The sequence below is a fragment of the Pinus tabuliformis genome, chromosome 1_1 (genome assembly GCF_031772625.1).
Source record: "Pinus tabuliformis cultivar Carrire ecotype Pingquan chromosome 1_1, CPIR1, whole genome shotgun sequence".
Lineage (NCBI taxonomy): Eukaryota > Viridiplantae > Streptophyta > Pinopsida > Pinales > Pinaceae > Pinus > Pinus tabuliformis.
Window position 1 is genome coordinate 382,211,057 of NC_142297.1, and position 72,089 is coordinate 382,283,145.

Consider the following 72,089-nt stretch of genomic DNA (forward strand, 5'->3'; position numbering starts at 1 on the left):
ATATTCCTTGGTAGTTTTTGTAAGCACTTTCAAAATTCTAGAATACTAATAACTGCATTATCAAATTGAATTTAAGTACAAAGCTTCAATCCCTTATGACTTAAGACACTACCAATTTTGTGAGGATAATGAAAAATTTAAGAACATTTTTCAATCTATTGAGGAGTTTTCTTGTTCACATATTCAAGAAGAAAACAATGAAGTGATAAAATAAAATGTTGGTGATCCAAATACAAATCTGAAAAAAAAAAATAGTTGATCATGATAATATACAGTTACCTAATAATTATGTTCCTAAAGGATTACTTCCTCTTGATTTTTTTATTTGTCAAAATGATGTACCATGATGGTTATTATCAAATTGACAACAAGAAAATATATAGGATCTCAATATTGGTACTACATAAGAAGAAAGAAATATCAAAATCTTAGCGATGTTGCCATAGGATATCAGATATAACTATATAATTTTTTTCTGAGAATATAAATATGTATTTCCATTGTCATATAAAGATTTGAGTACTTATGATACAACTATTATTGAGCACAAAATTCCTTTGAAACTAGGAGCTAAACCATTCCAACAAAAAATGATTAGAAATAATCCCATCTTGGTTCCAATTATTGAGAAAGATGTAAGGAAGTTGTTATATGAAAAAATCATTAATTCTTTAATATATTCTTATTGGATAACTACCCTGGTTGCTGCTAGGAAAAATAATTTAGAAATAAGATTTTGTGTTCATTTTAGAAACCTGAACATGTTGTTTGTTAGCACTCCATAATTTCTTAAGGTCGTGAAAGAAATTGCAAAGATAACCACAAAAGCACTTTTATGTTTAGAAGCTACCCCTTCTAAACTTAGAGAGGGATCTCTCTGTTAGATTTAACTTTGTTTTCTTTGTAGGATTTTAGGCTAGATGTGAAAGTTCAGGGTTTCGTTTTCTAAAATGGTTTGATTGGAACAATAAGGAAAGTCATTGGGAAATAGAGTCAAAGGGCCTTAGAGTGATCAATTCATAGAAATATCAAGCTTAAGTGAAACATGGAAAGGTAGGCATGTTGCTGGATCTTTGTTGTTTATGAAATTGAGAAGGAAGAAAATATTAAGAATCACTTTAAATATAGATCATTTTTACATGAATTCTATATTTAAACTTTAGTGGGAAACATTGATTATTGCTTTAAACAAGAATAGAATGTGTTGAAACAAATTATGTACTTTCTTCGTAAAAATAATAAAGAAATGAAAGATATATGAAAACAAAGAAAAGACAATATTTCAATAAGAATAACTTCACCACATAGTTATGACACATGAATCCTGTAACAACTTTCTTGTATTAATGAAAATGGCAACTTCAGCTGAGTAAACAAATTTAGAATTAATTGTAGTCTTTCTTAGTATGAGTCCCAACATCAACACTTCAAATTATAAAGTATTTATACAAATTATATCTAAATTTCTTGACATAAAATATCAATACTTTTTACAAAATATCTTAAATTTTTTTTACAAAAATAGAACTAAATATAGGAAATCTTTGCCTACTGAAGCTGTAGGAACTATTCTCATGGATGGTTGTTGATGACTAGGCCTAAAGAAGTGTTTCCCTGCTCTCTTATTATTGGAGTTGAAATTGTTTTACTCCATCAGTTTAGATAATTTACCCCAACGCTCTTAACTTGGGATAGAAAACTTTATAAGTCTCATCTACTTCATTGTACTTTTGAAAAGTAGACTTGACAAGAAAAAGTGCTTGATATCATGCTTCATGAACAGGTTGCACTCTATAGCTTCCAGAAAATCGTTCCCTATAATACTTTGTTTAATGCCTAGAAACTTTGATTTATCCCAGGAAATAATGTACAACTTATGGTATTAGTCCTTTAAATTGATCATCTAGTCTCCATTTACTATCAGTCCTCGTAGTCCCTTTAGGTTAAGTGCATTAAAGATTATATGGAATATTTGGACACTAGATTCCATATTTTGGCATTTATTCTCTAAATGAAACATCAGGTTCCTCTTAGTAAAGACCCTTCTCGCCTCTAAAATTGTTTATTTTATATCTTCAAATTATAATTCTTCTAACTCCTCCTTGGTTTTTGAATTTAAGATTCTTATCAGTGATGTAGCTTGTGTCAGCTTATGTCCCAAATCAACCTTTATCTTTGCACCTGCTTCTTTTGATTTTTTAGTAAACTTTTGTTGTTCAAATATAATTTGAATTGAAGGCCATATTTCCTTGATGGCATCATTAATATATATCCATATGGTCTCCTTATCTTGTGCCCAAGTCTGGGCCATGGCTGACTCACTTTATAACTATTCAATCTTTACAGTGAGCCTTTGGGTTTTCTGTAACTCAGCTATATAAGAATTGTCCATCTGTATTTTTTGATCCCGCGGAGTTTTGATCAGAGCTCTTAACTTTTCAATTTCCTTCCCTTGAATGGAAAAAACTTCCATGCCTTTAACTAACTCATTTGGATAATATGTACTCTATGCTGGTGCTGTAGTATATGTAGATTCTCCTACTATTGTTGAAACTAGAATAGGGACTATTGCTAGAGGTACTATAGCTAGCTAGCTATCATTACTGCTCCTTTTCCTTGAGTAGTTTTTCCATTTCCACTTCCATATGTTTAATATAGCTACTTTGTTCAGTTATTACCTTGAGCACATTCTCTTTTTCTTTCTCAAGCTCCACAACTTTCTTAGCTTGGGGATCCTCAATGAATGTAAATTTGAGTTGTTTCCTCAATGCTGCTATGTATGTATTTTTCCTCCATACAATCTCTATTATGAAACCAGATCACAAAAAATATAGATCAATGACTTAAAAATCATCCTCTTAGAGGGGGAAATCTCCTTTGCATTACACAAATGAACAATTCTTAGATGATACAATTGAAAAACAATCCTTCCTATATATAGGAATCTAAGGGGTACCAATGCAATCATATCCTACATAACAATAATATTGTAGGGGCACAACAACAATAATAGTGGGCTTCTATGGGGCATAATTATAACAACATGGGGACTATATGGGCACAATAATAAAATAAGGGGGTTGCACTAGTAATAATAAGGGGTTAGACTAGTATTATAGGGACATAACATGCCCCCGTCCTTCAAAAACTATTGTAATTAACGCTTGAGTAGTTATGCATGCTTCTGTATAAAATTTTCATCCTCCCATGTGGAATCTTCACCCGGTAAGTTATTCCACTTGATAAGGGACTCTAAAATTGATCAATTGCGTAGCTATCGATTTCTCTTTTTTTGTGACTAGTTCAGGTTCCAATATGATTTTTCATTCCTCATCAAGTTTTGGCCATATTGTCGAAACTGGGATCTTCTCACCTATAACTTTCTTTAAGCATGAAACATGGAAAACTAGGTGCTCTTAGGTAGATTCAGAAAGCTTCAATTTGTATGGCATAGTACCAATCTTTTGTAACACCTTGTACAGACCATAATACTTTGTAATGCCTTGAACACCATGTTGTTATTTCTTTAGAAGATTTTTCATTTCATTAGAGATGATTATATTTCCCAGTTTCCCAATGATACCCCTTAGTTCAACTTCCTTTCCTTCTGAAAAAATTCAAGAAAAGTTCTTGAAAATTACAAACTATTGTACCTAATTATTGTATACATGGAACTCCTAGTATAAATCTTCACCACCCATTGGAATGGAAAGCAATGGAGTATTCAAGAAATATTCTCCCATTCATAGCTTGGTATTATGGCACTTTCTAGAGAAATTTATGGTTCCTCCATTCTTAATGATTACTTGACACTCTAGTGCTAGATATAGGAATGAATTCAATTCCCTGGCTATCTTACAAATAATAAAATTATAGGTACTGCTTAAATCAATCAATGCAATTACCTTTTTCTTCATCATATTCCCTTCTATCTTGAGAGTTTTAGGAGTGGTAATTCTTGTAAATGCATTAGAAGATATGGTCAGATTTATTTCTTCTTTGTCCGGGATTGGTTCCTAATGTATATCCTCCTGTTTTGATGTTTCTTGTTCCTTCTAATTCTCCTCTTCACCATCTATGTAATTAATTTTTTCTCAGTACACTTATGACCTTTAGTGTATTTTCTATCACAATTGGATAAAAGCCCTTCAACTCTTTTTTCTTCCAATTGTTGTGGTGTCAACCTTGTAGGTGGTGAAGGCTAGGAGCAACAACACTTCCATATAGGTGTGAGTGGTAGGGTTCCTTGTTGCCAAAATTTTTCTTTACATTTTTGTTGCCAACCTGAATGCCTTATCCAATGAATCAGGTTCCCAAAGGGGAACCTCATGTTGGATGTTATCCTTTAAATTCCCTATGAACATATCAGTCCTATGCTTTGCTGGAATATCTTTTACCCTTATATTCAATTTTTGGAAGTCCTCAATGTGCTCCATCATTGAACCCTTTTGTTTGAGATTTATCAATTGGCTAAAAAATCCGTTGCTTTTTTGTCAGGCCAGGTAGTAACTCCATAAGGAAAAAAATGATTCGTGTGTTAAATTCCATCAGGTAGGTCTTCATTATATACATGAGGGATAGATTGTTCAGTTCATCTCTTGATGACTGTTCATATTTCTTATTTATCTATTTACGTATATTCACCCAATCATAAGGATCAGGTGTCAACATTACCCCTTAATCTGAAGGGATGTTGGTGAGTCCAAGCATCATTCTGAATCGTTCAAGATTTTCTCTTCCAAGTGGTTTGGTGAAGATGTCTGCAATTTGCTCATTTCTGGAACAATGACGGAGATGGATTGTTTTGGCCTCAACATGATGTCGAATTAGATGATATTTAGTATTGATGTGCTTCGTTCGATCATGGAACTTTGGGTTCTTGGCCAACTTTGTTGCAGAGGTATTTTCAATCATGAGTTGAGTTGATTGTACTTGTTTTACCTACAAATCTTCAAGAATTTTCTCGAGCCACACAATTTCTTTTGTTGCTTCAGCTGTTGCCACGTATTCTACTTCTGTTGTGGAATCTTCTAGAACTTATTGTTTGCGTGATGTCCAGGAGATAGCTCCTAATCCGAGACACATAGAATATCCTAAAGTAGATATCCCGGTTTCTTTGTCTCCATCGAATTCTGAATCAGAGTATCCAATCAAGCTAAAGTCATCCACCTGTGTATACTTGATTCCAAAGTCTTGAGTTCCCTTCAAGTACCTTAGAACTCTTTTTGGAGTAGACCAATGTCCCTCACAAGGCTTTTGCTTAAACTTGGAGAGGATTCCAATAGCGAACGAAATGTCTAGTCTAGTAGTAGTTAGGTAGTTGAGACTTCCTACAAGCTGTCTATTCTTTGTTGCATCCTCAAATTCTTTTCCTTCAATAGATGTGAGCTTTAAGTTTTGTTCCATTGGAGTAGTAAGAGGATTACACTCTATCATGCCAAACCTATTCAATAGATCTCCAATGTATTTCTTTTGAGAAAGAAATATGGACTTCGGATGTTGGGTTACTTCAATGACAAGATAGTAATGAACATAGCCCAAATCAGTCATTTCAAAACTTTTCCCCAATTCCTTCTTTATGGATGCAATGTAGCTTTCATTGTTACCTGTCATCAAAAGATCATGTACATATACCACAAGATATACAATTGTTTAGCCAACTTTCTTGAAAAATAAAGTTGCATCATCAAGATCATAATTTTTGAAATTGAGTTTCAGAAGATGCCCAGTTAGTTTTTCATACTAGGCTCGCGGTGCTTGTTTGAGGCCATACAAGGACTTCACTAGTTTGCATACTTTATGTTCATGTCCTTTCACAACAAATCCTTCAGGCTGGGTCATAAAAACATTCTCTTTTAGATTTCCATTTAAGAAAGCAATTTTTACATCCGTTTGGTGGACTCTCCAACCGTTCTGAGCTGCTAATGCAAAGAGTGTCCAGATGGTAGCCCATTTTGTTGTGGGGGAAAAAGTCTCGTCATACTCGACCCCTTCTTTCTATGCAAAGCCTTTTGCCACAAGCCTAGATTTGTGTTTTTCAAGTGAGCCATTAGCTTTATACTTGTTCTTGTAGACCCACTTGCAATTCGTTCCTAATGCAGGATCAACCAGCTTCCAAGTGTCGTTCTTTATGAGGGCATCATACTCCTTTTGCATTGCTTCTTTCCATTCATCATGAGAAGCAGCTTCTTTGAAGGAAGTTGGTTCAAAATTTGTAGACAAGTTCAATTCACAATCATAAGAAACATCCATATCAACAAGTGAATTAGGGTCATCCACATCACCTCCATTTTTCTGGTTTGAATTTCTAGTTCCTGTCTTTCCAACCTCATCAGGATGAACACTTTCAAGTGTCTTTGTCAGCCACTTTGGAGGGCCTTTTTCAGATTGTCTAGGCTGCTCCGTTGATTGACTTGGGATTGAATCAAGATTGAGTCTCCCAATTCTATCAATCACGTCACTTAAAGCATCATCCGTTGTTGGAGTTTCATGTGGGGGAGAGTGTTCTTCAGAAGAAGATTCCACATGTTGATCTAGTATAGGAATCCCCCCGTCAAGATGTGGAATCTGATTATCAAATTCTTGAAATGATTTTGCTTTTAGAAATCTATCCAAGCGATCAAGTTGCCACTCAACCACAATGTCAGTTTTGGATGATTCAAGAAAAATTACAACTCTAGATACAACAAACTTCTTATTTACTTCATCATAGAGGCGGTATGCTTTGGAGGTATTTTAATACCCCAGAAAGATACACTTATGACTTCTAGCACCAAGTTTGTTTCTATGTACCTTTGGTATCAAGGCATAACAGGTGGAACCAAAGACCTTGAGATGCTTTACCGAAGGAACATATCCATAGCACATTTCATATGGGGTATTGTTTCTTATAGCATTAGATGGACATCTATTCCTTATATAAGCAGCACATAGAACAACATCAGCCAAAAACATTATCATTACATTTTGAAGAAGAGCATGGATTGCACCATATTTAAGATTGTCCTATTCATTCTTTCAGCTACACCATTTTGTTGGGGATTATAAGGCGTAGTTGTTTGATGTTTGATCCCATGTTGGCGAAGATAGTTTTCAAATTCATTTGATGTGTATTCTTATCCATTATCAGTGCGAATAGATCCAATATGAGATTGTACATCATTTTCAATCCATTTATGAAAATTCTGGAATGTTTGAAAAGCATCAGATTTGTTCTTCAATAAATAAACCCAACACGTTCTGGTGATCAATAAATGTTATGATATATTTATTTCCATTTGCAGAAGGAACAGGCATTGGACGACATAAATCTCAATGAATGAGTTCGAGTTTTCTATGTGCTCTTAAATGTGAATCATGAAAATATTGTTTGTTATGCTTTCCTAGAATGCAAGCATCACATTGCTTAAGTTTCCTAGGAATTGTAGGGAAACCAACAACCATTTTTCTTCAACAACCGGAGACTGTCATAGTTCAAATGTCCAAATCTAGCATGCCATAATAAACTTGATGGAAGTGTACCTTCTTCATGATGAGAATTGTATGATAAATGTTGTGCACGAGCAGAGGTTCCTTGCAACTTGAGAAGCCTTTCTTCTTCTATTCCCCTCATTGCAAGTGAGTGGTCAGATGCTTTTCTTACCTCAAGCTTGCCATCAAACATATGAATGGAGTGACCATGCTGGAAGATGTAGGCCAAGGACAACAAGTTTCTCTTGAGTTGTGGGAGATATAAAACATGATGGAGAAGAAAGTCTGGAAGACCAGGTAGTTTAAGTCTAATTGTGCCAAGCCCTGATGGCTTGATTTTTGATTGGTCTGCAAAGTATACTGCTCCATCAACATTGTCAGTGAAATCTTTAAAGAAGTATTTTCTATGAGTCATGTGGCAGGTTGCTCCTAAATCAAGCAACCAATCATTTTTCCAAGAAGCAAGTGAAGCATTAAATAAATCTTCATTTACTCCAATGTTACATTGTGCCACAACATAGTGAGTAGATTCAGGTGCTTTACATTTGTCCCTATCATCAGTTTTACCTTTCTGTTGGTTTCTTTTCTGCTCAATTTTGTCCCATCGTAGCTTGCATGTAGAGGCATCATGTGATCCATTTCTTTTGCAGCATATGCAGTGCAAATCTACCTTTTCTCCTTGAGAATGTCTGCCCCCCCGCCTCTGAAATATCTTCCTCTTCCTCTTCGACCACCTCTTCCTCTTGTAGAATCTTGAGAAGGATGCTTTTCTTTATGAGCAAGGCACACAGCCTACTCAAAATATTCAGGGGTTGTCTTCTTTCCAAAAGCTTTCTCTCTTTCAGCAAACTTTTTCACGAGAGAGTCGAAGGTTATATCTTTGAGATTTCCATTTGCTTACAATGACTCAAGATAATTGGAGTAAGTAGGATAAAGTGCCTTGAGAAAAGTGATAAGATGAATATCCAATTCAACCTTAGTGGATTTGATATCATGCATTATAGACTTTACTTCAGATACAAGAGCAAGAGGATCATTATTTTGCAGTTCAAGAGTGAAGAGTTTAATCATGAGTTGAACAACTTCAAGTTCAGAATGTGAGTCATAGAGTTCTTTCAGCTTTTGTAAGGTTTCAAAGGCAGTTGAATATGACGAAATATGGCGACTCACCTCTTCATTTACAGATGTTGCGATTAATGCGTAAGCTTTGCTGTTATTGTTTTCCCAAATGATGAGCTCTTTGTCTGAGGTAGGTTGTACTAGTTCATTGTCTCTGTCTCTGACACACACTCCTTTCCACAACTCATTGAAAATTAGGATGTGTTTTATCGTCCAGGACAATTCAGGATAGTTCTCCTTACCAGTGAGAACTATTCCCAACATGTAAATGATTGAATGCATTCTGTAAAAAAAAATATTTTTGCTGATAGAAAAATACTTCTGCCAATATACAGTAAAATTGTACTCAAAATGGCATTCTAAAAAGATTTCAAATCTCTTCCTTATATACCAATATGGATGCAAATACCATGCAGTCAGCGTAGCAAAAATAAGGGGCTCAATACAATTCCATGTGTTAAATAGAGTTAAAAGTACACATTTTACATGTCCAAAAGTCTTCAACGTATATACCAAAAAAATTTAAAGTATATGCCAACGATAATGATATCATCTCAAACACAAAAAACACATGAATTTTATGTGTTTAGATTAGCAAAACCCTGAAATAAAGCTCAGTTTGCTACCCTAAGCAAATGCACTACTTCGCATCTTTAAAAGTGATGGGGAAAATTTGTTGTCTAATGGGGGAGAATAGCCTTCAATCTTCAATAGCGGCTCTCTCATTCACATATATACCATCCAAAAACTTTCGAATATCCTTCTTCTTCACATGACATTTTTGATTAATCAAGGCAGTAGATTGAGATACAAGTTGAATATCATTTCCAGGCCAATGTTATGTGGAAAACTTCAAAGCATCATTCACGTAGCATATACCAACGTTAAAAAATACCGGAGCAACATATGTGTGACAAACATGAAACAACATTTATATTGAGGATTGATTCAAATGTGTAAAGATTACCCAAGAAAAGGACCATTTCCTGAATACTTAGAACCTTCGCTGAGGGAATTCAAGACTTCTAACTTCGCATTTCAAGGCCTTGGCCACTCCTGCTCCATGCTCACCGCACCAACGTTCCTCAAACAGACTACATGGGCTCATGATAATGGTGGAGGTGATGGCTTTCAGTGGAATAAGTATGGCAAAAAATGTTTATGGACAGTCCAGAGAGCCAGAGAGTGCAGGCAATGTTAGGCTCTGAATTATATGGGCAACTAATTATATGGAGGAGTAGTGCTTCTATATGGAGAGCAGACTAGGGAGTTACAAGGGACATAAGAGCTAAAAAAAAGGAGCTGGCTCTGGTACCATGTCAAGCCAGGCGATAACTCCATAAGGCAAAAAATGATTCGTGTGTTAAATTCCATCAGGTAGGTCTTCATTATATACATGAGGGAGAGACTGTTCAGTTCATCTTCCGATGACTGTTCATATTTCTTATTTATCTATTTACATATATTCACCCAATCACAAGGATTAGGTGTCAACATTTTTGTATCCTCATAATGTGTTATCAATTCTTCACTAAAAATTGCCCAAATGAAAATTTGTTTACGAGAGCAAAGCCATTGATATCATACAAACTAATTTGGTTCCAAATATAAAGTTGAAATACGTACCTTTTGTGTGTTTTTCACATTATGGAGATCAAAATATTGCCCAATCTATAGTATCCATGTTACGAGGTCATTTTTATCAAACCTTGTCATATCGATCTTTGGAACATGGTGGGTCTTCAATTCAATATTAGAGTCTATGAAATCATGACTAACATTTCTTTTACTCTCATCATGACTTTTCTTTATTACCTTCTTGCCATTAGTAAGCATTTCTTGTAGCAACTTTCTCAAATTTGTCTTCAAATATTCCATGTTGCCTTTAAGTTTTCCTTCTATACCATCCATATTAGCTTCCATGTCCTTCATTTTATCTTACATGCCTTTATTTAAATCATCCATCTTAGCCTCCACGTCTTTCTTGAAACCATCCATCTTAGCTTCCAGACCTTTCTTTAAACCATCCATCTTAGCTTATGTTACTTTTTCTGAGAGAGAATTTTATTGCAATTGGTATCGTAATTTTGATATATCATGTTTCATTTCTTCCTCTTCTTCATGAGTCATGCTAGAAATTTTAGGTTTGTTACTAGGTATTTCCATTTTCTTTCTTTGTGGCATCAATTAATGATAATAATGCTTCACTATGCCATTTGAGTTCCTTTAAACTAATTTTTCAACTAAACTTTATGGCTTTAATGGTATAGATTACAAAATATCTTGTTAAACATTGTGATTCATCCTTTATTTTCCTCGAGACACTTGATAATATTGAAGTCACTCCCAATAATCCATGGAGATGGGGAGTATAAATTACTTGTGCTAGAAATAGAATTGAGAAATAGAGGTTTTCCATTTGTGATATTGGAGTAATAGACATTGGATACATGGTAGTATTCCTCGATGTCAATTAACTAAAATTTTATTGTCATAATGTGAAAAGAGGTAAACATATTGGTAACATTGATGTCCTAATTATTTCAAATAATAACCATTCCACACAAGTATATCTAAGCATCAATCACTACTACTTGGAAATTCCTCCCCCATTTTCTAATTAGCTGAGGTAGAACTTCACTTGATATTTTTGTTTCTTATATCAACATTATTGATGGGTGCTTTGCGTACCATTTTTCTCTTAGGAGTATTTGTTTTCCTTTACTATTGAGGCCCCTCATGTTCTATGAGACTATTTTCATCGAGAATTTACATAGAAAGGAAGTATAATGTGACTAAAAAAAGCATGTCACAAGATTTATGTGCTTGGATGATTCCATTGCATGACTCCTATATTTCATTAACCTAGGACCGAATGGTGAACTTGATGGCCTTAAGGGAGATTGACCAATGAAAATATAGAAAAGACGTGACTATTGACTTTATCACATACAATTTGATATACTAAAAAAAATATCCATAAAAATTTCATCAATCAATGAATCATTAAAAAAAAATATCCGAAAAAAATTCATCAAGAAATGAATCATTTCATTATAAAATACAATATATAAACCTTTTGGGAACATTTTGCTAAATCATGCTCAAAAGCCAACATATTTAATATTAATATTTAACAATAATACGGACAATAACACATTTTGATAAATTAAATAACATGTTATCAAGCCTAAAAAATGTCACTAATAGAAATCTTTAAAGCATGCAGCTAATGGAAGTGACCACTCAAGGCCACCATAAGACAATTAATATATTAAGACCAAGATTAATGGGGACAAAGATCTACAGAGGAAAATGGAAAACCTATTTTAACTTTATTGTTTAATTAGGTTCAAGATGAACAGTTCAAGATATAGTGAAGAAAATAATTAGTTTTATTGCATTAAGAAAATCCAAGCACATTCTATAACTTAGCAAGGAAGAGATGTATAATACCCATCTCAGCGACACGATGCATGACATTATGTTTCTTTTTATATATAATTTAAACTCCTATCATAAAATCACAAATTTAGCATGAATGGAATGTTGAAAATCCATTTTTATAAAAACAAAATATATTTTTTCTTATAGAAAAAAATACCAAAAAATAAATATATTTTTTTAGAAAATAAAAAAAATACTAAAACCAAATATATTAAAAAAATTAAAATAAAACATAAGAAATCTACAATTTGAATTTGACACTCTTTTTCACTTTTGGAAACTCATATGGTGGAATGTGATCTCTTTATCCTCATCTTTAGCTTTTTCCTAAAACATAAAAGCATACAAAAGCGAGAAAGAACAATCAAGCATGGGGAAGCTTTTTCCTAAGCACAAAAGCATCTAAAAAGTGGAAAAGACCATTTTTATATGAGGAAGCATTATTCACCCAAAATATTTTTCCCAAATTGAAATAATGGGGAATTTTGGAAATCTTTATAGCCTTCACTTTCCTATATATTGGAGGCTTGGCCATTTAGAAAATGATGGGAATTCTTGTATTGTTACACCGCTGGGATCTATCTTGAGAGGCAGAATTTTGGAGCTAGGAGTTGGGGGAGGTGTTGCTGCAACTACATCTCATTGTTGTAACTTTCCTCCAACTCCTTTATTAATATAGATCAGTTGTTGTTCATTCCATATGTTTCTACTAATTCTTTACTTGTTCTATTTAACTAATGAATGTATCAGATTTTTGTTTGTATTTATTTATTCAATAATATTTATCTATTTCTGATAGTTTTGATTATCAAGATATTATGCTGTGAAGGTTGCTTTATTCTCTCTCTTATGTGTAGGAGCAAGCTTTGGAGCTAGCTAGGAGCGCTTCCTAACTACACTAAAAATTTCAAGAAGGCCTACATGTAAGGACTCACAAGAATTCCTTCTCTATTTCTTAATCTATACTCTACATCTTGATCTACAAAGAATCTTGAGCCTTAGAACAAGCTTTCTCTTAATTGGTCTGTACTAGGTTTCAGGGATAAACTGAGAAGGTTTTAAAAACTGTAATATATTTCACTATGTAAATGAAATTGGTAAAATTAACCCGTAGAGGTGGTCATAAATGGAAATAAAAGGAAAACTCTAAACAAGAAGCCAAAAGTGGATGTAACCATGGATGCAAAATTGGGAGCAGAATTGGATGTTAACCTAGACATCAAAACAAGATGCAAACAATAATACAGAAAGGGTTTTAAAGTAAAATTAAAAAATGGTGCAACACTATACACAAATAAGGGAACAAAATTGGGCATATGAAAGGATACCAAATTAGGCGCAAACAAGGATGCAAAATTGGGTGCAAAAATGATGTAAGAAAAGACACAAAATAATATGCAAAATGGGACTAAAAAAAGGTGAAACAAGAATGTAAAAAATGATGCATAACTAATGAAAATTCAAATTAAAATATAGGTTCAAAATGAGATGCAAATGTGGACACAAAATGTGGTAGAAAAAGGATGCAAATTTGGATTCAAATTGAGATGCAACATTGGATGTAAAATGAAGTGCAACTAATCATTCAAAACTTGGTGCAAAAACAAATGAAAAAGTATATAAAAAAATGGCTCAAAATTGAACATAGCAATAGACTCAAAATGGGATGCAAAGGTGAATGCACCACATTGTTCAACAGAGAATGCATATTTAGATGTTCAAAAGGATGCAAGCAATGGTGTTAAAAATGATGCTAAATTGGATGCAACAAATGATGCAACAAAGGGAGATAAATAAAACTCAAAAGTGGATGCAAAAAATCATGCAAAAATGCATGCAAAATTTGGCACTAAATCAAATTCAAGATATGGTGCAAAATTGGATGGAAAAAATGGTATAAAAAAAGGCATAAAAGCTAGTGCAAAAATAGATGTAAAAACAAGTAGAAAATTAAAAGCAAAAAATGGTGCAGGCCTAGATGCAAAAATTGGCATAAACTAGATGTAAAAAAAGGCACTAAATTAGATGCCAAAGATGGTGTAAAAATTGATGCAAATTACATCACAAAACTAGAAGAAAAGAATGCGACAATACAGGAAGCAAAAAAATGATGCAAAAATAGATGCAAAAAATGGCACAAAACTAGAAGCAAAACATGTTGTAAAACCAAATGCAAATCTTGGTGAAAAATATGATTCAAAATATGATGGAAAATTTTGCATAAAAAATGATGAAAAACTTGGTGCAAAAAAGGACACTTTAAAAAGTGTACAATAGAGCCAGATTTAGCTCCAGGCTACACATCCCTATTGAGAAACGAATGTACTAAAATATGTTGCTAAAACTGGTGCAAATTGCCTTTTTTTGTTGTAGTGTAGCTAGCTGTGATGACTGCTACTTTTCCAACTCCACTTCCATACATTTAATCTTGCTGCTTTGTTCAATTATTATCTTGAGTATATTCTCTTTTTCTTTATCAAGCTCCATAATTTCCTTAGCTTGGTGATCCTCAAAGGAGGGAAATTTGAGTTGTTTCCTCAATGCTGCTATGTCTGTATTTTTCCTCCTTACAATCTCTATTATGAAACCATATCACAAAAAGATAGAAAATATATATCAGTGACCTAAAAATCATCCTCTTTGAGGGAAAAAACTCCTTTGCATTACACAAATCGACAATTCTTGGATGATACAATTGACAAAAATCCTTTCAATATATAGGAGTCTAAGGGGTCCCAATAAAATCATATCCTACATAACAATAATATTGTAGGGTTACAACAATAACAATAGTCGACTCGTAGGAGGCATAATAATAACAACATGGGGACTACATGGGCACAATAATAAAAAAGGAGGTTGCACTAATAACAATAAGGAGTTACACTAGTAGTATAGGGAAATAACATGCCCCTCTCCTTCAAAAAGTGTTGTCCTCAACGCTTGAGTAGTTATGGATGCTTCTGTATAAAATTTTCGTCCGCCCATGTGGAATCCTCAGCGGGTAAGTTCTTCTACTTGATGAGATACTCTAAAATTGATTGATTATGTAGCTATTAATTTCTTGTTTTTCTAACTGGTTCAGGTTCCAATATGATTTTTCATTCCTCATCAAGTTCTGGCCATATTGTTTGAACTGAAATATTCTCACCATTCATAGCTTGATATTATGGCACTTTCCAGAGAAATTTATGTTTCCTCCATTTGTAACCATTACTTGACACTCTAGTGCTAGATATAGGAATCAATTCAATTCCTTGGCTATCTTACAATGAATAAAATTATGGGTACTACTTGAATCAATCAGTGCAATTACCTTTTTCTTCTTCATTTGCCCTTCTTTCTTGAGAGTTTTAGGAGTGGTAATTCGTGTCAATGCATTACAAGATATATTGAAATTTATTCCTTCTTTCTCTGGGATTGGTTCCTGGTGTATATCCTCTTCTTTTGATGTTTCTTTCTCCTTTTAGTGCTCCTCTTCACCATCTATGTAAATTAATTTCATCTTGTCACACTTATGACCTTTGGTGTATTTTCTATCACAATTTTAACAAATCCCTTCTGCTCTTTTTTCTTCCAATTGTTGTGGTGTCAAACTTGTAGGTGGTGAAAGTATAGGAGCAACAACACTTCCATATTTATAGGTGTGAGTGGTAGGTTTCCTTGGTGCCATAACTTTTCTTTACATTTTTCTTTCCAACCTAAATGCCTTCTCTAATGAACCAGGTTCCCAAAGTCGAACCTCATGTTGGATGTTATCCTTTAAATTCTGTATGAACATGTCAATCGTATACTCCTCTCGGATATCTTTTACCCTTATATTCAATTTTTGGAAGTCCTCAATGTGCTCCATCATTGAACCCTTTTTTTTTAGAATTATCAATTGGCTAAAAAAGGTGTTTCTTTTTGTATCCTCATAATGTGCTATCAATTCTTTCAAAAAAATTTCCCAAATGAAAATTCCTTTATGAGAGAAAAGCCGTCGATACCATACAAACTAATTTGGTTCCAAATATAAAGTTGAAATGCTTACCTTTTGTGTTTTTTGCACATTATGGAGACCAAAATATTTCTCCATATGTAGTATCCATGTTACGAGATCATTGTCATCAAACCTCCTCATATCGATCTTTGGAACATGATGGGTCTTCAATTCAATGTTAGAGTCTATGAAATCATGATTAACATTTATTTTATTCTAATCATGACTTTTATTTACTACCCTCTCGCTATTAGTAAGCATTTCTTGTAGCAACTTTGTCAAATATATCTTCAAATATTCCATGTTGCCTTTAAGTTTTTCTTTTATACCATCCATCTTAGCTTCCATGTCCATATTAGCTTACATGCCTTTCTTTAAACCATCCATCTTATCTTCCAGACCTTTCTTTAAACCATCCATATTAGCTTATGTTACTTTCTGTGAGAGAGAATTTTGTTGCAATTGGTCTCGTAATTTTGATATACCATGTTTCATTTCTTCCTCTTCTTCACGAGTCATGCTAGAACTTTGTTAATTTATGGTATGTTCTATGCTTATAACCGTTTACTTCTTTTCTTATTATTTCAAATTAGCAATCACATGTACATAAAGTAAAGTGCAGATAGAACATTAAACGATCAACAGAAAACAAGCCAAGATAAGAGACACAAGATGTGGCGGCTAGCCAGGGACAAACCCCACAATCTGTGGGGAAACTCTTTGATCAAATCTTCTTTTATCTTCAATAATTCAGTGAAGAGAAATAGTACAATAAATCTGATTCATATTAGCAGTGGAAAACCCTAGATCAGCAGCATTAGCATTAGCAACTTCATCATCAAACGAGGGCAAGCGATATCTCACAAACTGACCGTCGGATCGGCTTGATTCCACCACCAAAATTTGTGGCTTCCAAAGGATTTTCAGATGAACCTACAGTGTTGTTCAAATGAGGAGATCTTCTAGTCCAGACAGGTTAATCTTTACTTCTGTAGTTGCAGCTTCAGTTTCAGTAGCTTCCAGCTTCAAACTAGGGTAGTCGATATCTTGCAAACCGTCCATCGGATTGACTTGATTCCACCACCAAAAGTTGTGGCTTTCAGAAGAGGTTCAGATGAACCTACAATGCAATTCAGATGAGGAGATCTTCTAGTCCACGCAGATCAATCTTTACTTCTGCAGTTACAGCTTCATGTTCAACAACTTCCAGCTTCACATGTGTGAGAGAGAGACCCTTTCTGTGCAATAGAGAACAAACTCTTTTCTGCGCAGTAGAGAGAGAGAGATGTGATGAGATGAGTGAGTCCAAATGAGGAAAAGTCCTGTATTTATACACAACATTGGTGTTTGAATAGATGTGACTGTTGGGCTCCTGAGCCTACATGAGTTGTAGGTCGGCTTGATAATAATTCCATAATCAAAATAAATTCATATCTCCATGAATACTTATCAGAATCAGATGATGTTTATATCAATCCTACACCTCTCGACGAGAGGAATATAAAAAAAATATTATCAGCCATGAATAATATGACCCACATGAAGTTTTTCCCTGGTTGCCAATTTTGACACTCCCTCTCAACTAGGGAGAACTTCATGTGCAATTTATCTATCGGTCGTTACTATTCATCCATCAAATGCACTGCCCTATACAACCTAACACTTGCCTTGCTCTATTCTATTCTACCTATTCTGCTTTGTTTTGTTCTGCCCTCTACATTATGTACTGTTTTGCTCTGTTCTGCTCTACTCTTGCATTGTTTTGTTCTGCTCTGCTTTTGTCCGAATTATGAAGAAGAAGAAATGATCAAGGATGTGTCATACTGACTCAAAGTCAGTCTCAAAGTATGTACCATTGGTCCTAGACCAGTCTCAACTAACCTGAAGACATCGTCATAGTGAGTACAACTCCACTGGTCTCAGAACAATATCATCCTCCACTGACTCAAGGTTAGTCTCGGAGTGTGTACCACTAGTCTGAGACCAGTCTCAATTGACCCGAAGTCAGCTTCATAGTAGGTACCACTCCTACCACTGGTCACAGACTAGTATCGTAGTCTCATAGAGTGTACCACTGGTCCTAGACCAGTCTCAACCAACCCGAAGTCAGCGTCATAGTATGTACCACTTTGACTGGTCCCAGACTATTACTGCACTGACACAAAGTCAGTCTCAGAGTATGTACCACTGGTCCCAGACCAGTCTCAACTGACCCAAAGTCAGTGTCATAGTATGGTACAACTCTCACTGGTCCCAAACCAGTACTGCACTGACATAAAGTTAGTCTTAGAGTATGTACCACTGGTCCCAGACCAATGGAGGTCATCCTGGCATAGGGAGTACGGTAGATACAATGATGCATCCATTGATACTACTATGGTCCCTAACTTCATTTCCTTGCTCATTGATCAGATGAGAGGTACTTCCCATAAGTCCCAGACTGCGTCCGTAGGATGCCTAGACAAGAGAACTAATCAATCTTGTCCTCACAAGAGAACACAACAATCTTGCTACAATCACCATGGAGAACACATCAATCTAGGCCGCCATGGAGAACACATCAATCCAGGCCTCACAGGAGAACACATCAATCCTACTACAGTCTCCATGGAGAACACATCAATCCAGGCCTCACAGGAGAACACATCATTCCTACTACAATCGCCATGGAGAACACATCAATCCAGGCCTCACAAGAAAACACATCAATCTTGCTAGAATTGCCATGGAGAACACATCAACCCGGGCTTCACAGGAGAACACATCAATCCTACTATAGTTGCCATGGAGAACACATCAATCCAGGCCTCACAGGAGAACACATCAATCTTGCTACAGTCACCATGGAGAACACATCGATCCAGGCCTCATAGGAGAACACATCAATCCTGCTATAGTCGCCATGGAGAACACATCAATCCTGCTACAGTCACCACGGAGAACACATCAATCCAGGCCTCATAGGAGAACTAATCACCCTGCTACATAGGAGATCGAATCATCTTGTTCCACAAGAGAGTGAATCATATTATTCCACAAGAGAGTGAATCATCTTGTCCCACAAGAGAGCGAATCATCTTGTTCCAGTGCACGCCACCAGGGGAGGGTGAGTCACCCTATGGTCATATGTTGCTCTAGTAAGAACTGCAAGCCCTCAGAGCTCAATGTATGCAACATGCAGGACCCTTGTATAAGGGTTTCTTGACGACTCCAAGTTGTTTGGGAAAATCATAAATTAGATCTTTCCTCGGGGCTTTGACAAGGTGTATTGACCTGTACATCATCTTAATGTGATGGTGCCTCCTTTCTCATCGACTTACCATATCCCAGATGATGTCTATCTACTGGAGCAATCGATGAATACAGGATTCCTCAATAATCGAATCCCACCTTTGGTTGTTACAGAGAATCATAGTGGTATCCAATGTAAATCCAAACATCTCACTGAAGAGCTTTTGCAACTAGATTGCCTCACACGAGGTCATGCTAGCAACAATATATTCTGCTTTGGCGATGCTCAAAACCACCTACTTTTTCTTCCTGCTCATACAAGATATCGAAGCAAATCCCAAGGTGAAACAACACCTAGAAGTGCTCTTACTATCCACCATACTGCCTGCCCAATCAGCGTTAGTATATCCAAGTAGTCTCACATCTCTGGCAGTGTATCTTAACCCATTGTGCCATGAAGATATCTTAGAAGATTCTAGGCATCAATCCAGTGAGGCTCAACAAAATATGAGCTCACAATGCTAATTGCAAAACATATGTTCAGATGGAGGTTCACCAAGAACATCAATGTGAATGAGTGTATGAAACTCAAAGGCATTTCCCAAATCTGGTCCGACATCGCTACCATATAACTTCTAAAAGTTAAGATCCTCGAGGTAGTCACAGGCTTGCAGTCCATCATACCGAATCTTTCCAATATCTCTACCACATATTTTCCTTGAGATAGGAAAATTTCCCCTCGCTTCTGCCACACTTCAAGTCCTTGCTCCTTCATTTCAAATTTAGAAGCCACCCCCCTCTTACATTTGTGAATGAGAGGGTTTACACCTGTTAGAAAGAGGTCATCCACATACAGCACCAGTATGAGAGGCTTGTCATCTTCAACCTTAAAGTAAAGATAAGGATCGGCTTCAATCCTAGTGAATCCCAGCTTCATCAAGTAGCTATAGATCCTCTCATACCATGCTCGGGGTGCTTGCTTCAGCCCATAGAGAGCCTTCTTCAACCTGCATACATGATATTTTCAATCATAAATCTCAAATCCTTTGGGTTGCTCCACATAGACCTCTTCTTTGATCGAACTGTACAAGAAAGTGTTCTTGACATCCATCTGATGTAGGTTCCATCCTTGTGAAGCTGCAAGGGCTATGATCAAGCAGATGGTCGTATATTTGGCAATGGGTGCAAATATCACATCATAGTCTATACCTTCGTTTTGGGAGAAACCACGAGCAACAAAACGAGCCTTATAATTTTCCGTACTTTCATCTATTGCATGGTTTATCTTGTAAAGCCATTTAAAAGTGACAATTGTCTTGTCCTGGGGTCTGGGAACTACTTCCCAAACATCATTCTCCATAATGGTCATAGCATCCTTCCACAGTTGATGCTTGACGACATCTGATAATGATGAAGGCTCATTTTAATCGTGCTCATGATGGTCAGGTATCCCTGATAGCTGTTAGGTTTCTTACTTTCACGAAAGGTTCCTCAAGGTCCAGCATGTCCTTCAGCATCATCAAGTATCCCCCTAAGCCATGAAGGCCTCTTCCTGGAAGAGGAAGGCTCAGGTGGATAAATAGGATCCATCGGTTCCTCCACATCAGGCATTGTTACATCATCTACCCATAGAGATAGTTTCCACAATCGTACGGTTCTTCCTTTTCGCCACACCATTCTGCTCAGGAGTATGTGGTGTAGTAGTCTCCCTCTTAATGCCAGCCTCAGATATGCCTGAGTGAACCAACTATAATATATCAAAGGTCTTGCTTTGGCTTCGGCACATCCTAGACATATACCTTCTTTCTCGACTCGTAATTCGAGCATCCCTATCACCATTTGTCTTACACCGAATAGAGCTTTATAATGAAGGGGGGCAAACCTCCGATGCCAAAGTTCAGACTAAAGAGATGCGTCATGAGACATGACACCTAGCAGACTTCCATCGACCTGATATAATGAATCAACATGAAACCCAAGCGTGAAAACATCTTTAACATTATTTTTCCATATACATACCTTGCCATCACTGAAGGCTACCTTGTAGCCTTTTTCTTTCATTCCCAAGATCGACACCAAGTTCTTTTCGGAGGTTAGGTGCATTTAATACATCCTTGAATTTCTAGCCTTCTTGAATGCTTGTCCTCTTCCTTGATTCCCAACTCTCCTCTTACCTTCGCTATTGAATTTTTCATTCCTTTGATTGCCATCAAAGGGATTTTGATCATTGTCCCGGTGTGAGTCCTTTCTATCAGGGCACTCCCTTGCATAGTGACCTTCTTTATCACAGATGTAACATCGTCCTTTTCTTCCACCCTTAGGTTTAGCCTTTCCTTCTGATTTAGTCTTGGAATTATTTCTTTTCTTAGCATGAGAAGAAAAGGCAGCCAGAGGACCTTTAGGCATGGCCATTTCTTGCTCTTCTACCCTCGTTTCTTCTTGAATGCATCTAGCCATTAATTCCTCGAAACTAGGAATTACATTATTGTTCAGAAGAGTAGTCCTGAACATGTACCATTTGGATGGTAATCCTCCAAGAGTCGTGAGTGCCATTTCCCTGTCAGTAATATCCTCCCCAATAGATAGGAGATCATTCCTAATTTCAGTGATCCTTAAAAGGTATGCTTGCATACTCTCATCTTTACCCTTCTTAATTTCCTTCAGGTTATTTCTAAGAAACAAAACTTGATTTGAATCATTTACTTTAAATAAACTCACCAATCTATCGTAGACTCCCTTGGAGGTGTCCAATTCAAAGATGTAGGCCACCAAGTGCTTGTCAATAGAGTTTCAGATGATCTTCTTTGTTTCGATTTCTCCATTTTTCCATTTTTTCTAAGCACCAGTGGATGCATTTGATGGAGACTCAATAATATTGGCTCTCTCATGATCCAACACTCCTTGATCCTCAAGGGTTAGATCGATAGACATCTTCCATCCATGATAGTTAGCTTTCTCACGAAGCTTGTCTTCAACAGGAAAGATTGTTGAGGACCCCATAGTTCTTTTAGGATAACCTTGCCAATCTTCTCTCCGATGATTGCTCTTGCTCTTGCTCCGGCTTTTTCTTCACCTCAGCTCTAATACCATGTTAAGTTATGGTATGCTTCATGCTTATAACAATTTACTTCTTTTCTTATTATTTCAGATTAGCAATCACATGTACATAAAGTAAAGTGCAGATAGAACATTAAACGTTTGACAGAAAACAAGCCAAGACAAGAGACACAAGATGTGGCGGCTAGCCAAGGACAAATCCCACAATGTGTGGGGAAAATCTTTGATCAAATCTTCTTTTATCTTCAATAATTTAGCAGAGAGAAATAGTAAAATAAATCTGATTCATATCAGTAGTAGCAAACCCTAGATCAACAACATTAGCATTAGTGGATTCATCATCAAACTAGGGTAGGCGATATCTCACAAACCGACCGTCGGATCGGCTTGATTCCACCACCAAAAGTTGCAGCTTCTAGAGGAGGTTCAGATCAACCTAGAGAGCAGTTTAGATGAGGAGATCTTCTAGTCCATGCAGGTCAATCTTTACTTCTACAGGTTCAGCTTCCGTTTCAACAACTTCCGGCTTCAAACTAGGGCAATCGCTATCTTGCAAACTGTCCATCGGATTAACTTGATTCCACCACCAAAAGTTGCGGCTTTTAGAGGAGGTTCAAATGAACCTACAATGTAATTCAACTGAGGAAATCTTCTAGTCCACGAAGATCAATCTTTACTTCTGCAGTTGCAGCTTCAGTTTCAATAGCTTCCGGCTTCACATGTGTGAGAGAGAGACCCTTTTCTGCGCAGTAGAGAAGAGACTTTTTTCTACGCAGTAGAGAGAGAGAGATGTGACGAGACGAGTGAGTCCAAATGAGGAAAATTCCTCATGTATTTATACACAACGTTGGTGTTTGAATAGATGCGTCTGTTGGGCCTCTAAGCCTACATGAGTTATAGGTCGGCTTGATAATAATTCCATAATCAAAATAAATTCATATGTCCATGAATACTTATCGGAATCAGATGATATTTATATCAATCCTACACCTCTCGATGAGAGGAATCTAACAAAAATATTAGCAACCATGAATAATATTATACACGTGAAGTTTTTCCCTACTTGCCAATTTTAACAAACTTCCAGGTTTCTTACTAGGTATTTCCATTTTCTTTCTTTGGGGAATCGACTAGTGATAATAATGCTTCAGTATGCCATTTGAGTTCCTTTAAACTAAATTTTCAACTAAAATTATGAAAAGTTAAAAAACAAATACACACCTTTTTTTCACTTTGTGGGAGCTCGATATTGAGTCTGTTGTATCTCTATAATTTCAAATATCTATTGTTTGAAATTGTGTCCTGTGGTAGCACTTTGAGTCCTGCTTCCAACCCACAAGTGTGATCAAGATTAGATTCTAGAAGGAAGATTTATGCAAAATCTCCCACGATGACCTAATTATAGACTGGTTAAGTAGAGTGAACTTGTATGAAGTGCCACGTGTCACTGTTTCGACCTTAGTACCTGAAACCTATACAAAGAAAAACAAAAGCCATCCTCTTTTTGTAACTCTACAAAATTTCAATATGATTCTCAGGGAGAAGGTTATAACAATTTTTCCTAGGTCACCTATTTTGGATGTAATTTGGGAGTGTGCAAAAACCCTAAATGGCATGGACCATATCTCTGAAAGTATAGAGAAACAAGATCTAAAATTCATACTTGATGTGTAGAATGATTTCAGCTCAAATTGGTTTTTGTTTTAACATATGAAACTTCGTAGATAAAATTTTATAGAGAACATGCCACAATGACCTGTTTGGAGCAAAAAAACACTGGAATCCAAAGCTTTGATATCAAATGTTATGAAACCAACTAACAAAAAGATAGATCAATGACTTGAAAATCAGCCTCTTTGAGGAGGAGGACCCCTTTACATTACACAAATGAAAAATTCTTGGGTGATACAAATGAGAAGACCTTTCTATATATAGGAGTCTAAGGGGTCGTAATATAATCATAGCCTACATAAAAATAATATTGTAGTGGCACAACAATAACAATAGTGGGCTTCTATGGGGCATAATAATAACAACATGGGGATTATATGGGCATAATAATACAATAAGGGGGTTGCGCTAATAACAATAAGGGGTTATGTTATGAAACCTGCTCAAGAAAAGATAGAAAAGATAGATCAACGCCTTAGAATTCAACCTCTTCGAGGGGGAAACCTCCTTTACATTACATAAATGAACAATTCTTGGATGATACAAATGACAAAACCTCCTTTCTATATATAGGAGTCTAAGGAGTCACAATATAATCCAGCCGACCTAACAATAATAATATAAAGCCACAAAAATAACAATAGAGGGATTCTATGGGGCACAGAAATAACAATATGGGGGTAATAGGGGCACAACAATATAAATAAGGGGTATAACTACAATAGTAATGGGGTAATCACTAGTATTATAGGGACCCAACATGCCCCTCTCCTTCAAAAAAGTGTTGTCCTCAACGCTTGAGTAGTTCTGGATACTTCTGCATAAAATTCTCATCCTCCCATGTGGAATCTTCAGCGGATAAGTTCTTCCACTTGATAAGATACTCTGAAATTGATCGATTTCGTAGCTGTCGAGTTCTTGTTTCTGTGACTGCTTCCGGTTCCAATATAATTTTTCCTTCCTCGTCAAGTTCTGGCAATATTGTTTGAATTGGGAGCTTGTCACCTATAACCTTCTTTAAACATGAAACATGGAAAACTGGGTGCAATCGAGAAGCTGCAGGAAGCTCCAATTTGTATGCCATAGTACCAATCTTTTGCAACACCTTGTACGGACCATAATACTTTGGTGATAATTTATTATCCTTCTTAGCTTGCTTTAGGGACATTTGCTTATATGGTTGTAGCCGTAGGAATACCCAATCACCTACATCAAAACTTCTTTCACTGCGATGTTGATCTGCCTGTTGTTTCATTCTATTTTGTGCCAACACGAGGTTATCCTTTAAGAGTTGGAGGACTTGTTGTTGATGTTCGATGTGATGTTCCACTGCCTGAACCTTAGAATTTTCTCTTAAATATGATGTGATGGATGGTGGTTGATACCCATAAAGTGCCATAAATGGGGTCATTTTTGTTGTTGCTGTATGGAAGGAAGTGTTATACCACCATTCAGCCAGAGGCAACCATTTGACCCATTGTGTCTGTTTATCAGATACAAAGCAACGAAGATATCCTTCCAAACATTTGTTTACTATCTCAGTTTGCCCATCAGATTGAGGATGATAAGATGAGCTATGAGCTAACTGAGTACCAAGACAAGAAAATAATTCTGTCCAAAAATTTCCAGTGAAAATGGGATCTCTGTCACTTACAATAATCTTTGGGTTTCCATGTAGCTTTTGAATTGTTTCCATAAATGCAGTAGAAACTGTACTGGCTTTAAATGGATGTGATAATGCACAAAAGTGTGCATACTTGGTAAGTCTGTCAACTACCACCATGATGACACTCTTTCCCTCAGACTTGGGTAAACCTGTGATAAAATCCATTGAAACCTCCTCCCAACGTTGGCTTGGAATGGATAAAGGTTGTAATAGACCCGGTGTCTTAATTGTTTCAACTTTATTTTGCTGGCAAACCAAACATTCCGCCACAAACTTTTGAATATCTGATTTAAGGCCATCCCAAAAAAATTCCTTCTTAACCCTGTGGTAAGTTTTTAAAAATCCTGAGTGCCCTCCTAAGGGAGAAGTGTGCAATTCCATAAGAATCTTTTGTTTTAGCTGGGAATTCTTACAGAGGTATAAGCGATCTTTGTACCATAACGAATCATTTTGCCAGCTAAATGTATCAGAAGTACTGGAATCTTGTTGTAGCTTTCGAATAAGTGCCCACACTTCTTCGTCATTCTTCCATTCCTCCCTTGCTTCGTTTATCCAATCTGGTTGGATAATAGAAATGGCACACAACAATGCTTCCACATCCTCATCCTTTCTTGAGAGTGCATCTGCCACCACATTTTGCTTCCCTTTTTTGTAGATGATTTCAAAGTCATAACCCAACATCTTTGTGACCCACTTTTGTTGCTCTTCAGAGGATAATCTTTGTTCTAAAAAGTATTTAAGGCTATCATGATCCGTTTTTACCTTGAAGTGTCTTCCCATTAGGTAGGGTCGCCATTTCTTAAGTGCATGGAGTATTGCCAACATTTCCTTCTCATAAATAGCTTTGCTTAAAAACTTTCCCTTGATTGGACGACTTTCAAAAGCAATGGGTCTTTCATCTTGCATTAGAACAGCACCAATTCCATTTCCTGAAGCATCACATTCCACAATAAAGGTTTTTGTGAAGTCCGGTGTAGCTAAGACCGGTGCTTGGCACATTGCCTCTTTAAGATGTTCAAAGGCCTTTGTTGCTTCCGGAGTCCATGAAAATGAATCTTTCTTCAATAATGTTGTTAGAGGTGCTGCTATTCTCCCATAATTCTTAACAAACTTGCGATAATACCCTGTCAACCCAAGAAATCCTCGCAGATGCTTTATGGATGTGGGGATTTTCCATTCCTTAATGGCTTTAATTTTGCTAGGGTCTACCTTAACTCCTTCATGAGATACAATATGACCCAAATATTCCACCTCCTGGACTCCAAAGAAACATTTGGATCTTTTTGCATATAATTGTTTCTCCTCCAATAGTTGTAGCACCCTGTCAACATGTTCAACATGATCCTTCCAAGACTTGTTGTAGATTAGTATATCATCAAAAAATACTAACACAAATTTTCTAAGGAATGGTTTGAAAATTGAATTCATCAAACCTTGAAATGTTGAAGGTGCATTGGTAAGGCCAAAAGGCATGACCAAAAATTCATAATGACCCTCATGAGTTCTAAATGCCGTTTTCGGAATGTCTTCAATCTTCATTCTGATTTGATGATATCCCGAACGAAGATCCAACTTGGTGAAGTAAATTGATCCATGCAATTCATCCAGTAATTCATCAATAACAGGAATGGGGAACTTATCTTTAATAGTGAGCTTGTTGAGCTCCCTATAATCTGGACACATGCGCCATGATCCATCCTTCTTGTGCACCAATACTACTGGAGCTGAGAAAGAACTTTGACTCGGTTGAATTATACCAGCCTCTAGCATTTCTGCAACCATACGTTCAATTTCACTTTTTTGGACATAGGGATATCTGTACGGCCTGATGTTTGGAGGAACACTTCCTGGAATCAGATGAATAGCATGATCATGATCACGCATAGGTGGGAGACCTTTGGGAGTCTCAAATACCTTGGAATGATTGTCCAGGACTTTTTGGAGATCTGGAGAAATAGATGATTCCAATGTGGAAACATCTAGCGAACATAATTGTGCAATTACACCTCTTTGCTCCTTTTTTAGAAGCTTTGTCATGCCATTAGAGCTGATTATCTTTCCTGGTTTCCCTGCAATACCCCTTAATTCAACTTCCTTTCCTTCCGGAGAAAATTTGATGAAAAGTTCTTGAAAATTAAAAGCTATTGTACCCAAGGATTGTAGCCATTGGACTCCTAGTACAACATCAGCACCTCCCATTGGAATGGAAAGCATTGGGCTAGTCAATACATATTCTCCCATGGATAGCTTGATATTATGGCACTTTCCAGAGCAATTTATTGTTCCTCCATTTGCAATCATCACTTGACACTCTGGTGCTGGATATAGGAAGCAATTCAATTCTTTTGCTACCCTACAATGAATAAAATTGTGGGTGCTTCCTGAATCAATCAACACTATTACCTTTTTCTTCTTGATTTGTCCTTCTATCTTGATGGTTTGAGGAGTGGTAATTCCCGCCAATGCATTACAAGATATGGTCGGATTTATTTGTTCTTCATCTAGGCTTTGTTCCTGGAGTATATCTTCTTCTTTTGACCTTTCTTGCTCCTTTTCTTCTTCCTCTTCACAATCTATGTAGAATAATTTCTTCTCAGCACACTTATGACCTTTAGTGTATTTGCTATCACAACTGTAACAAAGCCCTTTTGCTCTTTTTTCTTCCAATTTTTGTGGTGTCAACCTTATAGGTTGTGGAAGACTAGGGGCAACAACACTTCCGTCTTTATAGTTGTGAGTGGTATGCTTCCTGGTTGCCATAATTTTGCTTTCCATTTTTCTTGCTAACCTGAATGCCTTCTCTAATGAATCAGGTTCCCAAAGGCGAACATCATGTTGGATATTATCCTTTAAAGACCCTATGAACACATCAATCCTATGCTCCTTGGAATATCTTTTACCCTTATGTTCAATTTTTGGAACTCCTCAATGTGCTCCATTACTGAACCCTTTTGTTTGAGACTTATCAATTGGCTAAAAAAAGTGTTGCTTTTTGTATCTTCATAATGTGCTATCAATTCTTCCGTAAAAATTGCCCAAGTGATAAATTGTTTACGAGAGAAAAGCCATTGATACCATACAAACTGATTTGGTTCCAAATATACAATTGCCATACGTACCTTTTGTGCGTTTTGCACATTATTGAGATCGAAGAATTGCTCCATCTGTAATATCCATGTGGCGGGATCCTTGCCATCAAACTTCCTCATATCGATTTTTGGAATATGGTGATTCTTCAATCCAACATTAGCATCTATGGAATCATGATTAACATTTCTTTTGTTCTCATCATGAGTTTCCTTTACTACCTTTTCACCATTAGTGACCCTTTCTTGTAGCAACTTCTTCAATTCTTCCATGTCTGTCTTCAAATCTATCTTCAAATCTGCCATCGAATCCTCCATCTTAGCTTCCATGCCCTTTATCTTAGATTCCACGCCACTTATCTTAGCTTTTGTTAGCTTTTGTGAGCATGACATTTGTTGCACTTGTTCTTGTAATTTTGATATATCATGTAGCATTTCTTCCTCTTCTTCATGAGTCATGCTAGAGCTTTCAGGTTCCTTACTAGGTGTTTGCATTTTCTTTCCTCGGGGCAACAGTTACCAATAATAATGCTTTACTATGCCCTTTGAATTCCGTTAATCCAAGCTTACACAAAAAATAAAAAATAAAAAACTACACACCTTTTTTTCACTTTATAGAAGCCTGATATTGAATCTGATGTATCTCTGTAATTTCGGATCATCCAGTTCTGAAATTGCTACTTGTAGTAGCCTTCTGCGTCCTCTTTCCAATGCCACAAGTCTGAGCCAAATTGGATTCTCCAAGGAAGAGTTATGTGAAATCTCCCACAGTGACTTGCTTTTAGACTGGTTCAGTAGAGCGAAATTGTACGACGTGCCACGAGTCACTGTTTCAACCTTTGAATCTGAAACACACAAAAAAGAAACTACAGTCCATCCTCCTTCTGTACCTTCTTATGAAATTTCAATCCGATCCCCAGAGAGAAAGTTATGACTATTTTCCCCAGGTCACCTGTTTTGAATGTAATTCAGGAGTCTGCAAAAAGACCAACTTCCTCAGATCATATCTCCACAAAATATCTTGCGAAAAGCTCTGAAATTCGGACCCAAGGTTCAGTGTGATTTCTTCTCAAATGGGTTTTTTTGTGACTTCTGAAACATCACAGAAAAAAGTTATAGCGAAAATTCCACGATGACCTGTTTGGAGCAGCGAAACCCTAGAATCCAAAGTTATGATACCAAATGTTCTGAAACCAGCTCAAGAAAAGATAGAAAAGATAGATCAGCGCCTTAGAATTTAGCCTCTTCGAGGGGGAAACCTCCTTTACATTACATAAATGAACAATTCTTGGATGATACAAATGACAAAACCTCCTTTCTATATATAGGAGTCTAAGGAGTCACAATATAATCCAGCCGACCTAAAAATAATAATATAAAGCCACAAAAATAACAATAGATGGATTCTATGGGGCACAAAAATAACAATATGGGGGTAATAGGGGCACAACAATATAAATAAGGGGTATAACTACAATAGTAATGGGGTAATCACCAGTATTATAGGGACCCAACAGGTTACACTAGTAGTATAGGGACCTAACAATCTCCTTTGTTGCTTTTACATCTTTGGGGTTATACCCTAGTTTAATCACCAGGTTCTCCAATAATTTAATCATGATATCCTTCGCTAAAGATGAAATATTTTAAAGTTTTAAGTGTGACTATATGTTGTTGAGTGAGGCCTAAAACTTGGAAGCTTTCATGGAAGTGTTGTTCAAGGTAGAGTAAACTATTTCTCCAGTCTTTTTATGTAGTTAATTTTGGTTGATGGGGTGAATCTTCTCAGCATAAAAGGAGAAAATTGATTTCCCGTAATCAACTCGAGTCTTTGAAAATGGAATTTGTGCTTGGAGGAAAGAAATTTTCATTTTCCCCTTCTCTATATCAAAGGCCCAAATAAGCCTATGTTGTGAAGAGGTTATTTGCTTATAGAATTGAGTTTATGTGGAGGCCTTGAGGTGCTCATTTTTCTTTTTAATTTCTCTTTATTTTGTAAAACAAATTGGTTCATCCTCATCCTGAACCAATTCTGATGTCTGAGTTGTATCTGGGTGATCTTTGGAAGTTGAGTAGGCTAGAGATCCTATGAAGATATTTTCTCCTCTGATAGAAGAATGATGGCCTATCAGGACTGGATGAGAACTAGTATTGTGCTTATTTTTCTATATCAAAAATTCTTTCACTCCAATCTATGTTACTGCAGGGTAAACATCCTTACTTGGTCACTTACCTTTTTTCTCTTCAGTTACTAGAGTCTATGCAGTTGTTGTATATATAACACCTCTTGTAGTATGTTTATCTCCCATTGACTTTGATTCATGAAATTTTCTATATTTGGTCTTTGAATTCGAGTGTAGGGAGTGGTTTTCTGTTCCACTCTCAGCTTGGAGATGATTCCAAAAGTGTCATATTGCTAGGTAAATCTCAATTTGAATTTCATTTTTTTAAGGAGTGAATCTGCCTCTTTACCTGCTACCCTAGTGTTACAAATAAACGGTCCCACCTGTCCCTTGATCTTGAACTAGGACTTCTTTTCTGCAACAAAATGGAGATGATCCATCTGTACCATTTGCCTACTATATTCCAATGGGAATATTCTCATGGGAACAAAACTAGGAATCTGATAGTGTGGAAACTCACACCCATAAACTCTAAGTTCTCTATAATTTTGGTATAAATACGAATCCCCTATTTTAGTTTGATCACTTAGATGCATAATCCTTTTTATCTTTGGTCCTATCCTAGGATCTACATAACTATTTTGTAAGTTGGAAGTTGTACATAGGAATTGATATACATAATCTGAGAAGGTATACTTGGTGGATTATTTCCTCACTAGGGAGGTCTAAGGGATTACAAAATGTGGATTACTATAATCATGTAATTTCTGCAAGGGGAATGTAAACCTATCTTCTTGATGGTAGAGAAATAAATACACCAATACTGAAGAATACTTAAAGTCCCCTCAGTAGAGAACTTGAGGAGCTCGTCATGAATTTACTCTGCAATGAATTGATTGTAATTGAAAAGAGGGGCTTTCTCACCAGTTGTAAATATTGATAGGAAACCAACAATGGCCTCATGAACCCATTGATCAGATTGATAGCCAAGTATGCATGAATGATTGTAATTACTTTCTTAGTCATCTTAGGGAACATAGAGGATGAGTAGGGGGCATTTTTGTTAGGTAATTGGTAATTCTCTAGGAGAAAGGTCTCAAAAATCTTCGCTCTCTATGGGAAGTGTCGTACCTCTGAAATAGTAGTAGGTCAGCTACCAATGCTAGAGCATCTAAAATAACTGTTTTGGGGTTTTTGGTTTTATTTTTGGAAGACCAATGAATGAAGATAGATGTAGAATTGAAATACTTAATCATTTGGGTTATATTAATATCTCAGCAAAGGGCTGCTATAAAGCTTTACATAGTGATATAGATCAAAAGTAATGGTGAGAAGAAGACAATAAATAATATGATTATCATAGTTTCTAGACTGTAAAACATAACAATCATAAATATGAAAACCTTCTGAACTATGCTCCAAAGGTTCAAGGCAGTATACTTAAGCTTGCACAAGATGTTGATGATTTATTGATTAGAGGGGATTAGCTAAATAGACAGTTCATTTATCCATTCTCTTAACAGATGATCACTTCAAGAGATTATAGGAATAAATTGAGATACAATTATTCCTACCTAGATATCTCTATAAGTCATAAGCATATGAAGAAAAGCGTAATGACTGATAACTGGAAAAAATTATAGGATAACACAAACTTTGTAAAACCAAATTCAAAATCCTCTGCTTTGTATTAAGGTTCCAGAAAAATTGATTACATCAAGTGTCTACAAATTTATTTTTTTTCAAAGGTGCAACCAGGTTCAAAGTAGAATGAACAGTCAAGACTTTACAAGCAATGAGTAATGAACCTTGAACTTAGAACCCATAACAACTCAAGAAGGGAGTTATTTATACAATAATGAAACTAAGGAATTATCCTAAATCTGATTAAGATTTATTATAGGAAAGGAAAGATCTTCATACAAGAAGATAGGGGCAGCTATTCAACTGCTTCTTGCTGTCCCTTTTATTCAGGTTGTGTTGGCTTTGTTTGTCTGATATTTTTCCCCTTTAAGCTGTTTGATTGTTTGTATCCTTTACGTTGTTGAATTTCATCATTTGATCTTTCATCTGATACTCTTTTAACTCTATAAATATCCTATGACCCTGTTGAGTAACCTTTACTATGCATTTCAGGTTTTTAATATGTTTTTCAACAGTAAATCCTTTTAGATTCATCTTCAAACTGTATACATGATTTTTCTTTATAAGCCTGGAACAGAAGTCTTTGCCGGCAAAACACAGAAATTGTTGGGAAATCACTGGTTACAAAGGAGGACATCGATGGCTTTATTGAGCTCAAAAGGATATTGGAAGGTGTCTAAGGTGCATCGGGAGGTAAAACAATGGATTTATTGGTCACAAAGGCTTATGGAGGATTTACTGTGAAAACAAGTGAAACAAAGGAAAAGTAGTGATTTTGCATTTAAACGGCCAAATAGCTTTCTTTTTGAAATATAAGGCAAAGTGAACAGTGGTCATTTTATCGTTATACAAAGGTGGTTTTGGTTTTCTTCGCACCGCTTTATGAGGCGCAGGCGGTTTTCGGAGGGGTCACCCGAAATAACCTAAGCATGACATGTAGCAAAGGGAGGTCAGTTGAACACTGCTTTTCGGGAAGGTAATGCTTGTATAGAGAGTGAACCCTAAAATACTGAGAATCATTCGATTTGAATGTATTATATCGGATGGTGGTGGAGTGAAGGAGTAGTGTGGAGGGTCCCAACGATTAATTATGGTGGAAATGGCTTTATTTATGGACTAAAACTGAGATTAGTGGTTAAATGGAGGTTTAAGTTCTTTCTTTGTTTAAATCATAAAAACGATTTAACAAAGAAATCCTTTGCAAAACACAATAATGTGGATTTGAAAAATTATGAATGCCGGTGGATAAATGGCGTCGTGTTTGGGTTCATCACATATCGTAATCGCAGTTTAGTGGAGGAAGGCCTATCACAAAGGAATGTGATAGGGGCAGGACACAATGTGGAAATAAAACATGGTTAATACTGCGATCGGGTCCGGGTTCCCGTCGCATATTGGAGATTGTAAATGGTGGGGGGTATATGCTTTAGTAGGACTTACAATGGGGGCAGATGCGAAATGGCAATGAATTATGATATATATTATGTCAGGTCTGGGCCCATCACAACCGCATATCGCAATGCGGGGAGAGTGCATTCATGTTGAAAGGTTTGTGACCCGCTGATGCGATATTTTATTAAATATATAGTTTTATAATAAAACTAAAGGTTTTCAAGATATTTTAATAAGTGGAGTTCATATATATGTGAAAGAATTTTTTTAGGGATCTAATACATTAAGTTAGTGTCAATACGAAATATGAGCGAAAAGGGGAAATACGCTAAGTATAAAGATTTTTATTAAGTTATTTGCCTTCACATATATATATATATATATATATATATATATATATATATATATATATATATATATATATATATATATATATATATATATATATATAGATATAGATATAGATATATATCAATACTTAGGCTAAACATCCTTTTGTGGGTTTTTGGGTAAAAGGGGATTTAACATGGGTTTTACACTTTTCCTAGGTAAAAATGATTTTGACCTTAGGAAAAGGGGTTTTTTTATGGAAAATGAATGAATATGAAATGTACGAAGGTGGAAGAGGAAACTAGTAAACATAGGGATGAATGAGGATGGGGGATGTTAATTAATTGATCATGTAGACCTTCATTTGCTTTGTATAATTGCCTCATGGATATAGAAGCATATGGTAAAACATGATAAATGTACATTTTGTCCAATCAGTTATCATACATCTGCAACCTTTCTTCTACTTATCCTTTACTTATCCTATCATTTTTTCTTCACTTAATGGGTGCATTTAAGCTAGCAAATCCTTTTCCTTTCTTTTTATTTTACAAAAGAAAGCTATCTAATTCTAACCTTATAACATCCAAGGGCTCAGATTAAACTGACGAGCACCGTATTATTCTTTACCTAATTACTAATCTGCCAAGATTAAACAGTTTGGCCAGATCTTTATTCTTTAACTGTAACATCAAATTTAAAGCATGAAGCAGTCAAGATTAAACTATTTGACTATCATGGGTTGTGGCATTTATGAAAAGATACACACAACCATTATTTTGCAAAAACAAAGTAGTGGCATTTAGAGTTGCTCACTTTCATAGTTTATTTGTTTTCTTTTCTTTCTAACCTAACATTTTCTTTTTGTCTTGATTTTTTAGGACATCTAACCTAAAATTTTCTTTGATATGGGCATGATCATCAATTATTTTTTCCAAAACATTCTATTCAATATTGTTATGTCCATATCCTAACCTAACATTTTTTCAAATATTCTATATTACCAAAACATAAAAATGCTACAACATTGGCTCCAACTGGGGACTGCTTTCTCTTGTAGAATGCAGAGAAACTGTAGATCCATGTGCCTTCTCCTCAGGCTATGGAGTCCTTCCTATAAAGAAAATCACAATCACATCGTGAAAACTAAAAGAAAACTGGAGTATTTATAATGAAAACTATTCCAACTTCTTAGTACTGAATGTAATGCTTGAGAAACCTTCCATTTACATGATAAGTGGAATATAGCCCCTCAAGATTCTGCAACACAAAAGTGTTGTTACCCTTCACTTCAGCAATTGCTAAAGGTCCAAACCATATATTATCAAATTTGCCATGCTTTCCTTTCTCTTCTCTCCTAGCATCCCATCTTAGACCTAGATCACCTCCCTTAAAGTCCCTCTCCCTGGCTCTTTTGTCAAATAGGGTCTTCATCTTATTCTAATATTTCATTAATTTGTGTTGAACGTCATCTCTATTTTCATTAAGTTCAATAATCTGATTTATTATTCTTGAAAAATCATCAGGTTCATCTGTATAATCCTGCAAGAATTTTAAAACAGGAGGGGCCAAATTATTAAAAATAATTGCATCTTTCCCATAGACTAATTGAAATGGAGATTTTCCAGTTGATCTCTTTGGAGTAATTCTATTTGCCCATACTAAATAAATCAAATGTGAACCCTAGCTCTTCCTATTATCAGTTAGAGTCTTTTTTATTACCTTTACCAGACTTTTGTTTGATGACTCTGCAAGGCCATTACCTTGAGGGTAGTATGGAGTTGAATGATGTAACAAAATTTGATATTTATGGAAAAGGTCAATCATTTTAACACTAGAATTTTTTTTTGCATTATCAGTGATTATTTGAGTTGGGCAACCAAATCTAGAATAGATATTTTCCTCAATAAACTTAATTACTACTGAATCAATAGCATTTCTGACTGGAATTTCTTCCACCCATTTAGTAATCTAATTTGTTGCAGTGATGATCCATCTATGCTGATTACTTAAAGTGGGGTGAATCTCTCCAACAAAATCTAATCCCCATTGAGAAAAAGGTGCTGAAACTATTGATGGAACGAGTGGAAGAGATGCTAACTTTTGTTTACTAGCAAACATTTGACAAGGAACACAACCTCTGACCTTTGCACCTACTTGTAAGAAAAATGTGGGCCAATAAAATACTCCCCTCATAATCTTGTATGCTTTTGCTCTCCAAGCATAATGTCCCCCACAAAATCCTGTATGAAACTGATCAATTATCTCTTCGGTATCTGATTCTGTTAAACATAATAACAAAATTTTTGGTGGATCTTTCCAATATAAATTTGCATTTATAATGCAGTACTTGAATAATTTTAACTTAAGTGTTTTACACTCGGTTTTGGAGAATGATGTTGAACACTCAAAATGGATCAAGAAATTTACAATATCTTGATACCAATTTGACAACAAGAATTTTTCATCAATGTGTATGGGACTGATCTACTCTCGAGGTAGAGGTTCTTGTGGATTCTCCCCTTCTGCAAGGACATAAAGTTCTTGTGTATTCTTCCCTTGTATTTCTAAAACAGAATTGATTCCACTTACTTTGCAGTTGGATTAAACTAGAAGTTGTTGGGTCCCTATAATACTAGTGATTACCCCATTACTATTGTAGTTATACCCCTTATTTATTTTTTTGTGCCCCTATTACCCCCATATTGTTATTTCTGTGCCCCATAGAATCCCTCTGTTGTTATTTTTGTGGCTTTATATTATTATTGTTAGGTCGGTTGGATTATATTGTGACTCCTTAGACTCCTATATATAGAAAGGAGGTTTTGTCATTTGTATCATCCAAGAATTGTTCATTTATGTAATTTAAAGGAGGTTTCCCCCTCGAAGAGGCTGAATTCTAAGGCGTTGATCTACCTTTTCTGTCTTTTCTTGAGCTAGTTTCATAACATTTGGTATCAGAGCTTTGGATTCTAGGGTTTCGCTACTCTAAACAGGTCATCGTGGTATTTTCGTTATAACTTTTTTTCTGTGATGTTTCAGAAGTCGCAAAAAAAACCCCATTTGAGAAGAATTGGCGTTGAACCTTGGGTCTGAATTTCAAAGCTTTTCGCGCGATATTTTCGGAGATATGATCTGAGGAAGTTGGCCTTTTTGCAGACTCCTGAATTACATTCAAAACAGGTGACCTGGGGGAAATCGTCATAACTCTCTCTCTGAGGATCGGATTGAAATTTTGTAAAAAGGTACAGAAATAGGACGGACTGTGGTTTCTTGTGTGTGTATTTCAGATTCAAAGGTTGAAACAGTGACTCGTGGCACGTCGTACAAGTTCGCTCTACTGAACCAGTCTAAAAGAAAGTCACTGTGGGAGATTTCACATAAATCTTCCTTGGAGAATCCAATTTGGCTCAGACTTGTGGCGTTGGAAAGAGGACGTAGAAGGCTACTACAGGTAGCAATTTTAGAACTGGATTATACGAAATTACAGAGATACATCAGATTCAATATCAGGCTTCTATAAAGTGAAAAAAGGTATGTAGTTTTTTGTTAAATTTTTGTGTAATCTTGGTTTAACGGAATTCAAAGGGCATAGTAAAGCATTATTATCAGTAACTGATGCCCCGAGGAAAGAAAATGCAAACACCTAGTAAGGAACCTGAAAGCTCTAGCATGACTCATGAACAAGAAGAAGAAATGCTACATGATATATCAAAATTACAAGAACAAGTGCAACAAATGTCACACTCACAAAAGCTAACAGAAGCTAAGATAAGTGGCGTGGAATCTAAGATAAAGGGCATGGAAGCTAAGATGGATGATTCGAAGACAGATTTGAAGAGAGACATGGTAGATTTGAAGATAGATTTGAAGACAGATATGGAAGAATTGAAGAAGTTGCTACAAGAAAGGGTCACTAATGGTGAAAAGGTAGTAAAGGAAACTCATGATGAGAACAAAAGAAATGTTAATCATGATACCATAGACGCTAATGTTGGATCGAAGAATCACCATATTCCAAAAAGCGATATGAGGAAGTTTGATGGCAAGGATCCCGCTACATGGATATTACAGATGGAGCAATTCTTCGATCTCAATAATGTGCAAAACGCACAAAAGGTACGTATGGCAACTGTATATTTGGAACCAAATCAGTTTGTATGGTATCAATGGCTTTGCTCTCGTAAACAATTTATCACTTGGGCAATTTTTATAGAAGAATTGATAGCACATTATGAAGATACAAAAAGCAACACTTTTTTTAGCCAATTGATAAGTCTCAAACAAAAGGGTTCAGTAATGGAGCACATTGAGGAGTTCCAAAAATTGAACATAAGGGTAAAAGATATTCCAGAGGATCATAGGATTGATGTGTTCATAGGGTCTTTAAAGGATAATATCCAACATGATGTTCACCTTTGGGAACCAGATTCATTAGAGAAGGCATTCAGGTTAGCAAGAAAAATGGAAAGCAAAATTATGGCAACCAGGAAGCATACCACTCACAACTATAAAGACGGAAGTGTTGTTGCCCCTAGTCTTCCACAACCTATAAGGTTGACACCACAACAATTGGAAGAAAAAAGAGCAAAAGGTCTTTGTTACAGTTGTGATAGCAAATACACTAAAGGTCATAAGTGTGCTGAGAAGAAATTATTCTACATAGATTGTGAAGAGGAAGAAGAAAAGGAGCAAGAAAGGTCAAAAGAAGAAGATATACTCTAGGAACAAAGCCTAGATGAAGAACAAATAAATCCGACCATATCTTGTAATGCATTGGTGGGAATTACCACTCGTCAAACCATCAAGATAGAAGGACAAATCAAGAAGAAAAAGGTAATAGTGTTGATTGATTCAGGAAGCACCCACAATTTTATTCATTGTAGGGTAGCAAAAGAATTGAATTGCTTCCTATATCCAGCACCAGAGTGTCAAGTGATGATTGCAAATGGAGGAACAATAAATTTCTCTGGAAAGTGCCATAATATCAAGCTATCCATGGGAAAATATGTATTGACCATGGAAAATTTTAGGGGCTAATCTTCGCCCAGTGGGCTAATTTTCCATGATTTTTCCACAAAATGATTCGCCAATTTCCAATTTTTATAAAAGACAATTCGCCCAGATTTTAAAATATAAAATTATTTTACCTTAAAAATCGCCAACATTATATAGAGGCTACATATATAATCATTATAAATTTGAATAATTTTACAAATATATCAATAAACATTTTATAGTTTGCATATTAGGGATTAGTGAGATTCGCCAATGTTTGAAACTTCAAGAAAATTTTCCATCCTTAAAATTTTCCTTGGTATTGACTAGCCCAATGCTTTCCATTCCAATGGGAGGTGTGGATGTTGTACTAGGAGTCGAATGGCTACAATCCTTGGGTACAATAGCTTTTAATTTTCAAGAACTTTTCATCAAATTTTCTACATAAGGAAAGGAAGTTGAATTAAGGGGTATTGTAGGGAAACAAGGAAATATAATCAGCTCTCATGGTATGACAAAGCTTCTAAAAGAGGAGCAAAGAGGTGTAATTGCACAATTATGCTCGTTAGATGTTTCCACATTGGAATCATCTATTTCTCCAGATCTCCAAAAAGTCTTGGACAATCATTCCAAGGTATTTGAGACTCCCAAGGGTCTCCCACCTATGCGTGATCATGATCATGCTATTCATCTGATTCCAGGAAGTGTTCCTCCAAACATCATGCCGTACAGATATCCCTATGTCCAAAAAAGTGAAATTGAACGTATGGTTGCAGAAATGCTAGAGGCTGGTATAATTCAACCGAGTCAAAGTTCTTTCTCAGCTCCAGTAGTATTGGTGCACAAGAAGGATGGATCATGGCGCATGTGTCCAGATTATAGGGAGCTCAACAAGCTCACTATTAAAGATAAGTTCCCCATTCCTGTTATTGATGAATTACTGGATGAATTGCATGGATCAATTTACTTCACCAAGTTGGATCTTCGTTCGGGATATCATCAAATCAGAATGAAGATTGAAGACATTCCAAAAACGGCATTTAGAACTCATGAGGGTCATTATGAATTTTTGGTCATGCCTTTTGGCCTTACCAATGCACCTTCAACATTTCAAGGTTTGATGAATTCAATTTTCAAACCATTCCTTAGAAAATTTGTGTTAGTATTTTTTGATGATATACTAATCTACAGCAAGTCTTGGAAGGATCATGTTGAACATGTTGACAGGTGCTACAACTATTGGAGGAGAAACAATTATATGCAAAAAGATCCAAATGTTTCTTTGGAGTCCAGGAGGTGGAATATTTGGGTCATATTGTATCTCATGAAGGAGTTAAGGTAGACCCTAGCAAAATTAAAGCCATTAAGGAATGGAAAATCCCCACATCCATAAAGCATCTGCGAGGATTTCTTGGGTTGACAGGGTATTATCGCAAGTTTGTTAAGAATTATGGGAGAATAGCAGCACCTCTAACAACATTATTGAAGAAAGATTCATTTTCATGGACTCCGGAAGCAACAAAGGCCTTTGAACATCTTAAAGAGGCAATGTGCCAAGCACAAGTCTTAGCTACACCGCACTTCACAAAAACCTTTATTGTGGAATGTGATGCTTCAGGAAATGGAATTGGTGTTGTTCTAATGCAAGATGAAAGACCCATTGCTTTTGAAAGTCGTCCAATCAAGGGAAAGTTTTTAAGCAAAGCTATTTATGAGAAGGAAATGTTGGCAATACTCCATGCACTTAAGAAATGGTGACCCTACCTAATGGGAAGACACTTCAAGGTAAAAACGGATCATGATAGCCTTAAATACTTTTTAGAACAAAGATTATCCTCTGAAGAGCAACAAAAGTGGGTCACAAAGATGTTGGGTTATGACTTTGAAATCATCTACAAAAAAGGGAAGCAAAATGTGGTGGCAGATGCACTCTCAAGAAAGGATGAGGATGTGGAAGCATTGTTGTGTGCCATTTCTATTATCCAACCAGATTGGATAAACGAAGCAAGGGAGGAATGGAAGAATGACGAAGAAGTGTGGGCACTTATTCGAAAGCTACAACAAGATTCCAGTACTTCTGATACATTTAGCTGGCAAAATGATTCGTTATGGTACAAAGATCGCTTATACCTCTGTAAGAATTCCCAGCTAAAACAAAAGATTCTTATGGAATTGCACACTTCTCCCTTAGGAGGGCACTCAGGATTTTTAAAAACTTACCACAAGGTTAAGAAGGAATTTTTTTGGGATGGCCTTAAATCAGATATTCAAAAGTTTGTGGTGGAATGTTTGGTTTGCCAGCAAAATAAAGTTGAAACAATTAAGACACCAGGTCTATTACAACCTTTATCCATTCCAAGCCAATGTTAGGAGGAGGTTTCAATGGATTTTATCACAGTTTTACCCAAGTCTGAGGGAAAGAGTGTCATCATGGTGGTAGTTGACAAACTTACCAAGTATGCACACTTTTGTGCATTATCACATCCATTTAAAGCCAATACAGTTTCTACTGCATTTATGGAAATATTTCAAAAGCTACATGGCAACCCAAAGATTATTGTAAGTGACAGAGATCCCATTTTCACTGGAAATTTTTGGACAGAATTATTTTCTTGTCTTGGTACTCAGTTAGCTCATAGCTTATCTCATCATCCTTAATCTGATGGGCAAACTGAGATAGTAAACAAATGTTTGGAAGGATATCTTCATTGCTTTGTATCTAATAAACAGACACAATGGGTCAAATGGTTGCCTCTGGCTGAATGGTGGTATAACACTTCCTTCCATACAGCAACAAAAATGACCCCATTTATGGTACTTTATGGGTATCAACCACCATCCATCACATCATATTTAAGAGAAAATTCTAAGGTTCAGGCAGTGGAACATCACATCAAACATCAACAACAAGTCCTCCAACTCTTAAAGGATAACCTCGTGTTGGCACAAAATAGAATGAAACAACAGGCAGATCAACATCGCAGTGAAAGAAGTTTTGATGTAGGTGATTGGGTATTCCTACGGCTACAACCATATAAGCAAATGTCCCTAAAGCAAGCTAAGAAGGATAATAAATTATCACCAAAGTATTATGGTCCGTACAAGGTGTTGCAAAAGAAAAGGTACTATGGCATACAAATTGGAGCTTCCTGCAGCTTCTCGATTGCACCCAGTCTTCCATGTTTCATGTTTAAAAAAGGTTATAGGTGACAAGCTCCCAATTCAAACAATATTGCCAGAACTTGATGAGGAAGGAAAAATTATATTGGAACCAGAAGCAGTCACAGAAACAAGAACTCGACAGCTATGAAATCGATCAATTTCAGAGTATCTTATCAAGTGGAAGAACTTATCCGCTGAAGATTCCACATGGGAGGATGAGAATTTTATGCAGAAGTATCTTGAACTACTCAAGCGTTGAGGACAACACCTTTTTGAAGGAGAGGGGCATGTTGGGTCCATATAATACTAGTGATTACCCGATTACTATTGTAGTTATACCCCTTATTTATATTGTTGTGCCCCTATTACCCCCATATTGTTATTTCTGTGCCCCATAGAATCCCTCTATTGTTATTTTTGTGGCTTTATATTATTATTGTTAGGTCGGCTCGATTATATTGTGACTCCTTAGAATCCTATATATAGAAAGGAGTTTTTGTCATCTGTATCATCCAAGAATTGTTCATTTATGTAATGTAAAGGAGGTTGCCCCCTCGAAGAGGCTGAATTCTAAGGCGTTGATCTATCTTCTCTATATTTTCTTGAGCTGGTTTCATAACAGAAGCTTAGCTAATCCTTGAACTTTTACTAGCTTGGAAGTCTTGATAGTTATATCAAACTCTAGAATTTGAGTGATCCATAGACCTCTTTTGCCATCAATCTCTAGTTCCGTTAGGACAATTTTTACATCACTATTAGAGACATATGCAGTAATAGGTGAATGTAAGACATACATTCTGAATGATTTCAGGGTTCCAATGAGGGCATAGGCTTGCTTCTCAATGATGTCATACCTAAGCTCAACATCTCTCATAACCTTGCTGAGAAAGTCTATGTGTTGGTCATGGGAATCTTCATTTTTTTGTAATTAGACAATAACAAGGGTTGTTTCAGAGGAAAAAGAGAAAATTCTAAATGGCTTAGTATAATCAGGGCTAGCTAAGGTGGGAGCTTCAGAGATAGCCCTTCTTATTTGTTTAAATGCATGCCTAGAAGAGGGAGTCCATTTTATTTCATGGTCCTTTAGGAGCATGCCAGTTATATCTTTTACAATGTCTGCATAATTTCGAATAAATCTCCTTAGAAAATTGATCTTACCTAGAAAAGCTTGAATCTTCTTCTTGTTTCTAGGTAAGGTCAATGTTTCAATGGAAGATACCTGTTTGGGATCAATTACTACTCCCTCTTTTGAAATTATATGGCCCAATAGTTTTCCTTCTTCGACAGCAAACAAGGACTTCTTAGGGTTCAATGATATTCCAAATTTTCTACACCTGTCAAAAACCTTCATTAAGTGCTTTAGATGTTTCTGATCAGATTTAGAAAAAAAAGTTATGTCATCAAGATAAATAACCATAAATTTTTATACCTAACCCATGAAAGCTATGTCCATAGCTCTCTGAAATGTTACTCCAGCATTGGTTAAGCCAAATGGCATCCTAGTGTACATGAATTTACCCCAAGGTGTAGTAATGGTTGTCTTCTCTCTGTCTATTATATCAACATTCACCTGATTGTAACCTAAAAAAACATCAAGCATAGAAATTCTTTGTGCTTTTGAAACCATTTGAAGTAGCTGATCCATTTTGGGCAAAGGATAATTATCTTTTAATGATGCCTCGTTCAAATTTCTAAAATCCACACAGAGTCTTATTTCTCCATTTTTCTTTCTAACAGGAACTAGATTTGCAGCCCAATTAGAATATCTGAGTGGGAGGATGATTTGAGCATCTAGCACTTTATTAATCTCCCTTTCTATAGTTGGTAGAAGCGCTCGATTTATCCTTCTAAGCTTTTGTTGTTAAGGATTTGCTTCTGGCTTCAATGGAATCTTATGTTGTATTAATGAAGTATCATAGGTCTTTAAATCAGCATAAGTCCAAGCAAAAACATCCTTATAATTTTGCGTTAACTTAAGATATTGAGCTTTGATCTCAAGGTCTAGAGATGCACACATTTTGATGTTTTTGATATCTTCATCAGTTCCTATGTTAATCTCTTCTATGCCATCTTCTGAGGAAATGGACTGAGGTTTTAAGAGGACATCATTTTGTTAAAACAATATTTCTAAAGAAATGAGTCCTTTTGGAATAAAATTGTTAGATAATTAAATAATTTCATGGTTAGCAATTTGGGTTTTAAAATTTGAAGTAACATTTCCATCTGCATTTTCATTTATTTCAGTTCCATCTTCATCAATTTGTAGGAATGAAAAATCATCTATTACATGCAGAAATGATTTCAAATGTTCATCATCTTCGAATATTTGCCAGTTTTTCAGATTATCTGAGATAGATGGTCAATATTTGACTTGTACCTGATAGAGTACATCAATATGATCAAGAATTTTAAAAGAGCTAGCAAAGAAAACTAAGGCATCTACATGAATATTCTAATCTCTAGGAATATGAGTCTAAATAAAAACATCAAAGAAGTTTTCAACTGAATCCCATACTTCATTTTGGTAGGACCTAAGTCTAAGGTGCTTGGTCTTGCAAACATTTCTTACTTGTTTAACAATAAGTTCTGAATCAGTAAAGACACTTAAGTTTTGAACTTTTAAGATTTTCGCTAATTGAAATCCTAAAAAGAAAGCTTCATATTTAGCCATATTATTTGTAACTTTGAAGTCTAATTTACATGATTGGGTTATATTTTATTTTTCAGGTGAAATTAAAACTACTCTAGCTCCTGTCCCATCTTTCATGCAAGAGCCATCAAAGAACAGTTTCCAAATATCAATTTGGTTTGGTTCAAGAATTTCAACTACCTCTTCAATTTCGACTTGAGTTTTATGTTGGTTTGAAGTGAGTTGAAAACAACTAAAGTCTTCATCTATTGCATAAATTGGATGGTTCCTTGGCTGGTCAGTCTTACAAACAATATGTACAAATCTTACCTCTCTATATAGTCTTAATTGCTCTCCTCTATAAACAAGAATAGTAGCATATGACATCTCTGTTATAGACATATTTGGGCACTGCAACCCCAATATTATATGTCAATAAACCAAGGGCTCTTTAACCCATAAAAGTGTTGTTTCATACCCTAGAGGACCATAGTCAATTGATTACATCATTTCCTAGAAGTTCCACCTGAAAAACCACTCAGAACTGGCCAAAACTGACCATACTGACTGCTCCACTATTAAGGTGTGATTCATACTGACTCCTACACTAGCCGGGTGTGATGCATACTGAAGAGGCCTTCTGTGGGCTACGATGAGCGAGAATAGACAAATGTCTCAGACTGTTTGCTAAGTGGATGCTCATGGAATCTTCTAGAAACTTCTCCTATGACACTTGGCTCTCTGAATTCGCCCAGGGATGAGTAAGAGATCAAAGAAATATTGAAGTGGAACCAAGAACTACAAGTGGAATGACACTAATAAAAAACCCAGAGATGACTCACACCCTTGCAAACATCTATAAATGGATCCCTCATCTGAGAGATCTAGAGGCTGGAATTTTGTAATTTGTAAGGAGGTGTTGTTAGTTTGTCTTTGAGAAGGATTATTGCATTGTTGGGTGATCTTGATTTTCAAGATATGAAGAGGGCTTTGATGTTGGGAGGATGATGCTAGATCAGACAACTGGGTTGTAATTCTCCCTTCTATTTTAATAAAGTTCTTTGAGTTTTCCTCCATACGGTGGTGTACTTGTGAGTCTTGTTATTTGTGAATGCAATGGTATGTTTAATGTATTTCTGATCCTGCATTGTTTATGATATCATAGATCGAGATGCTTTGATAGTGTTTTGTTACATTGTTCTACAGGTATTCTCTAAGCGGGATAAGTAAGAGAGGAGTTGCAAGCTCTATCAGCGGAGAGATAAATCATGCAAGGAGTCAAGCGGAAGATCTAGTTTGGTCCCTTTGCTTTTCTCTTATCTATCATACATAAAGGAAATCGCAAATTACTTTGATTGTTTGTTTCTAAGGTAGCTATGAATCTTAGTGAGACTAGTAGATCTAAAAGACACTAGTTTTCCTAGAAACAAAATGGCGACTCTGATGGGGACCAAACTGTTTGTTTGTTTGTTGTTGATTGTTTACTTTATAAACTATAGACGGAGCCTGAAATTAGCCAGATAGCCTTCGAAATTTTCTTGCTCCGCAATTGCAAAGTAGATGAATGTTGGTTCAGTCAATTTCCAGTTTAGTTTATGATTTGAACAACTACATTACAAGCATTCTAGATGCCCTGTTGGTAGCTCAATAACCTCCTAAGATCATACCCCTATACATTGTTCTTTACTGTTCCTAATAGCTCAGCTTAACTCACTAAATTTAGCTGCAAATTTGAGCCAAAATCCAGCTCAATTGCGCTCCCTGGCCCATTTCACTATCTATAACTGGAAGCTAGTATGCATCACGCCTCCCAAGTGTAGTAGGTGAGATGAATTGCTATTTCTGTGAAGCATAGGTGTGATGATCGAGTAATCCTATTTCTCTCTTTGAAATTATGCTTTTTTGTCCCTGTTTTTAGCTCTGTTTAGTTGTTTTGCTGCTTATGACTAGTATCTCATTGATGAAGCCTCCTTCATTTACATTGTTAAGCCTCCATTGATTAGGATTAGTAAATGATTTTATTTATTTGTCCATCATTTATAGTCCTTCATCAAAAAGTTGCTTAAATCGAACTGTCATTTTGTGTCAGAAAAAAGAGAAGTGTCGTAAAGTCTTCCTTCTCTAGATAGTTGATTGAACTTTTTGTCATGTATTTGATTTGAATTGTTAATATTTGAAGTGTTGAAAGCATTTTCTATTCGAAATAAAAAAGTGTTATTTAAGTCTTCCTTTCATTTTGAAAGGAAATTTTCGAAATGTCGCTTTGAAGAAAATATTTCAGATCTATACTTAGTTTTCCTTTTTGTAATTCTTCACATTAAAGGGAACAAAAAACAAATACATGCATTTGCATTTGAATTTAGACCATATGCGGAAAATGATTTAGGAAAAGTGCATTTAGTGTGTGCTCTTTGCTCTTTGTTTGAAAGAACCGTAATCTTCTTTCCTTAGTAGCTAAGATTTTCATTGTTAAAAATAAACAATGATTGTTTATCATTTTAGATTGCATATTTAGGAATTTTACATCCACATCATGCAGTGAACCTTGAAAGGAAAAATTCTAAACAAGATCAACTCTAAAAGAAATCTCAATGAACTTAGCAACTCTTTGGAACCTAACGCAACACAACTAGAGGTATACGCTAGAGACGTGTTCCAGTGTCGTAAAACCTAGTAACTATTGTTTTCATCGAAGGTTGGATGATTCCTCCCCTTTGATATGACAAGTGCTAGCATGGACTTGTGCTCCCTGTACTGTCGAATATAAATTGGGAGACCACAATAGGCTGATATCCTTTATCCATAGGAAGCCGTGTTTTCCGCCCTATCGATCGCAATGCACTAAACACAGCATTCGGGAAGATTGACTTCTGTATATAAGTCCTTGGTAATTTCTCTTTAATTTACCACCAAGGTGTATATTGCAGTTTTGCGATTGGTTTGGTAATCCCTCTATCTAGATTTCCATATTAGTCATTTTCATTCCTTTTCGACTCCTTAAAAGAAAAGGTCCATCTAAGCACTTGTAACTTTAGGCTCATTAAAATTTAAAAAGCAAAGTTGTGTGAAAGTGTCATTAAAATTTATTTAATTTGGAATAAAACCCTTGTTTCTTCGTTGATCTTAGGTTGAGATAATGGAGTGCACCAATTAAGGAATCCCTCCTGAGGGGAATCCTAGTCCATTTTCTTCTTGGGGAAATATTGGTGCTCTATATATGGCCACATTATCCCTTCCAGGAATCACAATTAGTTTTCCGGTATGGCTATTCTTGACCTTTTTCATTCAAAATACCGTAATTCCTAAACAATTGAATCAGAAACTAGTTGACACCGAAAGTGACCCTTCACCTTCTACTTCGTTTATTTTTCCCTCCTCTTCTTCCTCTTCACTTGGTGAAAATAGTCATACTAGTAACCAAGTGGCTAAGAAGAAGAAGAAAGGGAATGAGAAGAAGAAGAAGAAGAAGTCAGTTAAGCAAGGGTGGAACAATGAATCATCTGGTGAAAATCCACACATTAACTCTCCTAAATATCCTTGTCCAATTTGCAAAGGAAACCATTTTCATCAAGATTGTCCTTGCATTCTGTGGATCTTGAGACAATGGTCTCCCCGTTCGCACTATCCGGTGTCATCAACCTCTGCTGATCATGTTGACAGCACACCATCAACTAGTGAAAATGAAGTTCCTGGATAGAAAGGAAAGGTCAAAATTCCATGTCAATTATGCGAAGGAGACCATCACCTTCCTCGTTGTCCTTTCTTGGATGAGGCCAAAAGAGTCTTGCGTAACCATCCTACTTCACCACAGCAACTTCCACCTCGATACAAGAAACTCTCACCAAGTCCTTCGCAAGTTGAAAATCCAACTGACATAACTCAATCATCGGTCGAAACACCTATCGTTGAGAGTGAACTTTCTGAGTCCATACCGGACTGAAGTCAGTAGGTCGAGATGGCAGTCGTCCCAGTCTTGCCTTTAGAAGGTCCACCTTCAGATGATACAATTTCCAAAGAGAATGAGAACGATACCATTCAAATTATTTTTGTTAATACAGAGTCTGATGAACTTGGGGGCAATCTGCCCATTCCTTTACAATAGGAGAAAAATTCCCCAGTTCAAGGGGTTCATTCAATCGTTTATCCAGTACCCCCTCCAAGCAGTCTAGTCATTTCCTTCGATTGGAATCAACTAGCAAGACCCTGCCTTCCATATGATGTACCATTCTGAATCATAGTACAAGTTTACAAAATGATCACGTCTAGCACTATCATAGATGAAGGGGCTTCAGCAAGTATCTTTTCTTCAACTGCTTGGAAAGTGCTTGGCTCACCATCGCTTATGCCTATGACACAAAATTTTGTCAACCTTTAACAAAGGAACCAATCGACCGTTAAGGATCCTTCTAAAGTTACTGATAACTTGAAAAGGAAAACCATTCAATTAAACATGATGGTAGTACAAGTATTGTTAGATTACAATCTACTCCTTGGACGTGACTATGTTTATAGAATGGAAGCTATTGTTTCCACACTCTTTCAAGTGATGTGTTTCCCGCATGAAGGAAAAATTGTCCAGCTTATCGACCACCCTTCATTTCCAAATTCAAACACAACTCCAAGTCAAAAATCATCCCTAAATGGTCTCTTTGCATCAAGAGTGTCTCTTCAACCTTCATTCCATCCACATAATTGCAGCGAGTAGCCTGGTGAATGTAACGAAGCTTAAGGGGCATGAACCCTTGTCTATTTTGAGATGAACCCAGCTGAAAAGATAATTTTTCCCTGATTGCGGCGAGTAGTCCGATGAAAAAATAGGTTTCCCTATAGGTTAGGTGATATTCTAAAACACCATTCACTTTTGTCTATGCTTCAGACAAATCGAAGGAAGTGTTCTTGTCTAACCACTGAAAAAAAAAATCCTGCTTGACCGCAGTAACTTCCATATGGTTACCTAGAGACTCTCCTTTCCTCGATGCCTGGGGGCATGCAAAACCTTTTTATGCAAGCAAAAAAGAACCAATTTCATTTCTTAGCTTTTTATAACTTTTTAGCTTTTTAGTTTGTAACTTATTAGTTTAGGTGATTGGTCTGGTAATGTATGCACCAAAGACGGACCAAAGGAAGGGTTTTGTCTAAGTGGCTGATGAAACCATCCTACAAAACCTCAGTAGTTCCTTATATTTTTAGTGTTGTTAGCTTTGTAGTTTGTCGATTCTAGCCTACATAAAAAGGCAATGAGCAATGTTTCCACAAGGTTCAAGCTCGTTAAAAAATAAACCTTCCAATGAGCAATGTTTCTGCAGGGTTCAAGCTCATTAAAAAATAAACCTGCCACTGAGCATATGTTCCCCCAAAGTTCAAGCTCATTATAAAATGAACTCACCTTTGGTAAATAACCTTTGTGATTGACCTGCTATCTTCCTTTTGAACCTTGGTTGCGTTCCTACCATCACCTCCATTCTTTTGGCCGATCATATGCTTCCACTTCATTGTTTACCTTTTTGAGGAACAACTATGATGAGTGGTTCTGTTAGCCACCCTATTCACATCACCATGTTTTGAGAAGTTCCAAGCTTACTCAGAACCAGTTGCGACCCTAAAATGCCACTCATTCCTAAAAAATGAGTCTCTTTTAAACTCTTTTTAGACTCGTTAAATATGGAAAGATTGTCGAGCTATTGGCCTTTCTAGCTCATTAAAGTAAGGGGAAGTGCCATCCCTCCTGTACATTTTAATCATTTTGGACCTAAGGGATTGTCCCATAAAAAGATCGAGCACTTGCCTTTTTCGGCTCGCTAAAGCAATCAAAAAGTCATCCCTTTCGTATTATTTTAATCGTTTTCGGGCTTAAGGGATTATGCTACGAAACAGAACTGCTGGAGTTTCCTTTTCATCCCTTTTCAGGCTCTCTAAACATGAAAAGGACCGAGTTATCCTTGTCATTAAACTCGTTAAAACAATAGTGACAAACTTGTCCACCGAGACAAGAATGAGTTTCATTGTCGCTAGGCTCGTTAAAACATAGCGACAGGTTTGCTCGAAGGGAAAATTATAGAACAAGCATATGTTATCCTCCTCAAGCTTGACAAAAATAAAGAGGTATTGGCCAACAATGACTAAGGAAAAAGGGAAGAAAACTTGAAGAATTTTATTGGTAGCAGGTCGCTCTTGAACATGACACTTTCACTCCATCGCCATGATTGAGTCGAGTTGGGTTATTCCGTTCACCGATGATATCACCATTGGTCCTCCATACCATCCATCTTTTAGGGTTAATGCTGCCAATCCATCTCAGTGTTGCCGATATGTTCAAGAGAAGTCATTCATAGAATTCGACATCCAGTTAACGCCTCATCCACTGCAATACCTTCACCCTCCATTTTTCATGAGCGCCATTCTTGAACCTTGTATCATCAGATCATTTTCAGCTCCACAAAATCATTTGCTTTGTTTCATGTTGTAGATGTGGGATACATTAATGCCCTCCTATGAAGGGTCACATCTTGTCGACATCAGCTCATTATCCAAGAAGTTGACTTAGAAACAACCCTTTTAGTACTTTGAAGCTTGCATGCCTCAATGGCAAGTTTCTCACTTCCGGTGACAGGTTTACATCAATGGCCTTCAACCGAAAGATTTTGCATGGTGTTCGACATTGGATCATATATTCACACCACGTGAATTGTACTGTAGTACCTTGAGGGTCATTATCATTATCGGTGATTCCTCTCACATCTATTAACAGCTTACATTATTGGCTGGTAATCAAGCGATATGTTTCCATGTTCGACTTCAGGACATCTTTTCACATGGATCGACTTGTACATCGAGTGAAGATTTAATGAGTTTGAAGACCCCGGATCTAGTTTCATCCATCCGGGCTGCGATATATTCAGGAATATAAAGACATCAAATGTACGCAGAAGCTGCATTGATGATCATCCAAGCTAAGGGATGATGACTCTACATATAAAGAATCACCAGTCTGCAATAGTAGATGATTATCTGTCCTATGTACATGAAAATGAATTTATAAAGTTGAGCATGGGAATGCTCACCTCAGCTAGATCATGAAAATAATATGATGATGATGTATTGTATTATATCTTATACAAGTCACCTTCTAGTTCAAATACCTCGAATCCTCATGATAAATCATTTCACCCAACATGAAAAGATTTACGACTTCATGCTTTAGGGGGCAACTGTTATAGACATATTTGGGCACTGCAACTTCAATCTTATATGTTGATAAACCAAGGGCTCTTTAACCCCTAAAATTTTTGTTTCATACCCTAAAGGATCATAGTCAACTCATTACATCATTTCCCAGAAGTTCCACCTGAAAAGAAACTCAGAATTGGCCAAAACTGGACCATACTAACTGCTCCACTATCAAGGTGTGATGCATACTGACTCCTACACTAGCCAGGTGCAATGCATATTGAAGAGGCCTTCTGTGGGGTGCGATGAGCGAGAATAGACAAATGTCTCAGACAGTTTGCTAAGTGGATGCTCATGGAATCATCTAGAAACTTCTCCTATGACACTTGCCTCTCTGAATTCGCCTAGGGATGAGTAAGATATCAAAGAAATCTCCAAGTGGAACTAAGAACTACAATTGGAATGAAACTAATCAAAAACCCAGAGATCACTCACACCCTTGCAAGCATCTATAAATGGATCCCTCATCTGAGAGATCTAGAGGCCGGAATTTTGTAATTTGTAAGGAAGTGTTGTTAGTTTGTCTTTGAGAAGGAGCATTACATTGTTGGGTGATCTTGCTTTTCATGAGGTGAAAAGGGCTTTCATTCTGGAAGGATGATGCTGGATCAGATAGCTAGGTTGTAATTCTCCCTTCTATTTTAATAAAGTTCTTTGAGTTTTCCTCCATACAATTGTGTACTTGTGAATCTTGTTATTTGTGAATGCAATTGTATGTTCAATGTATTTCTGATCCTGCATTGTTTATGATATCATAGATTGAGATGCTTTGATAGTGTTTTGTTACTTTGTTCTACACATATTCTCTAAGCAAGATAAGCAGGAGAGAAGTCCCAAGCTCTATCAAGGGAGAGAGAAATCAAGCAAGGAGTCAAGTGGAAGATCCAGGTTATTCCCTTTGCTTTTCTCTTATCTATCATAGACAAAGGAAATCACAAATTAATTTGATTGTTTGTTTCTAAGATAGCTGCAATCTTAGTGGGAATAGTAGATCAAAAAGAAACTAGTTTTCCTGAAAACAATATCCATCTATAGAGTTCCCCCTAATGTGGCTCAACAAGACCTAGAAAGGAGCATTCCAAACTTGGGAGGGATATCTATGACAACAATATCAAGTACTACACTTTTCACTGGAATTTGGGCAAGGGTAACCACTAGATACCTGATCAATCATAAACAGGGCACCCTTTTAGAATCAAAAGTGTATAGGTCATGGTACGATTTATTTATGTCGAGTTTCAAATGGTCCATGATAGATTTTGGCATAAGGTTGTGTGATGTGCCTAAATCAAGCATACAATTATACAACATGGAATCATTTGTTTCAAGAGTTACATAGAAAGGAGCCACTATCTCATCTATCATGTCTGAACTAGGGCCAAAATGTAATATTGGTTTTTCATCTTGCAGACTTATGACATCACCTTCAACAACAACCGAGGTATTTTGTATCCATTTTGTGAATTGGTTTTTGTAACTAGGGTTTTTAGAAAGTTCTGATAGTGGAATTGGGATCTTAACCTCTCTAATTATTTTTCAACATTAAATGTAATCAAAATGTTTTTACCAGTTTGGGTAGTATCAATTGACTGATTCAAGGGCTGAATATGATTTGTTTGAGCTTTAGCAGTTTTGGTATGTGGTTCAATTATTGGAGTTTCCTTTGGAGGTCTCCCAAGACCAGGCCTAGGCCTAATATCATATCTCTTGTTTAATTCTACAATAAAAAATTCAGAGAAAGCATGATATTTAGAGTCTTGTGAAGCTTCCTGATCTTCTTGAACCTGATTTTGTTGTGAGAGAGGAATGATGGCTATTTGATTGGAAGAAGAATCTATACTATTAATATCTTTAGTAATTGTCATAGTATTATCATTAGGTTGTTGGTCATATATCAATAGAGGAGTAGGAACCTGTTGATCATTGCTAGGTCTCTGAAGAATTTGTAGTGGTGGATTTCTTTTATATTGACCTTGATTTTGGTTTTAAGGTCTATGAACTGTTTGTTGTATTTTCCTAGGTTGGGTCTCAATCTCTGAAATCCTATTTGATATGTTTCTAAGAAGAGATGTTATTTCATCTATTTTTAAGTCTTCTGATTTAGTCTTATAGGAACTAGATGCTTCTTGAACAGATTTGAGTTTTCTTTGGGCTTTTTCTTCCTTAAGTTTTAAAGAAGTTGAGGCTACCCTATTTTCTTCTACTTCTATAGCATTTGTTTGCATATCTTCAAGAGTTCTTGAAGTTGTCTCTCGTAGCATAACAACAATATCATCATCAAAAGCCTTAGAAGATCTAGACTTAGCTACTACTATAGGGGGCTTATAATCAGCAGGCATTTTGTGATAGAGTTTATTGAATCTTTTGATAAAATCTTATACTAGTTCACTGAAGTTCATTTTAAGCTCTTCAAATTATGTGAGGAAGTAAAGAGGATCCTTTTTCACACCCCATTCATTTTTAAATATGTTTGTAAGCTCTTCCCAATTTCTAATGGAAGTTGCTTGTACCTGCGTAAACCAAGTCCTCACATTTCCTTCAAGTGACTGTACAAACAATCTCATATAAACGTTTTCTTTTTCAATATTCATGTTGTCTGCAAAGTCTAGGAAAGCTTGAAGATGGTCCTCAGCTAACGAACCAGTTTCTCCATTGTACTTGGGAAGGTATTTTAAGTATCCAACTCGGAATGCATCAAGGTTATTAGGTAAGACTAAGGCAACGTATCTAGCCTTTACAATAGATCAGAAGGCCATGACAGCAGTTGATGTATGAAGTGCTTGAGTTGTATGAGGCATTTGTGTGGATGTAGAGGATGAAGAAGAAGTGGAGGAAGAAGGTGGTGATTTAGGAGTTGATGAACTAGTTGGAGGTGAAGGAGGAGGAGATCTCCTGAAAGAATTCAAAGGAGTCTTAATAACTAACTTTGGGACCTGTAAAGGAATACCTTTTTTTGTTTCAAAGAGAGGATTGGAATATATAGAGAAGGTCTCCTCAGATTTTTTAGAAGAAGAAGCTTCAGGTTGGTCAAAAATGGAAGGAAAATGATAGGTGTTAGGGGATATGAAATATGTGGGTTTATATTCTGGTATATTAACAACCAAATTAGATTCAGTTTTAGGTGATCCTAGTGGTAATGTGGGTATTCGATTAGATTCTATTGAATGAATAAGGTAGGTTGACTTAAAATCAACTCCTTTGTTTAGAAGTTCAGCAACCCTAGGTGATAAATGCGAATAATCAGGATTAGATGGGATATTACCATAGGGGTCAAATGATTCTAATTCTTCAGACTGTAAGACTGAAGAGGAAGAAGAAGATGGTTGGTGTTCCCTTTTAGAACTGGATTTTCTAAGAAGCCTTTCAGGATCTGATAGAGGACTAACAATGTTAGCTTCTGAACGAGATCTGGTATGTTTAAAAGGTGCCAGCTTGGGAGTGTGCAGTCACCTAGGTGAATGATTTTGACTTTTCTAAACCTTTAATCACCTTAAAGGAAAAGAAAGAATGAATATCATTGTCCCAAGGGAAGCTTAAATGAAATTCGAATCCCCAGCAGCAGCGCCAGTCTGATGTTGTACCTCTGAGATAGTAGTACGTCAGCTATCAATGCCAAAGCATCTAAAATATTTGTTTTGGGGTTTTTGGTTTTAGTTTTGGAAGGCCAATCAATGAAGACAGATGTAGAATTGAAATACTTAATCATTTGGGTTATATTAATATCTCAGCAAAGGGCTGCTATAAAGCTTTATAGAGTGATATAGATCAAAAATAGTGGTGAGAAGAAGACAACAAATAATATGATTATCACGGTTTCTAGACTGTAAAACAGAACAATAATAAGTATGAAAGCCTTCTGAGCTACGTTCCAAAGGTTCAAGGCAATATACTTAAGATTACACAAGATGTTGATGATTTATTGATTAGAGGAGATTAGCTAAACATATAGTTCATTAATCCATTCTCTTAATAGATGATCACTTCAGGAGCTTATAGGAATAAATTGAGACACAATTAGTCCTACCTAGATATCTCTATAAGCCATAAGCATATGAAGAAAAACATAATAACTGCTAACTGGAAAATCTTACAAGATAACACAAACTATGTAAAATTAAATTCAGAATCCTCTAATTTGTATTAAGGTTCCAGAAAAACTGAGTACACCACGTGTCTATAAAAGCCTCTTTTAAAGGTGCAACTAGGTTCAAAGTAGAATGAATAGTCAAGAATTTACAAGCAATGAGCAATGAACCTCAAACTTCGAACCTATAACAACTCGAGAAGTGAGTTGTTTATACAATAATGAAACTAAGGAAATATCCTAAAACTGATTAAGATTTATTCTAGGAAAGGAAATATCTTCATACAAGAAGATAGGGGCAGCTATTGAACTACCTCTTATTGTCCCTTTTTTTCAGGTTGTGCTCGCTTTGTTGGTCTAATATTTTTCCCCTTTAAGCTGCTTGATTGTTTGTATCCTTTGCGCTGGTGAATTTCTTCATTTGATCTTTCATCTGATACTCTTTTAACTCTGTAAATATCCTTTGACCCTGTTGAGTAACCTTTACTGTGCATTTCAGGTTTTTACTGTGTTTTTCAAAAGTAAATCCTTTTAGATTTATCTTCAAACTGTATACAGTCTTTTTCTTTATAGGCTTGGAACAAAAGTCTTTACCTGCAAAACACAGAAATTGTGAAGAAATCATAGGTGACAGAGGAGGACATCAATGGCTTTATTGAGCTCAAAAGGATAGTGGAAGGAGTCCAGGGCACATCAGAATTAAAACAATGGCTTTATTGGTCAAAGAGGCTTATGGAGGGTTTACTGTGAAAACAGGAAAAACAAAGGAAAAGTATTTATTTTTCGTTTAAAAGGCCAAACGAATTTCTTTTTGAAATATGAGGCAAAGTCAACAACGGTCATTTTATCGTTATGTGGGAGGTGTTTTTGGTTTTCTTCACACCACTTTATGAGGCATGGTCGGTTTTGGGAGGGCTCACCCGAAATAACTTGAGCATGACATGTAGCAAAGGGAGGTTAGTTGAATATTGCTTTTCAGGCAGGTAATGCTCGTATAGAGAGCCAAGCCGAAAATACTGAGAATCGTTGGATTTGAATGTATTAGATTGGATGGTGGTGGAGTGAAAGAGTAGTGCAGAGGGTCCCAATGATTAATTATGGCATCAATGGCTTTATATATGGATTAAAACTGAGATTCGTGGTTAAATGGAGGTTTAGGTTATTTCTTTGTTTAAATCATAAAAATGATTTAACAAAGAAATCCTTTGCAAAACACGATAATGCGGATTTAAAGAAATATGAATGTGGGCGGATCAATGGCATCAGGTCTAGGTTCATCGCATATCGCAATCGCAGTTTAGTAGAGGAAGGCCTATCACAAAGGAATGTGATAGGGGCTAGGCGCGACGTGGAAATAAAACATGGTTAATACTGTGATTGGGTGTGGGTTGTCGTCGCATATCAGAGATCGCAAATGGCGGAGGGTATATGCTTTAGTGTGACTTGCGATGGGGGCAGATGTAAAATGGCAATGAGTTATGATATATATTGCGTCGGGTCTGGGCCCATTGCAATCGCATATCGTAATGCAGGGAGAGTGCATTCATGTTGAAAGGCTTGCGACCCACAGATACGATATTTTATTAAATATATAGTTTTGTAATAAAACTAAAGGTTTTCGGGATACTTTAATAAGTGGAGTTAATATATACAGAAAATGACTTTTTTAGGGATTTAATATATTAAGTTAGTGTTAATATAAAATATGAGTGGAAAGAGGAAATACGCGCAGTATAAATCTTTTTATTAAGTTAGTTTCCTCCATACACACACACACACACACACACATATATATATATATCAATACTTAGGCTAATCAACTTTTTTGTGGGTTTTTCAGTAAAAGGGGATTTAACATGGGTTTTGCACTTTTCATAGGTAAAAAGGATTTTGACCTTAGGAAAAGGGGTTTTTTTTATGGAAAATGAATGAATTTGAAATGTATGAAGGTGGAAGGGGAAATTAGTAAACATAAGGATGAATGAGGATGAGGGAAGTTAATTAATTGATCATGTAGACCTTCATTTGCTTTGTTTAATTGCCTCATGGATATAGAAACATATGGTAAAACATGATAAATGTACATTTTGTCCAATTAGTTATCATACTTCTGCAACCTTTATTCTACTTACCCTTTGCATATCTTATCATTTTTCTTCACTTAATGGGTGCATTTAAGCTAGCAAACCCTTTTCCTTTCTTTTTGTTTTACAAAAGCTAACTATCTAATTCTAACCTTATAACATCCAAGGGCTTAGATTAAATTGATGAGAACCTTATTATTCTCTACTTAAATATTGATCTGCCAAGATTAAACAGTTTGGCTAGATCTTTATTCTCTAACTATAACATCAAATTTGAAGCATGTCAAGATTAAACTACTTGACTGTCATTAGTTGTGGCATTTATGACAAGCTGCACACAACCATTATTTTGCATAAACAAAGTAGTGGCATTTAGACTTGCTCACTTTGAGAGTTTATTTGTTTTCTTTTCTTTGTAACCTAGCATTTTCTTTTTGTCTTGATTTTTTAGGACATCTAACCTAACATTTTATTTTATATGGACATCATCATCAAGATTTTTTTCCAAAACATTCTATTCAATATTGTTATGTCCATATCCTAACTCAACATTTTTCCAAATATTCTATATTATCAAAACCAAAAAATGCTACAATAGGAAGATCATTTTTTTTTTATAATTCCATAGGGGAATATACTGAAAATTTCTTTAGAGACTCAAAAACTAGAAATTGTAGCATCTGAGAGATAGAGTCTACAGTGATGGTGAAACAAATGTCACTATTTTGGGACACAATTTGCCTTTGGCTGGGGATGGAGAGAAATTGGCGCCAAGACACAAATTATGGGAAGTGATAAGGCTGTGCAAAGATGAATTGCAGTGGGGAAGATTCCCATGGGCCAAATTCATCACCGAGGTCCAGATACTTCTGCTTCAACCAACTGTGAATCTCATACAAGTCAAAATCACAATTAGTTTCAACAATCGTATATTGTTGGTCCACTAGTGGTTGGTGATGTAGTTCTATGGTAGGGGGCAACATGGGGTCATGGGAGGATTTATATTTTTTAGGTGCGATGATAGAAGAAGAAAGAGAAGGAAATTCAAAATTACATGATAAAAATAGGTGAAATTAATGCCCAGATGCAAATTGAAGGTTATGTAACTAGTTGGAGTGGATGGTTATGCTAGTCACTAACTGAATGTTACATGGATACACTTTCAGCGACTATGAACTATAGATTATTGATTACCTATTTATCATAAAATGGAGAAAGGAAGCGACACACCAATTTTATTATGGATTATAAAGAAAAATGAAATTTTCATTGTGTTTTAACTGTTTAAATGGAATGGATTTGTTGTCACAGGAAACGGGAAAGCATTAATTAACAACGATAATGTTGATGTGGTGGTGGGAGTGCTAGATGACAACAGTACATTGGGGAAAAGTAATGACAAGAGAGTTCTTTGGCAGAAGCAGAGTGGTGTCTGAAGGCATGAGGTGGTAGACAAGTAGTGGAGGGGAAAGATTGATGTAGGAGCGAATGTTGGGGATGGTGGAGTCTACATGGAAGGATGTAAGTGGAGTGGGAGTGGATGGAGTCAATGGTCAATGTGAGGGGGAAAAGTAGGATGAAATTTTTCGGAGGGGGGTTGGAGCAGTAAGAGGGAATAAGTAGGTGGGGTGTGAAATGTTTTCAAGCTACCACATAGAAATGGATTACCACTTTTACGGATCCCCCCCGGCCCCACCCTGCCAATTAAACCTTGGAGGGGATCGGGGGGCTGAAGATGACCCCCCACCAATGATCTGGGGAGGGTGTATCAGAGCCATTAGAAGGTGTGCCTCACCTTTATCACGTAATGAAAAAATGAGAAACATGAAAACATTTATTTACAACTTTGAAAATGCAATGAAATAAGCAATTAAATCTTAACATTAAATATTAATTAACCACGCTTAATACTCAGGTTAACTATTTTTTATTCTAACTAATATAATTCAACCATGATTAGACTATATGGTTGATTATTCAATAACCTAAACTAATTAAATTAATATATGTTAATCACACTTACTAATTTACTTCTCTATGGAATTTAGACAAGATGCACACATTATTGAAACTTTTCTATGGTATTTATAAAGCAATTTTTTATTTTTGAGTGGCCTTTGACTTGCTCACTTGCATCCATATTTTTTTATGGGGTATTTTCATTCTTTTTCTTCTTTTTTCATATTTTGATTTTTCTTAATTCTTTTCACATATATTTTTTTTATATGCCCTTTCTTTTCTTTGGAAATAAATTTGTAGGATGGAAAATTGTTTACAATGTCTCATATACAAAATTACAGCTACAATCAAGTCATCCTTTGAAATATATGACCCTGACAGTGGCTCCAATGGGGATGGCACCCTCCTTGTGAGGTGTCAAGAATGTTGTATATTAGTAGCCTTGATCCATTGGGAAACATGTATTTATTTTGCAACTGAATCTGATCCACATGTTTTCAATCATGAATGTGGGTAACAAATAATCATAAACTTAGGGCCTTCTCTCTATACAACAATTTGTCATTTGAGCCAACCCCACTCTTGCAGTAGAAATAGTAAAATGGTTTGTACAATGATTTTAAATGAAACTAATTTAACTTTGAGGAAAGTAGTGTTTGAGAAGTTTGCCATTGATAGGTCCACCAGGAAGTGCTTGTTCAGTGAATTCCTTCAAGAAAAATGCATTATTTCCTTATAATCTTTAATTTTATATGGCCCTTTCCACAAACTGTCGAACTTACCATGCTTGCCTCTGTCTTATTTCCTTGAGTCCCAATTTAACACCAAGCCACCTACCTGGAAGTCATCTACTTTTGTTCTTGTGTCCTAGACCCTTTTGGTGTTGTCTTGAACAAGTTAAGTTTTGTTATACACCTCTTCCCTGGATTGTTTCAACTGTATGGTTTGGTTGATCCTTCTTTGCAAGTCATTCATTTCCACTTGTGATTCTTGTAATAGTTTTAACTAAGGAATTCCTAAAGAAATGGGCAAGACAACATAAACTCCATATTCTAGCTAGAATGGATACATTTCAATAGAATTTTTGGTGCTAATTCGGCTGGGCCACAGGGCATTTATCAAATTTTTATGCTCAGATTTTTTATGCCTCCTCTACCATTTGGGTCATTCTGTGTGAGAATATATTTTACCACGACACTTGGGACAAATGCTATGATATGACAATGCATGATGTATACTATAAAATACTTTAATGCCTTTAACAAAGCAAAGGCATGTTTCTCCATGATGTTGTATTTAAGTGATGCATCCCTTAGAGCTCCACTGAAAAAATATATGGGCTTTCCATGGCCTTTACTAATTTTTTGCAATAAAACAATTTCAATAGTATGGTTAGATGAAAAAGAAAAAAATATAAAATCCTCTGTAAAGTCAGGGCTTATCAAAACAGGAGCAGTGGTTAAAGCTAACTTTGCTTCACTGAATGATTTCTTGGCTTCAGTATTCCATCTTATTTCCATGTATTCCTTTAACATATTTTTAATGGATCTTAAGATTTTAGCCAACTTAGGAATAAATCTTCTCAAAAAAATTATCCTACCAATGAAGGATTGAACTTCTTTCTTGTTTCTAGGAGGGTCAATTTGTAGTATGGCTTCAACTATATTATGGTCAATTCTAATACCTTCTTTAGAGATTATATGACCTATAAGTTTTCCCTCCTCTAAACAAAAATTACTTTTCTTAGGGTTTAAGGAGATACCATATTTTATGCACTTTTCAAAAACTCTTCTTAAATGCAGTAAGTGTTCTTCATGTGTCTTTGAAAACACAATTATCATCTAGGTAACACAATGAATCTATCAATTTCATAAGCAAAGGCTATGTCCATTTCTCTCTAGAAGGTGGCCCCAACATTCATAAGGAAAAAAAGGCATTTTTACATACATAAAAGTTTCCCATGGTGTATTATTTTTTTTTTGTGATGGTCATCATGATGAACTAGAATCTGGTTGTATCCTTAGAAACCATCAACTAATGAGATTCTACTGGAGCCAGCTACCTTTTGTAGGATGTGGTTCATTTTAGGAAGGGGATAGTTACTTGTCATAGAAACCTTGTTAAGATTTCTAAAATGTACACAAATCCTAATTTCACCTGTTTTCTTCATACTAGGTACTAGATTTGAGACACATTTTGAAAATCTAATGGGTACGATGATCTTTGCATCAAAACATTTCTTGACTTCATTTTCTATCAAAGGAAGTAAAACTAGGTTTATTCTTCTCAATTTCTATTTAAAAGGATTTTGATCTTCCCTGATGGGAATGGTGTGCTGAATGATAGATCTATCATAACATTTTAAGTATTCATAGCTCCTGGAGAACACACCAGTGAATTCTTTAAAAAGCTTAATGTATTTTTGTTTTTTCTTTAGGAAGTAGGGACTTAGAAAGTTTGACAATTTTGGGGTTCTCTATAGTTCCTACATTATATTCCTCTACATCAACTCCTAATGGTTGTATTTTTTGCTTCTTGTCTACATCACCAAAGTCAAAAAACTCTTCCAATGGTACCAATCCTCTTGGTAACAAAATGTCCTTTAAGTGCAAAACATCAAGTTCTTCTTGATTTTAATCAATTTCATTAACCATAATTTGTTTTTCATTTTCATTTTCATCTATATCATTTTCTATATCAATATTTACAGACTCGAATTTATCTTTTGTTTCTAAGAACTTTTCTATTTATTTATCATTACCAAAAACTTGTCAATATCTTACATTATCAGGCACAATGGGCCTGTGCTTCACTTTCACCACATATTTCCGATTGGAATGGAAAGGAATTTTGAAAGTGTTGGCTGAAGCAACTAAGGCATCAACTAAAATTTCTTGGCCTGTAGGTATAATAGACAAATAATATTCAAAAAGTCATTGCAAAAAATCCAAAACTACATTTCTATAAGCTCTCATTCTAGGGTGTTTAACAACATATTCACCATTAATTTGATTGATCATTAGCTCAGAATCCTCATGCACATAATTCTTTTTCTCCTAATCTCTTTAAATTTTACAACCCTATGATCAATGCTTCATATTCATCATCCCCGGATGCGGGTGCTCGTTAAAGCATTTACGATGATGAGACGGGGCGATGGCGGACGGGGTGACCACATGGCCCTCTGCAACCATCCTAAGATCAAAGTAAATGATACTTAGGGGACCTCACAGGTGACATTAAATGCCAACTACAGTCGAGGCAGAGCCATTCCTTGTTTAAACATGGCACCTGAAAGCATTCCACACATTCTGCCCCTGTTTCACTATGCTTGTCCTCCACAGGCGGAAGAGCCAACTGAGAGAACCTACATGGGGCGTCACTGCTGGATTGTGTGCTGCCTAGACTTGGGCAATGGTTACCACCATTCCCATACTAATCTTTGTAACTTGGATCCTATTCTCCAGCATTCTGTAATCTATCCACATAATTCCTTGTCTATTCTCCTTTTGCTTCCCCTAACTCTTTCTCTGCTCATATTTCCACCAAGGTTCACCACCGCATGCGTAGTAGACATGGTGGAATACGAGGAGGCAACTCTCACTCCCCAACTCTGCATTGACGTAATTCGGTTTCCCCAGCTTCCTCTGCTGAAAATCCCCAGTATCTGAATACCAGAAGTGGTCGAGGCAGAGCAGGCCTCCACTGCTCTAGTCACGAAGAGGTAGCTGTTCGCACTGCTCCCTTTCCTCTGCCTCTACACCAGGTCCCTCACACGATGTAGTTTCAGTTCCACAGCTCTCTGAATTGCTCGGTCATTGTTGCCACCATCTCCATATCCATCACAGAAGAGACTGAGTAGCACATCCCCATGACAATTTCCATGGAGGAGACACATAGAGCTAGTCCAAGCCGGAATAGAGGCAACGATGAAGAACAAGGTGGTAATGGTGGTCGGAACAGATGGCATGGGAAAACCATTGCTGGCAGCTCGCATGAGGACTTGTGCCTTCAAAGTGACACATAGGCTGTGGATAGCCACATGGAGGACACGTCGGGACTGTAGGTGGAAGCCGGCAGTAGGGAGGGAGATCATCAGGCGGTGTGACGTGGTGAGGTGGACAACTTGGATGACTGGGCATGTCCTATTGTGGAGGACCCTACCATGGAGGAATTTGTCATGCGTGTCACGTCTGCCAGGTGGCACTTCTCTTAGTTCTTGGTTTAGTTCTATCTTGTCTTATGTGGCCTCAGAGTCTTTCTAAGGGCTGGTGGTCCAGTCCAGACAAACTGTTGTTTTCTAGGTGGTTTTGTAATGTTGTTTTTTGATAGGGTAGTCTGTCGTCTTTTTGGACTTCTTTTTCTCTTTCAGACTGGTTTCCCCTTTGTTGGGGCAGTCTCAGACAATGTTCATGGCTACATGTTGATTAAGGTTAGGTCACTTTATGGCCTGGAATCTCTGTATCTACTTTTTGTATTATATCAATACATTAATCTTATTTAGAAAAAAAAATGCTTCATATTCATCTATCGAAGTTATGTTTGTAACCATGTCCCTTAGCCATATTTGTGGATGAATTTACAATGAAAATAACTTCCCCTACTCAATCCTTACTTACAATCCCATCTAGATTCATATTCCAAAGAGCCTCTACCTCTACATATTTTTCTTTAGCATCAAATTTATTTCCTCTATATCACTATTTTCAACTTCTAACTGTGAAAATTCATTTTACACAGATTCAATATTGTACAAAATAAATTAATCAATGTTTGATAGCCAACAATAGCCTCATCAACCCATCGATCAGATTGATAGCCAAGTATGCATGAAATAATTTCAATTAGTTTCTTAGTCATCTCATGGAACATGGAGGATGAATAAGGGGAGTTTTCTTAGGTAATTGGGCATCCTATGGAAGAAATAACTCAAAAATCTTGGCTCTCTATGGGAAAGTCAGGTTTTTTGTAGAATTCCATGAGGGAGTCTACTGAAAATGGCTTTACGGAGTGAGAAACTAACAATTGTAGAATCTGAGAGATAGCTTATGTAGTGATGGTGAAGATATGTCACCATTAGATTATGCAGTGATGGTGGAAAGGATGTCACCATTATATTCTGTAGTGATGGTGAAAACGTTGTCACCATTTTGGGACACAATTTCCCTTTGGCTATGGATGTAATGAAATTGGCACCAGGATACAAATTTTGCGAAGTGATAGGTTTGTGGGAAGATGAATTGTGGCAGCGAAGATTCGCATAGGTCCAATTCATGATTGAGCTCTAAATACTTATTCTTCAACCAACTGTGAAGCTCATACAGGTCAAAATAAAAATTAGTTTAATCAATCATGTATTGTTGGTCTACCAATGGTTGGTGATCTAGGTCTATGGTATGTGGAACCATAGGGTTGACATTAGAGGATTTATATTTTTTAGGTGCTAGGATAGAAGAAGAAGAAGCAGGGAATTCAAAGTTGCCCAAGAAAAAATGGTGAAACTGATGTATGGATGAAAATTGAAGGTTAAATAACTAGTTGAAGTAGTTGGTTATGTGGGTCACTCTCTAAATGATAGATGGAGTTGATTTGGTCAACTATGCACTACAGATTCTTGATTACATTTTTGTTATAAAACAGACAAAGCAGGCGACATAAAAGGTTTATGGTGGATTATAAAGAAAAAATGAAATTACTATTTTGTTTTAACCATTTAAATGGAGTGGGTCCATTGTCCCAAGAAATGGGAAAGAATTAATTAACAATGATAATGTTGATGTGGTGGTGGGAGTGCCATATGGCAACATTGCATTGTGAGAAAAATAGTGATGGGAGAGTTATTTGGTGGAATGGGAGTGGGGTCTGTGGGAATGAGCTAGCAGACAAGCAATGGAGGGGAAAGACTGATGTACGAGTGAATGGTGGGGATGGAGGAGTGCACATGGGAGGATGTAAGTGGCACGGGAGTGGACAGAGTCAATGGTTAGCTTGAGCAGGAAAAGTAGGACGGTGGTTTTTTGAGGGGGGTCAAAATGGTAAAAGTGAATAAGAAGGGTGGTGGAAAATGTTTTGGAGCTACCACGTTGCAAGAGGTTACCACCTTTTCGGACCCCCCGCCCCCTGCCAATAACACCTAGGAGGGGCTTGGGGGGGTCAAAGATGATCCCCCGCCATTGATCCGGGCAGGGTAGATCGGAGTCGTTAGAAGGTGCACCTCACCTTTATCCCGTAACAATAAAATGCATCACATGAAAAACATTATTCAAAACTTTGGAAGTGTGATGAAATAAGAAATAAAACTTAACATTAAATCTTAATTAACCACGCTTAATACTATGGTTAATTATTTTTTATTATAACTAATATAATTCAACCATGGTTAGACTGTATGGTTGATTATTCAGTAACCTAAAATAATTAAATTAATCTATCTTAATCACACTTAAAGTGTGTGATTAAAACAACTAATTTACTTCTCTATGGAATTTACACAAGATGCACACTTTATTGAAACTTTTCTAAGGTATTTCTAAGGCACATTGACTTTCTCATTTGCATCCATATTTTTTTATAGGGTTTTTTCATTCTTTTTCTTCTTTTTTTTGTTATTTTCATTTGTTTTTAATCTTTTCATGTGCACACAAACACACACACATATACCTATTATTTCCTTCTTTTATTTTGTTTTCTTTGGAAATAAATTTGCAGGATGGAAAATTATTTACAACATCTCATATAAAAAATTACATCTACAATCAAGTCATCCTATGAAATATACGACCCTAACATCATCATTGAAAGATAATTATCCAATTCCAAGGATAGATCAATTTCTTCAAAGAGTAACAGGTTATGACAAGATTTCCATTTTAGATTTTTATTTTTATTTTCTAGATACAATCAGATTCTAGTTAGTCAAGAATACAAAGAAAAGACAACTTTTACAAGACCATGGGGTACCTTCATGTATGCTAAAATTTCATTTAGTTTAATCATTTTTCGTGCAACATTGTAAAGAGAAATGGATTTGGAATTTGTTAGAAAGGTAAACAAATTCATAGTAATTTACCTTGATGATTTAACTTTATTTTCATATGCTTGGAAAGAAACAACACCCAAAATACTAATAATAAGATTCTAGTGGCCAAAGTTGTTTGTACAAGTTGGTTCAAAGGTACAAAGTTGTATTCCTTGTTAGATTTTTTGCAGGAAAACAAATATTATGTTCCCTAAAACTCATTCAAGTTTTAGTTGAAGCTCCCTTCTTACAACAGGGACTAGATTTATTGGTGAAATAGTCCCATCTTCTAGTAATCAAAATAGGTGGGTGCTTACAACAACTGATTTCTTTACAAAGTGGGTAGAATTTATTCCTGCGAGGAATGAAACTGATTTTGTTGTTAGGATGTTTATTGAGAAAATCATTTTGTCTAGATTTGATTTTCCATGACAAATAGTTACGATAAAGCTGATCTTTTACTTCCATTAAAATGATTCACTTTCGTCAAAAATATTAAATTCCATTACATCACTCTACTCTTTATTATCAACAAGGGAATGGGCTAGCAGAATCATGAAACAAATATATGGTTAAAGGCAGCAAGAATGTGTTAGCAAATCACTAATGAAACTAGGACAGTCATTTGAAATATGCAGTATGGGAAAATAAAATTTCACCCAAGGGGTCTACTAGTAAATCTCCTTTTCAACATATTTATGGAACAAAAGCTATTTTACCTACTCAATTACCATTTCTAGTCATGAAGCTTTTACAGGATTCATATGAGGAGACTGATGATTTCTCAAAAAGGATAAATCAAATCATTGAACTAAATCAGGACAAAGAAGAAGTACAACACAAACTCCTACAATACCAAGACAAGAAAAAAAGTTTATTTGAAAAAAGAGGCTAGAGAATGGGATTTTAGACAAGGAGACTTGGTTGTAAGATGAGATGCAAGAAGAGAAGAAAAAGGAAAGCATGGAAATTTTGACAATCTCTAGTTGTGACCTTTCAGTATTACTGAAGTCAAAGGAAACAATACCTTAATTCTTCGAAATTTGGAGGGAGAATATTTCCCATGTCAGTCAATGCACAATATATAAAGCATTACATCTATTACTGAGTACATTTCTCACATAATGATTTTATATATCTGATTTCATTTATATTTCCAATAGAATGTATGTTTTTCTACAACAATGACTCCATATCTCGATGATAAGGAACATTGATCTACACATTCTCTACATCCTACGGGGGGAAACAATCCCTACAGGGAGCCAATGTTGTAACTTCTTTTTACCTATGAAAATTAAACTTTGAATTGTATACTTAAAAAAAAGTTAGTTAATTTTGTCATGAACTTTATAATAAAGATGAGCATATGTTAAAATCTAGCTTTAAATTTTGATATAGGCATGAATATTTCATTTAAATGTTTTTTTTAAATATAAATAAAAGTGACAACAAGTGAAGTTATCATCCGAGCATATTTGGATGCTCTAGATCGCTTTCGCTTAGATCAACGGGCAATAAACAATTGTGGGATGCCCTGGACTCCCAACAATTCATGAAGGAGGGGGGTGGGGGGGTTCCGTAAAATGGTTTTATATTGATTGTCAAACATGACATGTCAATATTTTGAGGATTGCAGGTCCCCATCTCATAAAACACTTACCGTTGCTACCCACTCCCCAACGTGCAAACTGCTTCCTGCCTCTACCATCGCTCCTGATATTTTGTCATATTTCCACCATTTCTGACAAATTGACCTCCACTATCTTTCCCAATAATTTAACTGTTTGAGCATTAAATTATTAAATATCTCATGCCAACATCCTAAATATCATTTATTGATGCAAAAATAAAAACTATTCAACCACACCTAATCAAGCCCATTTGTAAATTTTATTTGACTTATGTCAAGTGCATTTTTCTTCATTTCGCTAGTGTTCACCAAAGTCCTTAGTGACACTAAATATATTGATTGTAGCAAATTACTAGTGCTATCAGTGGCCAGTTCACTAGGTATTCAACTTCAAGCATTATTTTTTCTTTTTATTTTAAAAATGGTCAGTAAAAAGGGTAAATCTAAGTTAACCATTGAAAGCCTAATCTTACGTCTCATCCCTAATTTAGATGAATTCCCTTTGGTCGATACTCAATTTAAAATCATAGAGACCTAGTGTGAATTTGACCTATATGAACTACATAATTTGGCATTTCAGAAGTTTGAGGATGCCAGTGATGAATTCAGTTTTTGGGAGTCCATGTTACCCCAATTCATTTTCCCTCAAACCCATCATTTCCCTAAATTTGTTACCTGGTGTGAAAGTCATTACCTACCAAGTCAAAGAGCCATAGTTGCCCAAAATAATGAGATTTTGTTTTCCATAACCCCAGAATCAATTTTCTAGGATTTGCAGATAAACCCTCATAGTTCTCTTCATCCATTTTAACTTGATTCCTTGATGGAAATTTCTCAAAAACTTACCTTTCAGCAACGAGCTCATTTTTCCCCAAAAATTCAGAATTACCTCGAACTAATGCACCATATTCTTTTGATGTCTCTCCAAAAATGTTTAGATAGTTTATTTATATGATTTTTATCTCTTAGGTTATGAAAATTATCAGTGTATTGATGAAATAATTTTAGGATTTCTGTGAATGTTTTCATTTGGAAAAAAACCCTCACCCATTTTTAATTTTGGCCACTTTATAAAAAATGTTATCCATGAACAGTTTCTAAAATTTAGGGCTGAGGGACCTTTCAAGCATCTATGAATCTTGGAATAATTATTCTTGTACCACCGGTGAGAAAGATTAAAAATCCCACTCCAAAAGCTTGATTCACAAGGAAGACCAGAGTTTGTCATCCACTATACTTCTTTAGTGCCGAAAAATTTAGAAGAGTATTCCTTAAGTGATTCGTGAATCAATTACTATATATGTCATTGTGTCTCCTTAGTAGTGATGCAGTTCCAAGAATATCTACAAAAAAAATAAAAATTTGCATCTCAATGAACAATTAGACGTGGGAGATTAGTACCTTTACCAAAATTTTATAGAAATGAGAGTTTATGGTTGTAAATTCCCCCCTTATAAACTCCCAAATTTCATGCCCATGAGGATTTTTGTTGTAGGGTTCATTAAGAAGAGGATAAAGATGGATGGAATTCATTTTGTGCCTAGTAAGAAAAACTCCCAATTTAAATTTAAATCTCAGTTGGTTGATTCATAGTTAATACCAAAGTAGCAGCAGAAGAAGTTGGGAATTTATTTTGGTAAGTGAAATTTAGGTTAAGTTTCAGTTGGCCTTATGACCCTTTCAGAGTAATTTCATCCATTATAAATGAACGAAAGTCAAATCACTGTACTCACATATCAAAACCAAAAATTGAGTAGTATACAATGATGGCTGCTATCTCAGTAAACCACAATGCTAATATAAGGGGAACAACAAATCATAGCTATCTTAGTAAACCAAAGTGCTAGTATATGGGAAACAACAAATTATTGCTATCTAAGCCAACCATAGTGTTGGTAAGGGGGGGAACAACAAATCATTGCTATCTCAACAAGCCACAGTTTTGGTACCAGGGGAACAATAAATTGTTTCTATCTCAAAAAACAATAGTGCTAATAGAGGGGGAAAAGTAAATTGTTTTTCCCATCCACACAGTCTGTAAAATAATAGTTTAAAGATCCCTTCGTAACTCCCCAACAAAGGATCTTTTTGCAAAATCACTTGTTTGTTATCAAATATACCCTGCTCTGCACAAAGCCCAGATGCCAGAATTTCAAATTTCGTCTTCCCTTGATCAGAAATTGACCCAAAAATTTGATTACCATTTTCCCTTACTCATTTTCTTTCTTCTGTTGGCTTGATACAAAGTGCTCTATATTCTCAAATTTTTAATGCAAATGAATCTTTCCAATACATAAACTTGGGTGCAAAAGAACTGGATTAGAATATTAATTGAAGTGTGATTCTCCAAGTTCTCATTTAAATGTAAATAACAAAGAAACTATAGTGCATGAATTCCTCATTCAACACATCAATTTAAAGACCAAATCAATTTCAATCTCTAGATATTAATATTATGGTTCGTAAACCGCAAAATCACGTATGCAAATAATTGTCTCACGCACACTTACAAATTTTGATTCGCTGATAAAAACCATTGGTCTAGGAAATGTTGTTCAGTTAACTTCAATCTCACAAAAATAAAAAAAAACAACGTACCTCTCTCTCACCCTAAAAACATCCAGCCCAAAAATGTTCCTCCTCTCTCCCAAATACTAAAAGAAACTGTCCAAGAATGAGTTCATGGATGTGAACCAATTTCCCTTAACCCTAAATACCTAGTAACTATAAAATCATTTATTTTAACTATATATTCCTATTTAATCTTAACTGAGTATCAAAATAATTTTACAAATAAACTTTAAAATGTTTTAGCATTGACATGTGATCAATCCATCACATTGCTAAGCTCTTTTTCTAACTTTAATAACCTATCATTTTTATGTGCTTGGCCTAATGCACCTACATTAGAATCCCCCAAAAAGAAAATTTTATGAGCTCTTGCTCATAAGATTTTCTATAGAATCGTCTTCTTTCTGTAGTGTTGCTTCATCCATCCAAGTAGAATGCTCCATCAAACGGTCTTTCCACTACATAAGATATTCGAAGTATTCTTTCATTCTTGTCTTCTTTACAAC